The sequence below is a fragment of the Salvelinus fontinalis genome, chromosome 38 (assembly GCF_029448725.1).
Source record: "Salvelinus fontinalis isolate EN_2023a chromosome 38, ASM2944872v1, whole genome shotgun sequence".
Lineage (NCBI taxonomy): Eukaryota > Metazoa > Chordata > Actinopteri > Salmoniformes > Salmonidae > Salvelinus > Salvelinus fontinalis.
The window spans coordinates 14,035,022-14,100,821 of record NC_074702.1 but is presented as its reverse complement, the minus strand read 5'-3'; the positions used below and the strand labels follow the sequence as shown (position 1 = coordinate 14,100,821).

General features: G+C 41.3%; 6 protein-coding genes across 11 annotated transcripts; 2 read left to right on the top strand and 4 right to left on the bottom strand.

The window, feature by feature from the left end:
* Positions 1–9,242: 9,242 nt before the first annotated feature.
* On the bottom strand, positions 9,243–17,733 carry LOC129837177 (syntaxin-12-like). 3 transcript variants are annotated; one of them, XM_055903100.1, is made up of 10 exons: positions 17,626–17,733; positions 16,489–16,643; positions 15,977–16,046; positions 14,070–14,163; positions 13,534–13,671; positions 13,326–13,372; positions 13,083–13,194; positions 12,598–12,670; positions 12,359–12,441; positions 9,243–9,906 (listed from the first exon to the last, which is right to left on the bottom strand). In XM_055903100.1, the coding sequence occupies exons 2-10, from the start codon at positions 16,586–16,588 to the stop codon at positions 9,814–9,816; spliced, it is 810 nt and encodes a 269-aa protein (XP_055759075.1). In that variant the 5' UTR covers positions 16,589–16,643; positions 17,626–17,733; the 3' UTR covers positions 9,243–9,813. The 3 variants fall into 3 exon arrangements, with proteins under 3 accessions (XP_055759075.1, XP_055759077.1, XP_055759076.1); XM_055903102.1 differs by having other exon boundaries at positions 13,326–13,369; XM_055903101.1 differs by having other exon boundaries at positions 16,489–16,625; positions 17,626–17,732.
* A 2,129-nt stretch (positions 17,734–19,862) lies between these two features.
* Positions 19,863–23,768, bottom strand: LOC129837178 (tRNA selenocysteine 1-associated protein 1-like). The gene is made up of 7 exons (XM_055903103.1): positions 23,640–23,768; positions 23,133–23,230; positions 22,862–22,961; positions 22,596–22,648; positions 22,215–22,368; positions 22,089–22,122; positions 19,863–21,892 (listed from the first exon to the last, which is right to left on the bottom strand). Exons 1-7 carry the CDS (start codon positions 23,661–23,663, stop codon positions 21,759–21,761), a joined length of 597 nt encoding a protein of 198 aa, XP_055759078.1. The 5' UTR covers positions 23,664–23,768; the 3' UTR covers positions 19,863–21,758.
* Positions 23,769–23,824: 56 nt separating this feature from the next.
* LOC129837176 (mitochondrial folate transporter/carrier-like) lies at positions 23,825–32,748 on the top strand. Its single transcript, XM_055903099.1, has 7 exons — positions 23,825–24,503; positions 24,728–24,878; positions 27,761–27,846; positions 28,527–28,681; positions 30,711–30,824; positions 31,053–31,198; positions 31,486–32,748. The coding sequence occupies exons 1-7, from the start codon at positions 24,284–24,286 to the stop codon at positions 31,607–31,609; spliced, it is 996 nt and encodes a 331-aa protein (XP_055759074.1). The 5' UTR covers positions 23,825–24,283; the 3' UTR covers positions 31,610–32,748.
* A 2,087-nt stretch (positions 32,749–34,835) lies between these two features.
* Positions 34,836–41,372, bottom strand: LOC129837250 (collagen triple helix repeat-containing protein 1-like). 3 transcript variants are annotated; one of them, XM_055903260.1, is made up of 5 exons: positions 41,056–41,358; positions 40,198–40,281; positions 36,754–36,972; positions 36,231–36,447; positions 34,836–35,341 (listed from the first exon to the last, which is right to left on the bottom strand). In XM_055903260.1, the coding sequence occupies exons 1-5, from the start codon at positions 41,164–41,166 to the stop codon at positions 35,199–35,201; spliced, it is 774 nt and encodes a 257-aa protein (XP_055759235.1). In that variant the 5' UTR covers positions 41,167–41,358; the 3' UTR covers positions 34,836–35,198. The 3 variants fall into 3 exon arrangements, with proteins under 3 accessions (XP_055759235.1, XP_055759237.1, XP_055759236.1); XM_055903261.1 differs by lacking the exon at positions 34,836–35,341 and adding an exon at positions 35,467–35,677 and having other exon boundaries at positions 41,056–41,372; XM_055903262.1 differs by lacking the exon at positions 40,198–40,281 and having other exon boundaries at positions 41,056–41,350.
* Positions 41,373–42,791: 1,419 nt separating this feature from the next.
* LOC129837249 (frizzled-6-like) lies at positions 42,792–58,855 on the bottom strand. Of its 2 annotated transcripts, none has more exons than XM_055903258.1 (8): positions 58,235–58,855; positions 56,038–56,441; positions 52,614–52,810; positions 51,907–52,315; positions 48,261–48,863; positions 45,620–45,768; positions 44,967–45,404; positions 42,792–44,855 (listed from the first exon to the last, which is right to left on the bottom strand). In XM_055903258.1, exons 2-8 carry the CDS (start codon positions 56,221–56,223, stop codon positions 44,699–44,701), a joined length of 2,139 nt encoding a protein of 712 aa, XP_055759233.1. In that variant the 5' UTR covers positions 56,224–56,441; positions 58,235–58,855; the 3' UTR covers positions 42,792–44,698. The 2 variants fall into 2 exon arrangements, with proteins under 2 accessions (XP_055759233.1, XP_055759232.1); XM_055903257.1 differs by having other exon boundaries at positions 56,038–56,350.
* Positions 58,856–64,264: 5,409 nt separating this feature from the next.
* Positions 64,265–65,027, top strand: LOC129837344 (telethonin-like). Its single transcript, XM_055903440.1, has 2 exons — positions 64,265–64,413; positions 64,625–65,027. Exons 1-2 carry the CDS (start codon positions 64,265–64,267, stop codon positions 65,025–65,027), a joined length of 552 nt encoding a protein of 183 aa, XP_055759415.1.
* Positions 65,028–65,800: the final 773 nt, after the last annotated feature.

Genomic DNA, 65,800 nt, shown 5'->3' with positions numbered 1-65,800 from the left:
TTAGTATAACAATGATCCAAGGTTTTACCAGCCCTGGTAGCACAATCGATATGCTGATAGAATTTAGGGAGTTTTGTTTTCAGATTAGCCTTGTTAAAATCCCCAGCTACGATGAATGCAGCCTCAGGGTGTGTGGTGTTCCAGTTTACATAGTCAGATAAAGTTCGTTCAGGGCCATCGATGTGTCTGCACGGCTGTGATTATAATCGAAGATAATTTTTTTGGTAGATAATGCGGTCGACATTTTAAGTGAGGAATTCTAAATCAGGTGAACAGAATGACTTGAGTTCCTGTATGTTGTTATAATCACACCACGTCTTGTTAATCATAAGGCATACACCCCCGCCCCTCTTCTTACCAGAAAGATGTTTGTTTCTGTCGGCGCGATGCGTGAAGAAACCAGCTGTCTGCACCGACTCTGTTAGCGTCTCTCGAGTGAGCCATGTTTCCGTGAAGCAAAGAACGTTACAATCTCTGATGTCTCTCTGGAAGGCAACTGTTGCTCGGATTTCATCAACCTTGTTGTCAAGAGACTGGACATTGGCGAGTAGTATGCTAGGGAGTGGAGCGCGATGTGCCCGTCTCCGGAGCCTGACCAGAAGACCGCTTCGTTTGCCCCTTTTACGGCTACGTTGTTTAGGTTCGCCGGCTGGGATCAGATCCATTGTCCTGGGTGGAAGACAAAACACTGGATCCGCTTCGGGAAAGTCATATTCCTGGTCGTTATGATGGTGAGTTGACGTTGCTCTTATACTCAGTAGTTCCTCCCGACTGTGTGTAATGAAACCTAAGATTACCTGGGGTACCAATGTAAGAAAAAACACATAAAAAAACAAAATACTGCATAGTTTCCTAGGAACGCGAAGCGAGGCGGCCATCTCTGTCGGCGCCGGAAGTCTCTCTCTCTCTCTCATTCGCTCTCTCTCTCAGCCCTCCACCTCTCTCTCAGAGGAATTCTTGCCCTCTTTTCAAACTGAAGGTTACCACAGCTGTCTATGGGAGATGGGGAAACAGTAAGGGACAGTCTGAAGGTATGTAGTGGTGGAATCGGACCCTGGCTTCAGCTGTTGTGACTAACTTGATGCTAGGAGTGGTTATCCCCATTCCCACACTCCAGTCTAAGGTTAACATTGTTGTTGCACCACGGGCTACTCAGAACACTAAACATACACGCTCACCAACACACTACCCTGGTTATCAAACTCAATCTCATTATAAAAGAGGTGCAACTCATTTTAGGCGTTGGTACATTTTAGGCGACAGAGCCAATGTTTATATTGTAGAGCAAATATTGGAGAAGTGTTGATCCCCGGGACACACTCCAGTCTAAGATGAACATAACCCGTACTTAAGCAGTACAACATTAGAGGTGCTGGTGTGCACCGGACCAATTCAAGCACTGTGTACGTGAGTGTGAAACTACATTTAAACACAGGGAGCATGTGATGTAGATTGTGCCAGCTACCAGTAGCCTGCCAGCTATACAAAGACTATCATAAACCCAACCTGTCTATAAATAGGACTATACCCTCCACACGCTAGTGTGTGTGTGTGTGTGTGTGTGTGTGTGTGTGTGTGTGTGTGTGTGTGTGTGTGTGTGTGTGTGTGTGTGTGTGTGTGTGTGTGTTTTCCAGGTGCGTGTTTGACAAATGGTGGACCTTCTCCCTCATTAATTTAGAGAAGGATGGTCTTAATTGGGCCATGGCATTAAACAACCTTGGCAGAGAGAGGGGAGAGAAGTATCTATCCCTTCGGTCTTCATCTGAGAAAGAGAGAGACAGGTAGTCAGAGACAGATAGAGAGAAAGAGAGAGGGGGAGAGAAGAGAGAGAGAGCAGGTGGGTATGAAAAATGCCAATTAGTATGAGCATGTAGGGATATCTGGATGTCTGGTACTAGCTTTGCTTAGGAGAAAATATGTCAGACAAATACACCCACCCCTACACACACTCCACACACACAACACTGGTGAACTCAAACCGAGGCGTAATGAATCTCTTTCAGAGAATTCTCAGCACTGTCAGCACTGTCATTAGTGTTATTTTTAAAGACTCCCCAGATAGAGGCCCTGGACCTTGGATTGACTGAGGAAACCACACACACTGTACGCCGACTCTAATGACTCTACTCATGCAAAGATACACTGGTGTATTTTGTCATGCACACACACACACACACACCATGATTGACAAGATAAGTCCGACAAGTGACAGGCTTGTGATAGTGTCCCATTACTCTCCATTAGATGCAGCCATTAACTACAAGCCCATAACTATTAACCTCACACTCACATACATACATACCACACATACTCTCCTGTGTCTCTTTCTTCATCTGGGAGTCTGGACGATGAACTCAATTATTTCCTCATTAACTGACAGGCGAGACGGAGATTTGCTATGATTGACCCCTGTTTCCATGGAACTGATAGTTTTCCATTCCTGCATACAAATGAGTCAGACTGTCCTGGGAGGCACAAACACACATACACACACGCACACACACACACACACACATACACACGCTCGCACGCACACACACACACTGTCCCAGGAGGCAGTCCAGCTCTACAAATGCAGGGTGACAGGCCTGCTGCATCATGTTAGGGGAACACAGAGCTACAGGAAGGGGACAGAACTGGGGGCATGTAAGGAGGGGTGTGGGACAGGTAGATTTGTGGGGTGAGTAGAGGGGACAGACAGATACATGGACTGAGCTGGAGTGGGGGTGAAAGGCAGATTAGACGAAGAAAGTGGTGTGGGTTTGTTTGTCTCTGAAAGCCTTATATTGCAACGAGGCTATGACAGTATTGATTTACAATTATATTATGGCACATATTCTATGAAGGAAGAGAATATTGTGTTTAATTTAAATCATGAACACACGCTATTACACACGTACATTGTAATATTGTTTTATGGTGGTATTATACATTTTGTATTGTAGATATGTAGTGGTGTAATAATGTTATATGTTTAATGTGTAATGTAAGTGCCTTAATGTGTTTGGACCCCAGGAAGAGTAGCTGCTGCTTTGGCAGGAACTAATGGGGATCCCTAATAAATACAAATGAAGTAATGTAACTACAGGTACCAGCAAAATATTGATAGGCTACCAGAGCTCAGATTATACAGGAGGACTGAGATTGTCCTGGGAGTGGAACTAGAGACATTTTAATTTGTCATTACCTCAAAAAGAGCTATTTATTAGCCTACTTTGATTTCCTGTTGCAGAGAGAATCTGTTGCATCTCGTAGTGGAGAAGAGAAAACAGGCCATCCTCCTCCTCCTCGTTGTCTTCATCCTGTACGTGTCCATCAGAGCAGCAGATCAGCCTCGCCAAAATGTTTCTGGGTCTATACAACGCACAGACATGCGCGCACGCACACACACGCACACACACACAACAGGGAAAGGGAAAAGGAGAAAAGGGGACTGGCCTCTGATAAAAGAGAATATGGAAAACGAAGTGCCTCCTTTCATTCCTCTCGTATAATGAGAGAGACTCAGACGGGGGATACTTATCTGGCCTTTTCTCTCTCTGTGCTCCAGAGACATTCATTTGTTCATTCTTTCTGACGAACAAGAGACTCTTCTGTTTTTTTGGACTTGAAGAAAAAGAGAAAAGGTGAGCGGTGTCTTCGAGTATGGCACCTGTCAAAACTCTGAGTATGGCTCCTACACTCTTAGAAAAAAAGTAGTTACCTAGAAACTAAAAGGGTTCTTCCGCTGTCCCCATAGTAGAACCCTTTGAAGAACCATTTTTGGTTTCAGGTAGAACCCTTTTAGGTTCCATTAGGATCCTTTCCACGGAGGGTTCTACGTGGAACAAAAAAGGGTTCTCCCCGGATCATAAAAGAGATCTCTTATGGGGACAGCCAAAGAACCCTTTTGGAACTTTTTTTTTTTAAAGAGTGTATAAACACAAACAAACACACACACACACACACACACACACACACACAGAGACACTCTTTCCAGAGTTCAAAGCTCCAGTCACACACATCACTCTGAATATGTCCCCAACATAAAATACTGGCATTAAAAACATCCCAACTAGCTTCACAGAGTTGGTAGCTAGCTAGAGCCATTGGTTCTGCTTTGCAAGTCATACTCAGTAAATTCTCCATCTCTCCCACACACACTCATGTGAACACATGTCCAGGAGCAGAGGAGAGGGTCTTCATTTCCTTGTCTTCTTCATTAGTCAGTGTAACTGTAGGTCCCACTCCAGTAATCAGGAAGCTGCTTGCATAGTCACAGCTAGGAGGACCAGGAAGGTGTGTGTCTAACACAAGAGGACTGACTCACTGGCTCTCTCTACATTCTCTAAAAGTCTGTTCTCTCCTCGCCTCCTCCATTGCACTGATTTGAAAGACCTGACCACGTTAAAGCCAGCTTAATGATGAGCTTCCACCATATTGTTTCCACTTAGCAAATCTATCTTAATCAGTGTATATGAAGGGGAGGAGAAGAGGGGAGGGCAGTTTGATAAACCATTGAGCCAAAGTGGCAGGTGACGGAGACAGAGAGCGGGGGAGGAATGACAGATAGATAATCTCTTGGTGATGAGTACCACTTATAGCACCACAGCTACAGTTGAAGTTGGAAGTTTACATACACCCTAGCCAAATACATTTAAACTCAGTTTTTCACAATTCCGGACATTTAATCCTAGTAAAAATCCCCTGTCTTAGGTCAGTTAGGATCACCACTTTATATTAAGAATGTGAAATGTCAGAATAATAGTAGAGAGAATGATTTATTTCAGCTGTTATTTCTTTCATCACATTCCCAGTGGGTCAGAAGTTTACATACACTCAATTAGTATTTGGTAGCATTGCCTTTAAATTGTTTAACTTGGGTCAAAGCTTCCCACAATAAGTTTGGTGAATTTTGGCCCATTCCTCCTGACAAAGCTGGTGTAACAGAGTCAGGTTAGTATGCCTCCTTGCTCGCACAGGCTTTTTCAGTTCTGCCCACAAGTTTTCTATAGGATTGAGGTCAGGGCTTTGTGATGGCCACTCCAATACCTTGACTTTGTTGTCCTTAAGCCATTTTGCCACAACTTTGGAGGTATGCTTGGGGTCATTGTCCATTTGGAAGACCCATTTGCGACCAAGCTTTAACTTCCTGACTAATGTTTTGAGATGTGGCTTCAATATATCCACAGACTTTTCCTCCCTCATGATGCCATCTATTTTGTGAAGTGCACCAGTCCATCCTGCAGCAAAGCACCCCCACAACATGATGCTGCCACCCCCGTGCTTCACAGTTGGGATGGTATTCTTCGGCTTGTAAGCGTCCCCCTTTTTCCTCCAAACATAATGATGGTCATTATGGCCAAACAGTTCTGTTTTTGCTTCATCAGACCAGAGGACATTTCTCCAAAAAGTACGATCTTTGTCCACACGTGCAGTTGCAAACCGTAGTCTGGCTTTTTTATGGCGGTTTTGGAGCAGTGGCTTCTTCCTTGCTGAGCGGCCTTTCAGGTTATGTCCATATAGGACTTGTTTTACTGTGGATATAGATACTTTTGTACCTGTTTCCTCCAGCATCTTCACAAGGTCCTTTGCTGTTGTTCTGGGATTGATTTGCACTTTTTGCACCAAAGTGCCTTCATCTCTAGAAGACAGAACGCGTCTCCTTCCTGAGCGGTATGATGGCTGTGTGGTCCCATGGTGTTTATACTTGCGTACTATTGTTTGTACAGATGAACGTGGCACCTTCAGGCATTTGGAAATTGCTCCCAAGGATGAACCAGACTTGTGGAGGTCTACAATTTTTTTCTGAGTTTTTGGCTGGTTTCTTTTGATTTTCCCGTGATGTCAAGCAAAGAGGCACTGAGTTTGAAGGTAGGCCTTGAAATACATCCACAGGTACACCTCCAATTGACTCAAATGATGTCAATTAGCCTATCAGAAGCTTCTAAAGCCATAACATAATTTTATGGAATTTTCCAAGCTGTTTAAAGGCACAGTCAACTTAGTGTATGTAAACTTCTGACCCACTGGAATTGTGATACAGTGAATTATAAGTGAAATAATCTGTCTGTAAAGAATTGTTGGAAAAATGACTTGTGTCATGCACAAAGTAGATGTCCTGACTGACTTGCCAAAACTATAGTTTGTTAACAAATTTGTGGAGTGGTTGAAAAACGAGTTTTAATGACTCCAACCTAAGTGTATGTAAACTTCCAACTTCAACTGTATCTTCCAATGGTACAACTGCTGTTGGCATCTAAAGATGGTCCAATTTGAATAAACGCTTGGATTTCACTTATTATTGATATCTACATAGCACATTGATGTGAATCACACTGCTGCTCTCTCATTTAGCTATTTGCGCCTTACGGATTGTGGTTGTTGTGGATGGCTGTTCACAAATCAAAATGTGTATTTGAACCAATGGTTGAATTCAAGAAGTTTAAGCTGCCTATCAATCACTGTTTTTGAAACCAGGGGACTGCGTTCTTGCAACAGTTGCATAGTGTGGATCCAAGCCTATGGAATGAAAGTGGGGCTTTTATTACTCAATCTAATTCATGCTGATAAAGAAAATTAGTCCATAGGCCTAATGTACACATGCTCAAACTTGCACACTTTTGATAGACTTAAAGTGGCAATCTGTTGCTACATACATTTTTTGATTTATCAATAATTTTTATATCATGGATGGGCAGTCTTTGCATCCATAGCTCTGTCTATTAATCCCAGAGCGGTTACATTTCTGCAGGCCCATCCCTCAGCTTTTTACCAAAACAGAGGCTGGACAACCGTTTTGTTATTGTTTCATCTGTGGATTTGCCCTTTAAACAGCTGCATCTTATCAAGATATCAAAGTGTCACCAACAAAAAGGTAAACAATAGTCCTATAGCAAATGCAGCATATGGCATTCATTTTTCACAGGTAAATAGCACTTTTCAGTAGTGCTCAAAGCATGCTGTTCCATGAGCGCAGCATTTATTTTTCAACTCAAATCAATGAGTCCTCCATGACAGCAAAATCATAAACAACACAGTAGGGCTGGCTATTAAGTCCTTAGTTTTGGGATCATGCTCAGGTAAAACAATTAGGCTAATCTATACTTCTATATTTCAATGTCCTATTCTTGAAGAGTAAGGGGTATAACATTTATTGGAATGACTAGAATTCTGATATACTTTGGTTTTTAAATGTAAAGCTATAATTTCATCATATTATTATATGTAGTAGAAAGCGATGGGTTAGAAGAAGCCTACATAACCAACCCATAAATAGGGCTAGGCGTCCTGCCAGTGGGACACCTGTCGACAACTTCTGGTGAAATTGGAGGCCGCACAATTCAAATAAATAATCATGAAAATTATGGATATTAAACATCTAGGTACATACAACTGTCTTATATTGGTTAAAAGCTTGAATTATTGTTAATCTAACTGCATTGTCCGATTTACAATAGGCTTTACAGCGAAAGCATGCCATGGGATTGTTTGAGGACGGTGCCCCACATCAAAATATTTTTCAACCGGCGCAGGCTTCATAAAATCACAAATAGCGATTAAATATTCACTTACTTTTTAAAAATCTTCCTCTGATTTGCAATCCAAAGTGTCCCAGCTACAACATGCATGATTGTTTTGTTAGATAAATCCTTCTTTATATCCCAAAAAGTCAATTTAGTTGGTGCCATCGATTTGAGTAATCCACTCGTTCAACAGGGGAGAAAGGAATCCAAAAAGCTACCGCTGACTTGTTAAAACAAGTCAAAATATGTTTCTATTTAAACCTCAGGTACCCTAAAATGTAATTAAACTATAATATTTCATACGGAAAGAAGTATGTTCAATAGGAAAGTAAAATTAGCAGGTGCGTGTCCTCTTCGTCGCACGAGCACAGACTGATTTCCAACTCTGACTCCCAGTACCAAAACTCAAAATTCTTCCTCATTTGGGAAGAAACAAGCCTGAAACCTTGAACAAAGACTGTTGACATCTCGTGGAAGCCATAGGAATTACAATATGTGAGCTGGAATTGCATATGCCCCATAGCTTTCCATTGTTAGAGCATGGTCTCTCAAAATAAAAAAAATTCTGGTTGGTTTATCTTTGGATTTTCTCCTACCATATCAATTGTGTTATAGTGTAATACATTATCTTTAACATTTCTACAAACGTCAAAGTGTTTTCTATCCAATGGTACCAATTATATGCATATCCTAGTAACAGGCAGTTTACTTTGGGCACGTCAGTCAGACAGGAAGTGGAGAAAAATAGACCCTAGTCTGAAGAAGTTTGAAATTAAATTTAACATCCATTTATGCCCAGCTATGTAAACTTTAACATTGATTTATGCTGAAATAGATGTAATTTTTGTCTTCTTCTAATGCGTCTTAAGGGGAAAGTAATCTAAAGTAACGGAATGTTATCAGATTACATTACTGAGTTTGGGTAATCCAAAAGTTGTGTTACTGATTACAATTTTGGACAGATAACTAGTAACGGATTACATTTAGAAAGTCACCTACCCAACCCTGACGGTAACTATACCTCTCATCTTTCCATTACAGGGAGTAAATCCAGGTCCACAGGTGAAGGGTTTGTGGCGTGCACCTGTAGGTGTAAAAATTATTTTAATAATGACAGTTGCCGAGTGGAGAATGTATCTTATAGACCTAGGAGAGTCTGGAGAACTATTGGTCGCCCTATCCCCTGAGTTAGCTGTCTTGCTGAGTGGTTTTTAATACATGTTTCCCCCACCCTGGCGACCATTGACTGTAAGTCTGGTGCCGCAGCTGGAATCAGCAGGGCACTAGGATTGGGACAAGACCTGGAAAGGCAACACCCGTAGGTAATAGACCTGGAGCAGGGGTAAACTAGCCTAGCTCACTAATCACAAGGGAGAGGTATGAGTCGAGCATGACAGTCTCCACAATAACCGCCATCACCGCTTCAAATCACCATGACAGTACCATGGGAAATGATCTCTAACCTTGTGCATATTTAGCAGGACAGTGTCTTATAAACATATGGTAAACATGTTTTATTAAGGTACCAATATGTTAACCAACCTACCACACATCATCAATACTACTGCAAAATTGCAAGACTACTACGCTCTTTAGTATATCTTAACTTGTTTAAATAGCAAATTAAAGCATGGTAGACTACATGGTTCTTGTGTCACGTTATACGTTTACCTCATAATACCGGCATAACAGCGCCATCTTGTGGAACGTACATAGCCATGCGTGACACAGTCGGGACTCTTTGCACAGTTGATTTTATTAATGAAAGTGAGCATAATAATAATAATCATCATAATAATCATAGTAATAATCCAAACATTTTGTTTGTTGTTTGTGTGCTATCAAAGGAATCATTATCGCAACTACACCATGTCCTTGTCGTAATACTATAGACTATAAGACATCTGGAAGAGAATCAGACATTCACAACATGAAGAGAGAGGCAGAAAATAAACCATATCAAACCATACCCATGGCATTTATATACATACAAACTTGTGCAACATTGCATTAGATCAGACATATTCTGACACAGTAATGTATGTAATGATGACAGAGATGATTTGCATTTCTGACATGGAAGTAAGTGCAGGGCTGTGTTAGAACAGTTAGTATATAATATTTACAGATAGGGAAGAGAATTTATACAATCTATTCCTTACGCCTCTGTCTATATCTTGCTTGAAAGCACGCACACCCGTGCCCCCACACACACACATTCACTCACTCAGACTTTCCATTGGAAGCCATTCTAGGCTGTCAGTGCGATGTGCCATTAAAATCCTTCCCCGGTACTCTTCCTGTCCTCTCATTTGATGGCCTGCCAGATGATGATAGCCAGGACGGTGACCACCAAAGACACCACCATGGCCAGCATACACATCCTCTTACGGGACTTCCTCTACAGGGGGAGGGAGCACAAACAGGCCATGATTTGTGACTGGAAATAATAATTTGTTCATAACTGACTCGCCTGATTAATTGAAGGACGCTGATCATCGACAGAGTGTTCGGACTTATCTACAAATCAAACACGGCCCATGTTGTGATGGTGTTGATACCTGGTAGTAGGGCTGACACAATCGTCGTATAATTGTGTAACTGGCAAGTATGGACAATAACCAAAACTAATGTTAGAATGGTCTTAATATGTTCATTTTAGGAGGGGGGATTCAACTTTATTTTCATGTAGAAATAGTTTACCCAATAGCAGTTTTTCATTACATGAAGAGGGTAAAGTTATTTTACAAGCAGAACGGCACGTTTGGGAGGAAAACCTTCCTTTCCAAAAGTTCCAAATGGTCAAAACCCTTAGTTTTTGAGACAAGGGTGTCATGTTGGCTTGATGGGGGAGGTTTATGACCCCCATAAATACCTTCCCCCCCCCCCACGTTTCTCTCTCTCTACTCTATAGAGTTGACTCTTGAAAAAGCCCTTTGTTAACATAGAGATTCTGGGGACATCAAAAGGTGGGAAACGGAAAAATATTTCGGTAATCCAACCAGTTAAAAATATGCGTTGGGACTTAATGAATATGATGTCAGTTCAGTTGGCGTCTGAGGCATGATTACTGATGACAGGATGACATAAACTGTATCTTGGAAAGTCGACACATTCTAGTTATCAGATTCACATGGAATTGTTGTGCAATGTAAATGTTTAAATATTAAACTATTTGTAATTTTAGCTTCTTAAATGAGAGAACGGTTTATCATAGAGAAACTATGCTCAACTCAGTGGCCCGCCCATGTGAACAGACACTGGTTGTAAACTATGAAACACGGCCCTCTCTCCCAATCCTATATAAGCCCCTTTACAAAAATGTAACTTCCTGTTCCAAGGACGTGCGGACTGGCAGTCCCCACGTTGAAAGGACAAAGACCACCTACAGAACTAAGCCAACATCAGCAAGAACCTAACGCAATTGGCATCGAATTTCAATGTGAAGTTGACGACCTACATGCCGGAAGGATGAATTTCGACTATACCAGCCAGAACATAGCATGAGCTTAAAGTATGACCACTTGGTGTGAACTTTGAACTCTTATTCATTAAAGAAGTGCTACCCCCTCCGCCCGTTAAACGTGGGCTAGGAGAGGACGGACAGAGTATCCATTCTACCACGCTCCAGTTCACCACTAGACAGTCTTCAGAGGACCAGAGATCCATACTGGACAACCCGGCCTACGATCTACGACCAATCTACCGAAGCGCAGCTCAGAGTAAATATTTATTGTATTTTCCTTTTTCAAATGGGCGGTAATTTAGAATGCATAAGATACTGTATTTACGATAGCATAGCTTCTCCCTTTGTTACTCAGTCTTCCAGCTCTTTCACTCAAACCCAAATCCCCTCTCTGTGTGTAACCAGCTGTCATATCTGTTCCATCCGCTAGGGACGTTTTCATTTATGACATAATTTATAATCAATGTATGATACATTCTGTGCATATGTAATTCTGTGTGATTATTTAGGTATTTAGTAAATAAATGATTAAACCAAATGTTGTATTGCTGATTCAACTTGTAAGCCAGGGTTCGTGAAGATTTACATTTACATTTTACATTTTAGTCATTTAGCAGACGCTCTTATCCAGAGCGACTTACAGTAGATTGCATACATTTTATTACATTTCATTACATTTTACATACTGAGACAAGGATATCCCTACCGGCCAAACCCTCCCTAACCCGGACGACGCTATGCCAATTGTGCGTCGCCCCACGGACCTCCCGGTTGCGGCCGGCTGCGACAGAGCCTGGGCGCGAACCCAGAGACTCTGGTGGCGCAGCTAGCACTGCGATGCAGTGCCCTAGACCACTGCGCCACCCGGGAGGCCAAGATAACCAAGAATTTACAACTTTCAGATTAGACTGAAATAAGGTGACGATTAAATATTGACTGCTACTGATGTAAACGATTACTAGGTCTTTAAGAGTTTATTCGGAAGATAATAGCTCTATAAACATTATTTCGTGGTGCCCCAACTTTCTAGTTAATTATCTTCCTGATTAGCTTAATCAGGTAATATTAATTACAGAGAAATTATTTTATAGAATAGCATGTCATATCACTTAATCCGGCATAGCCAAAGACACGACAGGGGTATCACCAAAGCCGTGTTGTATTCATTAGGTATAAAAACAACATTAGGTATATTCTCCGTTAGTCAGCACCTCTACACTAAATAATTTTCTCTGGGTGTGCGCCAGCTCATGCTTTTTATTAGATTAGTATTCATTAGGTATGATATAGCTAATTTTCAAAGATGCATTATAAGCTCATACATTATTAAACAAAAATGACATTTATGACAATAATGGTGGTCATTCCATGATTGTCACAGCCCTACCTGGTAGTAGGCGGCCCTTTGGAGCTGTCCGGTCCCTCTGTCTACATGGACCTCTGCACTCTCCACGTTAGCCTCAATGCTGTCTGTGAAACAGAGAGGAGACTCAGTGAAGGGCAGGGTCACAGGAGCCAGGACTGATACAGTATCAGATGGAATTCTAAACCATCACAGACAGCAACCTTCAGAACCAGCATGATATCAAACCAGAGAGGGAGAAAATCCATTTCATGTCTACTAACCGATCATCTCTCCCTGGTCGTGGATCATCACAGCCAGGTCCTTAAAGATCTGGTTTACATCCATGATGTCAGACTGGAGGGAGAGGAGGAGAAAATCACCACCAGGGTTAGTTAGGCTGATGTCCAAATCGAACCCTACCCCCGACCTGTCAGATTTACAGGAGTGGCTATACTCGGGAATAGGGGCTAAGGGCCAGGCTATAGGACAGGCTCTGTGTAATGGCTGGAATGGAATAAATGGAACGGTATCAAACATGTGGTTTCCATATGTTTGACGTGTTTGATACCGTTCCATTTATTCCATTCCAGCCATTACACAGAGCCCGTCCTCCTATAGCTCCTCCCACCAGCCTCCAATGACTAGAGAGTTTGTGCAAAGGGTTGATTTGGAGTTGAACAATATGCCAAATGACTAAAATGTAAATGTAATGTGGCTCTGTGATTCCTGTATGGAATGTGAGTGGAGCTGGTAGCTGGGTGAGTACCTCTAGCTGCCTGATGTTGGTCTCCCTCTCCTTGATGACCTCCAGGTCCTCCTCTGTGACCTCTGGCTCCTCCAGCTGCTGGGTCTGACTCTGACTCCAGTCATTATCATCTCTACACACACACACACACCAAACACACACACGAACGGACACAGACACACACAAACACACACCTTTGTTACAAATTAACATTTTTATTCTAACAGAATATTTGATAGGATTCTACCTCCACTGTGTACCTACTTTTCAAATGTCACAAGTTGTTCATCGACATTCCCCTCATCTTCCTGCTGAAATAAAAACAAACCCATCATTGAAACACTCTCATTCACATTGCATTACACTAATCAGTCATCATACTGTAATATGACAATGCATTTCTAATAACACTATTGGTGAGTGACTATGACAGACGGTTAATTCTAGGCCAATGAGAAAGCAGGGTGTTTACTGTGAGGCGGGACCCGGCACGGGCCCTGGCCACTGATTCCCTCTCCTTCTCAGCCGCCCGTCGCTGGACTGCCTGGAAGTTGTTGAGCGCTGCAGAGAAGTCACTCATCAGTCGGTCCTTCTGGATCTTCTGCTGTCTCTGGAAGGATCAATCACACAATACAGTGAAGTAGATTAGAGTAGAGTAGAGTACAGCAAAGTAGAGTATAGCAAAGTAGAGCAGAGTACAGTAGAATAGAGTAGAGAAGAGCAGAGCAGAATAGATTCAGTAGAATATACTGTATGGTGAGATTCCCTCGCCAGAGTTAGATATGATTTACACATTTGGGTTGTTAGATAAGATGATATACTGTATCAGGAAACAGAACACAAGAATATCGACATACAGTTAGTTGAAATGTTAGCATTAGTAGGACTTTGATGTAGCCTGGTCCCAGATATGCTTACACAAACAGATCTCGGACCAGTCCATAGATGTGGAATTCTTCCTTAGAACTATAGAAATATACAGTATCTATGCATATAACTCCCACTCACCTGTTCAGAGGGAGGGAGAGGCATGGAGCCCAGATCTTTCAGGTGTCTGTTGGTCTCTTTGGCCAGCTGGTTGGTGTAGTGCTGTACCTGTTGGCTGTGAGTAGCAAACACACAAACATGCAGTTGAAGTCGGAAGTTTACATACACCTTAGCCAAATACATTTGAACTCAGTTTTTTTTTTTTTTTTTTTTACAATTCCTGACATTTAATCAGAGTAAAAAGTTCCGGTCCTTGGTCAGTTAGGATCCCCACTTTATTTTAAGAATGTGAAATGTCAGAATAATAGTAGAGAGAATTATTTATTTCAGCTTTAATTTCTTTCATCACATTCCCAGTGGGTCAGAAGTTTACATACACTCAATTAGTATTTGGTAGCACTGCCTTTAAATTGTTTAACTTGGGTCAAACGTTCGGGTAGCCTCCACAAGCCTCCCACAATAAGTTGGGTGAATTTTGGCCCATTCCTCCTGACAGAGCTGGTGTACCAGAGTCGGGTTTGTAGGCCTCCTTGCTCGCACACGCTTTTCAGTTCTGCCCACAAAGTTTCTATAGGATTGAGGTCAGGGCTTTGTGATGGCCACTTCAATAGCTTGACTTTGTTGTCCTTAAGCCATTTTGCCACAACTCTGGAAGTATACTTGGGGTCATTGTCCATTTGGAAGACCGATCTGCGATCAAGCTTTAACTTCCTGACTGATGTCTTGAGATGGTGCTTCAATATATCCACATAATTTTCCTCCCTCATGATGCCATCTATTTTGTGAAGTGCACCAGTCCATCCTGCAGCAAAGCACCCCCACAACATGATGCTGCCACCCCCGTGCTTCACAGCTGGGATGGTGTTCTTCGGCTTGCAAGCCTCCCCCTTTTTCCTCCAAACATAACGATGGTCATTATGGCCAAACAGTTCTATTTTTGTTTCATCAGACCAGAGGACATTTCTCCAAAAAGTAGGATCTTTGTCCCCACGTGCAGTTGCAAACCGTAGTCTGGCTTTTATATGGCGGTTTGGGGGCAGTGGCTTCTTCCTTGCTGAGCGGCCTTTCAGGTTATGTCGATATAGGACTCGTTTTACTATGGATATAGATACTTCGCTACCTGTTTCCTCCAGCATCGTCACAAGGTCCTTTGCTGTTGTTCTGGGATTGATTTGCACTTTTCACACCAAAGCACATTCATCTCTAGAAGACAGAACGCTTCTCCTTCCTGAGCGGTATGACGGCTGCGTGGTCCCATGGTGACTATACTTGCGTACTATTGTTTGTACAGATGAACGTGGTACCTTCAGGCGTTTGGAAATTGCTCCCAAGGATGAACCAGACTTGTGGAGGTCTACAATTTTTTTCCCTGAGGTCTTGGCTGATTTCTTTTGATTTTCCCATGATGTCAAGCAAAGAGGCACTGAGTTTGAAGGTAGTCCTTGAAATACATCCACAGGTACACCTCCAATTGACTTAAATGATGTCAATTAGCTTATCAGAAGCTTCTAAAGCCATGACATAATTTTCTGGAATTTTCCAAGCTGTTTAAAGGCACAGTCAACTTAGTGTATGTAAACTTCTGACCTACTGGAATTGTGATACAGTGAATTATAAGTGAAATAATCTGTCTGTAAACAATTGTTGGAAAAATTACTTGTGTGATGCACAAAGTAGATGTCCTAACAAAACTATAGTTTGTTAACATGAGATTTGTGGAGTGGTTGAAAAACGAGTTTTAATGACTCCAACCTAAGTGTATGTAAACTTCCGACTTCAACTGTATATATTTCATTAATGATGCTCTTGCTGTCCCCATCAGTGGTGGAAAAGACTAACTGTTGATGCAGTCAGTTAGTGTTAGTAGTTACTTAGTTACTGAGTAGTAGTCAGTAGTAGTAGTCAGCATTAGTGTCAGTAGTACTCACAGTCTGTCCTGCAGCTCTGGGGTCTCTTGTCTCGTCCCCATCTGGTACAGCATGTTTTTGATTTGCCCAGCTGTATAGCAAAACAAAAACTGTGAAGTGAGCTGAACTAAGAGAAGGGGGAACTGAGAAAGCAGGATAGAACAACTTTTCTCTCTCTTTATCCCCCTCTCTCTCTCTAAATAGAGCACTATATACTGTAGGCAGACTCAGGCTATTCTTGTCTCAGAAGGTCCTCTTTTTGACTTCAGTCATCTTCTCTGCCTAATATTAGTTAATTCCAGAGGAGATCAGAAGTAGGTGGAAGACACAAATAGACCCAAAACATCAAGCCTCCTAGAATTATTTGTGATAGTAAATTGTCCAAAGTGTGGGTGTCTGGTGTTAGGATAGGTTATAGAATAGAATGTGCCTACTTTAATATACCATATAGGGAAATGTGCATTGCAACAAGGTGTCACTCGCAGCAGTAGAACACTGCGTTCTGTCACTGTCTTGTTCATTTCACCACTCACTGTTTTGTGTGATTTTCTGGATGTTGACACTGCATGTCTGGGTGAGGTTGCTGAAGTCTCGCGGCTGCGGGTGATAGCTGTCTGTTCTCCCGTATGACATCCTTGCTCTTGGCGTCTGTCACACTCCGTAGTGGGAACTGAATTGTTGGACACACCTGTCATACAGTCACATATAGCAGCCTTCAAATATTCAAACAAGCACCATTATCAGATTGCATTTAATATCATCACTTGAAGCTACATAAGACTAAGTAAGGCTTGAAAGACAGAAATAGTTGTGGTTTATCCTCCATCCGACCACATGGGTGGGCTATAATATATCGACAACTTACAGTGCACATTGCCGCATAGGCTAGGCCACATTCCGTCATGAACGCAGGTTGTTTACAATCGGAGCGAAGGTTCGGCTGGCATCGGAGCCGACTGGAGGCTGGCTATCCATGTGCACACAACAAAAATACCCGTCTACTTGGCGCGCTACTTCATTAGAATGGCCCAGATAACAGTAGTTTACTGTTGCTAAAAAATATCCCAGAAATTGTATTTAGCGGGTCAACCACGACCAAGATATGAGGTCACGTTATCATGTTAACTGATTATTAATTAGACAATTCTGTGGGCTGCTCATTCCATGATTGTAGGCTATAGTATAGCCCAATTGAACATGAATGAATATTTAAGAATATGATGTCTAACACTATTATTCAACCATAACATCTGAAATCTCGGCAAAAAATATAAAGTGATAGCGACAAGCCTGCATAACATTCAACAATTTTTATAGAGCCCTAAGTCAGCCTGACATGCTCATATAGGCTATTGGGTTCAATGGGTTGTTAAGCCTTTAGGCCACTAGCATAATTAAAATCGAAAGGCAGAAGACAAGCAATTCAACTTAATTAAGAAAACAGCTACACTTTGCATCGGGTTAGAAACAATTGTAACCAGTTCCATTATGTGTTGAACGCGGTAGATACAACGTAGCCTATCCAGCTGAATCACTGACAGCTAGGGGCACTGGCAGTCGCAACGTAACCTACTTTCTGGGTGATTTTACCAGTGTAGACAATCAATATAAATATGTTTTCTACTTACATCTGTAAAATGGTTGATACAATATTATGATAAAACCCTTACTTTTCAATGGGATTGCAGTATAATGCGTCGTTTCCAGTTTATGTCTCTGTGTTATGAGATTTCTTTAAGACCGAGCCCATAATGCGACGTCACAGTATTTCACCGTGCGCATGTCATTGTGTCAAACTCGCTACTCTGCTCATTTTCTGAGGCAGCAGACAAAAACTCATAAACTGAAACATACTAGATCTGTACTACATAAGTAAAATAGCCACTTCGAGTTAAGTGTATCCCTATAGAAAAGTAACTCATTTTATGAATTCTGATTTGTTTATGTTAGGTTATAGGCTACTTTCTCTGTTGATGAGAGATTCGTATCTCTGATATGAGAGTTGGGATATGATTGGAGTGCAGCTCAATCTGCAGGTTCATTATTATCAAGCCACTATGAGCAACATCCGTCACTCAGTCCTAAAATCTAGGTCAACATAACTAGCGATAGAATAACTAAGCCTTTTGGTTTAATAGAGGCAAGCAATAGTAGGCTGCCCTGTGCCTGTCCCTTGACTTTCACACTGCTTCTTATAATGGATCCCAAAGGCTGCTGCACTGGGCAGCACTCACATGACCAGCCGGTGTCAGGTCCATTAGTAGGGCATGAACAGATTGAATGGGTAGGATGTTGCAACATGGTCTCAGAGCATTTCGTATTATTCTGTACGTAAATCCGTGACATTCCATTTAATCAAAATGCAAGCCGAGATCTACCGCTGACTTTTTAAATCATGACTTAAAAAACGTAAGCCTATGCAACATTAACCAATTAAAAACAGTACTGTAGCAATGAGGTTTGTGCAGTAGGCTATAGGCCCAATACATTATCACTGCGTATTGGCTAGAGAAAGAGGACAGTCTTCCAGCTGATGGCGAAACTCAAATCACATGCACCAATTCATGTTGTTACTCCTATGTCCAGAGAAAGTTAAATATTTCTTGATATTAAAATAGACAAGTTGATCGGAACACTTCGCTATACTCATTCATTGCAGCTGCAGTACTGTTTGTAGGGAGAACGCACATTTAATGGCTTCAAGCGGTTTTGAACAAAGTGTTGACAGTGCTGAATAACAACTTAAACATGAACTTACACATAAAAACAGCACCTCTTTGCTGTATTCGTTGTCTCTCTCTAGTCATGGTTTTAAAAGTTTTTCAATCTCAGTATCAATTTTGCTGTGCGTTTGATGCTTCTTTATTCCAGTCTATGGCTCGAGGAACTGTGCAGACACAGTAATCTGAGCCATCTCATTGGCCAGCTGTAGGCCTATAGATGCACTTGAGTTGTTCTCTGGGCCTGCCGGGTAGGCGGAGTTCTACCTTCAGACACATGGGAACACTTTGCCTTCCCGGTGCTAGGGCAACAGAGCAAAACAAAAACTAGGAACGCAATGCTTTATCGTTGGGTTTTTTACAGAAATGTTTGGTGATCGACTAGGAATGCCTTGGAGATCGACTGTTTGGTGACCACTAGTATATGTTACGTTTCATATGGTATGTATTAATTTGTTGATGTCCATCATTAGGTTCGTAAATGACCAATTGAAAAACGTATGATATGTTACAAATTCCAATTTGTTGTGGCTAACGTTAGCTAGATGGCTAACGCTAATGTTAACTAGCTCTGGGGGTTAAGGTTTGGAGAAGGGTTAGCTAAAAGGATTAAGGTTATGGGAAGGGTTAAGTAAAGGGGTTAGGGTTGGGGGAAGTGTTAGCTAACATGCTAAGTAGTTGCTAAAATGCAAAAAATGTCCATTTTGATATTCGACCTCGCAACCTTCGGGCTGCTAGACGTTCACATGATCCACCCATCCCGACCGACTGACCAAACTACTTTTGTTTTTGCCATAAGAAACCTATGTAAACATACCAAACGAAACATAACATACTCATTTTAGCGTTCTGGATATACGTATACTATATTACATTGAGTCTATGAGAACAGTCTGCAACGATACTCTCTCTCTCTGGTGCTGGGTGTGTGGAATGATTGAGGTAGCCAGATGCAAACTGAATGGCTGTTTTACTATTGTTTCAGGATTCTGATTCCAGCCTATAATTGAGGATTCTAGGAAGGACTACTTTCCCCTCAATTAATTACTGGGCATCTGGTGAATTTAAACTAGTAAAATATGGATTTTCAAGTGCATGGAGCAAAAACATATATCATAGTTTTTGTGCTTCTCTACTCTTATTACAGGAGCAGGTTTGTAGTTAATCTTTTCAAATAGAGTAACAGATTATTTTAGGGCCACATTTTAATACATGTCGGTCTTAGAGCATCAATGTCACAAGTATTTATCGTCAAAAGCAAGAAATATGAACACTGGTGATTTGAGCTTGTAGATACTGATATTATTTGCTGCAGTCAGCATGTGGTCTCGGAGCTAATTAACACTGAACAAGCTGATCTGATACTGTATTTCTACTACAGTAACATGAGGTGATCTATAGACTAGCCATAAAGAATACCATCATATCCTGCTATACAGGACATCACATTTGACATTGATGAAACAGTTACACTTTATAATAACTCTGAATAATAAGGATTCATAACCTATTTAAAGTATTTCATTATATATATATATATATTTTGAAAGCATTTATATTAATTTATTACGCATTTATAATGTATTATTCATGTAAGTTATTATAAAGTGAATACACGCGCCTCCACATTGTCTTCTGTTGATGAATATTTACATAAAGCAGAATCAACAATTCTGTCTGTACCACAGCTTTCAAATTATAACATGGAGGAGAAAGGTTTAAAACACCTACTCTGGTGCTGGGTGTGTGGAATGATTGAGGTAGCCAGATGCAAACTGAATGGCTGTTTTACTATTGTTTCAGGATTCTGATTCCAGCCTATAATTGAGGATTCTAGGAAGGACTACTTTCCCCTCAATTAATTACTGGGCATCTGGTGAATTTAAACTAGTAAAATATGGATTTTCAAGTGCATGGAGCAAAAACATATATCATAGTTTTTGTGCTTCTCTACTCTTATTACAGGAGCAGGTTTGTAGTTAATCTTTTCAAATAGAGTAACAGATTATTTTAGGGCCACATTTTAATACATGTCGGTCTTAGAGCATCAATGTCACAAGTATTTATCGTCAAAAGCAAGAAATATGAACACTGGTGATTTGAGCTTGTAGATACTGATATTATTTGCTGCAGTCAGCATGTGGTCTCGGAGCTAATTAACACTGAACAAGCTGATCTGATACTGTATTTCTACTACAGTAACATGAGGTGATCTATAGACTAGCCATAAAGAATACCATCATATCCTGCTATACAGGACATCACATTTGACATTGATGAAACAGTTACACTTTATAATAACTCTGAATAATAAGGATTCATAACCTATTTAAAGTATTTCATTATATATATATATATATTTTGAAAGCATTTATATTAATTTATTACGCATTTATAATGTATTATTCATGTAAGTTATTATAAAGTGAATACACGCGCCTCCACATTGTCTTCTGTTGATGAATATTTACATAAAGCAGAATCAACAATTCTGTCTGTACCACAGCTTTCAAATTATAACATGGAGGAGAAAGGTTTAAAACACCTACTACACAGTCTTCCACTCCACAATAAGAAGCAAGTGACCCTAGATAGATAATCAATAGGGTGTCGAATAGGGATTATATTTCAATCTTATTCTATTTTCCAGTGTGGACAATAAATATGAAAAGGGTAGCTATGTGAGGGAGGGAAAAGACAGGCTCAAACTAGCACCGCAGTCCTTGAAGATATGATTACAAAGACATCAAGCACCGAAACAAACCTGTTCATTGGGCAAATGGAACCAAACCAGTGCCCAATAACCCCAAAGAAATTAGTGGGGGTGAGCAATAAAAATTCAAACATGGGGGGGGCATCCTTTCAGTCACTGGAGCTGGGTTCACACGAATCATACACTGTGGTCTGTTCGCTTAGCTTAGCCCATTGCAGCAAGTGTACGAGACACTGAAGCCCAGCTACTCTTGGCAGGCAGGACGAGATGCCTTTGAACCTTCACACTGGGCTGTTCCAAACAATCCACATCAAGAGGTTGAGAGAGTCCGACTGTTGCTGTCTGTCGACCAGGGGGTCTGCTAGCTCTACTATGCCTTGGATGGTGCAGCAGCAGGAGGCTCCAGGGCAGGCCAGTGGCAGTCTATGAGGGCATCATACAGCTCCTCACTCTCCTCCATGTACTGCCTGTTGGCTGCCACCACATCCAGTACCACCATTGGGTCTGCAGGAGGCACACACACAAGGCACACAGTAAGATCACACAGACAAAGGGGCACAGCACGAGAGCCATGAAGATCAGACAGACTGGACAGTTTGTAGGCTATACTCCAGGCCTGGGTTCAATACATTATGTCAAATTCTTAAGCTGCTTTTTTGTACAATGAAGATTGAGAAATGAAAGAAAACAGAGCACTCACACTCCAGCCCATCATCTTCAGTCTCCCCATAACCCTAAAACAAAGAGACAGGTCTTTACTCACAACATGGTGCCGCTTATGTATATGTAAAGAGCGATAGAGTAGAGGGTGGGTGGGAGAACACACCTGGTTGCTATAGTCATAGTGGTTGTAGTTGTAACCTCCGTAGCTGCCTGTGTTCTGCTCATAGCCCCAGTTGGAGTAGTAGTCAGGGTACTGTTGGTAGTACTGGTTGTTGTATGAGTATGGCTGATTGTACCTGTTGTCTGAGTAACCACCTCTGTTTTACAGGAAAGAAAACCTTTATGAATAAACATAATATTTATTAAAAATCAATATGCTATTAATAATGAGTAATGAATGAAAAGAGTGGATTATTTGGGAACATACCAAACGAATGGAGTAAAAGTGTCTTCCTTCATCTACACACAACTACCTTCTCTGCTATATGAAAGGAGGCTCTGTTAGTCCCTGGACAAAGTAAGTTCAGTGGCATGCAGTACATACCTGCTCTCTCCTTGTCTTCCATACGTGGCACGGTTTAGTTTGAACCTCTTCGGCTGTAGAAAAGAGAGTGTTTTGTTCAGAATGGATTATTCCAGACGTTATTTATCTCTAATAAAGTTAATGGGTATATCAAGAGTTCACCATATGCCCTATACATATCCAATCCTCTCAGAGTGCCTGAGATAGGTGAAGGAGGTATGGGTCGATTCGAGATTGGAAATCAATGTGGAATCATTAAGTGGTGTGTGTGTGTGGTGGCCCTGTACCGGTGTGGCTCCAGGGAGAGGCTTCCCGTTGACTTTCCTGAGACACCTCTCAGCAGTGGCCTCGTCCGCCAGCTCAACAAAGCAATAGCCTGCCGCACCCCTACACAAAGTGGAGAAGGACCAAAACATGTACGTGTCGTGTTTGTGCGATTTCTTCTGTTGTTGAATAGTGATAGTAATATACAGTGGCTACTAGACATTCCCAAAGACAAAAAAAAGTATATCAGTCATAACCCTTCTATGGCAGTAGCCTAATGTTCTCCCGTCTTACCAGTTCATTTTGTTCCGGATGATTCTCACCCCCACCACAAGCTCTCCCATGGTGGCGAATGCACGAGAGATGAACTTCTCATCCATGTAAGGCTCTAGCTACATGGGATGAGAGAAAAACACTAAGTTGAACAGAAAACCTCTACTCTAGCTAGCTACCTACACTCTGTAAATTAATGTAGCTAGCTAGCTACATTCAACTTAACATATTCTCAAACATTCAGGGTCACTGACTTGGTGTGGTCTTTATCACCTGGAAATGACAGGCTTCATGAGTCTAGAGACTCTTTAGGGCTTGTCAGTGAGCAAGAACTAGTTTAACGTTGGCCAAATAATGAAAATGCCTGAGGGTGCATCTATTAGCTAACGAGCTAGTTTCTCGCATGGTGGTAGCACTGAGGGTTGGTAACACTAGCTATCCTAAAGTGGGAGTCACACAAGAGCTAGGATATGATAATGCTAGTTTTCTATGCATGCAACGTTATTATAATAACATATCAGGACTTACATTACCCATCCATAAGCAACTCATTTTGTTTACAATTTCAGATCACCAACGTAAGTGCAGCTTCATAACACACTGTTGCAAATCTACAGACTGCCATCTAGAGGATTTGTGGCTGGTGGTTGGGGGTGTGCTGTTCATTGTTGCATTATGGGATAGTAAAGTCCTCCACATTGCGTCACATTTCCAAAAACATATTGGTGCATTCAAGACAACTGGGAACTCGGAAAGAGCGGCAGTCATCTTCAAATTGGAAATCGGAGTTCAAGCAAGGGGCCCGAGGTCCCGGCTTGGAATTCTGAGTTGGATGACCGTTCAAAACGATTTTTCTCAAGCGGAGCTCGTTCCCAGTTGTCTTGAACTTACTGAAGTCGGAAACCTCCAGTTGGTTTGAACGCGGCATAACTGCAGCGAACAAGTCATTGGAAAGGTCGTGCCAGACAGAAATGTAGCTTGTCCACATGACAAAAACGTGGGTCACTAAAACGTTTTAAAATATGATGTGATTACTTCAAGTATGTGCCTTTTGGATTCCGGGATTAGATTTTACTGTAGCATGATACCGTACGCGTTCTGTTGAATAACATCTGAATAATCAAGTAGCTGACGTTAACTTCTAGCTAAATTCACAGAATAACTAGATAAACATGAGTCCTGTTGCTTCAAATCAAGAGACAGCTGCAACAGGACTTCCTGCTCCTGGTTCTTCGGGATCCCCTGGAAGTAGCACACCTTTCTCCATAACTGAATATATCCAGCAAGTCTACAGCCATGTCAAAATAGAGAATTTGGTTGCAGGACTCAGTGGAGGAGTCGTGTCAACACTGGTGCTTCACCCTCTTGACCTAGTCAAAATCAGGTTTGCAGGTAACGTATGTCAATGTGTGGTTCTAAAACTCTAAAAAGGATTTGCAGCAGCTAGCTAACTTCTACATTTGACAGGTGTAAGATTGGGAACATGCAAATGATGCAATCAGCACATGGTAATAACATAGGAGTAGCTAGCTACCTGGCTATATTTTGCATGGACAGTTGATGTTCTGTTGACTCTGACAGTGTATATTTTCCCCTGCCTTGTATTTTCTCTGCAGTGAGTGATGGACTGGACTTGAGACCAAAATATAATGGCATTATCCATTGTTTGAAAAATGTGTGGCAGCAGGAGGGGGTCCGAGGACTCTACCAAGGAGTCACCCCAAACATCTGGGGTGCTGGGGCATCATGGGGCCTCTACTTCTTCTTGTATGTATAACCAGAAGAAGTAAAACTGGTCTACTTTCTCTGGGATAATAACTTTACAATATTACGCTAGATGACATGACAGCATGCATGCATCAGCTGACATTGATTTTTTATTTTAGTAGTCAATCCCAGGTTGTTGTTTTTTTACTTCAAGGCGACAATATTGTAGAATAATAGTGAAGACATCAAAACTATGAAATAACACCCATGAAATCATGCATTAACCAAAAAAGTGTTAAACAAATCAAAATATATTTTATATTTGAGATGCTTCAAAGTAGCCACCCTTTGCCTTGATGACAGCTTTGCACACTCTTGTCATTCTCTCAACCACCTTCATGAGGTAGTCACCTGGAATGCATTTCAGTTAACAAGTGTGCCGTGGTAAAAGTTAAGTTGTGAAATGTATTTCCTTAATGTGTTTGAGCCAATCAGTTGTGTTGTGACAAGGTAGGGGTGGTATACAGAAGATAGCCCTATTTGATAAAAGACCAAGTCCATATTATGCATATTATGGCAAGAACAGCTCAAATAAACAAAGAGAAATGACAGTCCATCATTACTTTAAGACATGAAGGTCAGTGAATCCTGATAATGTCAAGAACTTTGAAAGTTTTTTCAAGTGCAGTCGCAAAAACCATCAAGTGCTATGATGAAACCCAGAATTACCTCTGCTGCAGCGGATAAGTTAATTAGCGTTAACTGCACCTCAGATTGCAACCCAAATAAGTGCTTCACAGAGTTCAAGTAACAGACACATCTCAACATCAACTGTTCAGAGGAGACTGTGAATCAGACCTTCATGGTCAAATTGCTGCAAAGAAACCACTACTAAACCACTACTAAAGTGGAACCACTACTTCAAGGTCTCAAAGCGAGTGACGTCACCGATTGAAACGCTATTAGCGCGCACCACCGCTAACTAGCTAGCCATTTCACATCGGTTACACTGGTTGAGAGAATGCCAAAAGTGTGCAAAGCACATGGCAAAGGTGGCTAATTTGAAGAATCACAAAGATAAAATATATTTTGATTTGTTCAACACTTTTTTTTGGTTACTACAGTACATGATTCCATATGTGTTATTTCAACATATGTGTTATTTCATTCCATATGTGTTATTTCACTAAAGGACACCAATAAGAAGAAGAGACTTGCTTGGGCCAAGAAACACAAGCAATGGACATTAGACCTGTGGAAATCTGTCCTTTGGTCTGATGAGTCCAAATTTTAGATTTTTGGTTCCAACCGCCGTGTCTTTGTGAGACGCAGAGTAGGTGAACGGATGATCTCCGCATGTGGTTCCCACCGTGATTCATGGAGGAGAGGTGTTATGGTGTGGGGGTGCTTTGCTGGTGACACTGTGATTTATTTAGAATTCAAGGCACAATTAACCAGCATGGCTACCACAGCATTCTGCAGCGATATGCCATCCCATCTGGTTTGCGCTTAGTGGGACAATTATTTGTTTTTCAACAGGACAATGACCCCAAACACACCTCCAGGCTGTTTAAGGGCTATTTGACCGAGAAGGAGAGTGATGGAGTGCTGCATCAGATGACCTGGCCTTCACAATCACCCGACCTCAACCAAATTGAGATTGTTTGGGATGAGTTGGATCGCAGAGTTAACAGCTAACAAGTGCTCAGCATATGTTTGAACTCCTTCAAGACTGTTGGAAAAGCATTCCTCATGAAGCTGGTGTAACAGTATAACTTTACATCCGTCCCCTCGCGAACCAGGGACCCTCTGCACACATCAACAACAGTCACCCACGAAGCATCGTTACCCATCGCTCCACAAAAGCCGCGGCCCTTGCAGAGCAAGGGGAACCACTACTTCAAGGTCTCAAAGCGAGTGACGTCACCGATTGAAACGCTATTAGCGCGCACCACCGCTAACTAGCTAGCCATTTCACATCGGTTACACTGGTTGAGAGAATGCCAAAAGTGTGCAAAGCACACGGCAAAGGTGGCTAATTTGAAGAATCTCACAGATAAAATATATTTTGATTTGTTCAACACTTTTTTTTGGTTACTACAGTACATGATTCCATATGTGTTATTTCATAGTTTTGATGTATTCACTATTATTCTACAATTTATAAAATAGTAAAAATAAAGAAAAACCCTAAAATTAGTAGGTGTGTCCAAACCTTTGACTGGTACTGTATATATTTTTAATAATACCATATTTGAGTACTAACAGTGAAATAATAGCTAGACAGTCAGGGAGAATCTATTATTATTATTTTTTTATATCGCATTCAGGGCACATGTCTATTGATTTTGTTATAAGTGAGTAGGTGTGTCCAAAATGTTGACTTGTATTGTGTATATATAGCATGCTTTCTATCTGGTTTTGGTGCTTTAAGTTGACACTGAAACAGTTTTTCTGTCCTGAAAATGACCACGGCCTGCCTAAGAATTTCCTTTACAGAAAAAAACCTGTAATTAGCTCCAATGACTGTAATTTCCTCCATATTAAAGTGGTAGTTTGAGACTTCCCCAGAGTCGGTTGAACAGGAACAGCTAGCATGCTAACGGTTTGTGTTGACTTCAAGTCATTACGCTAATTCTAGTTGGCATTGGCTTGTGAAACTACCTCTAACTTCCTTCATACTGGACACAGAGACATAAAAATTGTATACACAATGGTATTCTGTTGCAGTTAGCGATATTCATAATATAATTATTTTTCACATGATGGCGGATATCCTGTAGCCCAGTTTGAAACCCTCTGATCTATCCAATCAAATATGAACTCATAACTTAACATGACTGTTGACAATAGCACTTTTAAATAGCAATGGTAGCTTCGGGATTTGTCTATTGAAGTGTCCAATTAATGTTCTGTTCTGTCTGTTTTAACTTACCCCACAGTTACAATGCCATCAAGGCGTACACTAAGGAAGGCCGTCATTCTGAACTGAGTGCCACAGAACACCTGCTGTCAGCCACCCAAGCAGGTTAGTACTGCCTCTTTCTAGACCGCAGGGACACACACACTGACGGTGGCGTGAGGTCAATACAATGTCTATAACCACAACCTCGAAGGTCAACACTGTTTGATCTATCCCCATAGGACCAGTGTGGGTGGGTCCATGCTTTCATTCCAATCAAACAGTTACCGTTACACACCTAAATAAACATATCATAGTCTTCTCCACTAGTCCAGACTTTGATTAGTTGAATCAGGCGTGTGACTGACTGGTTGGAACAAAATATTTGACTCTGACTAAGGAAAAAGTACATATGTATACAGTTACTGGTCAATTTGCTGACATTTTATCATTTTTTCTGGCTATATACAGTCATGTGATTTACCCTAATCATGTTAGAGAGTTTAGTGGAATAAACTAATCCAACTGCACTCACTGACAGACAATGGTAAAGGGAAGAAAGACACTGACTGCCCTGTATCATGTTCTACCAACCTCAAGTGATTTTAATTCAACATAATGAGATAGGGATGTCTTCACCAGCTCCATGCTTCACAGGCTCCATGTAGTGTAGCGTAGAGCTTGTAGTTTGGTTTAATTCATGTTGTGTGTGTGTGTGTGTGTGTGTGTGTGTGTGTGTGTGTGTGTGTGTGTGTGTGTGTGTGTGTGTTAGCTCAGAAACTCACCTCTGTTTCCTCCGTCTCCAGGTGTATTGACTCTCACCCTAACCAACCCTATCTGGGTGACTAAGACTCGCCTGGTGCTGCAGTATAACGCTGATCCCACCAGGAAACAGTATAAAGGGATGATAGATGCACTGGTGAAGATCTACCGGCATGAGGGGATACCTGGACTGTACAGGGTGAGGCTCAGTATAACCCAGGTTTTGTCATCTGTATGTATGATGGCTGTATCCTGAATAGAGGCTATTAGGACTCTTGTCTGCTTAGAAGTCAAGTCCAGGTCCAGTGAATGTGCAGGACATGTGAATGGTGTCATATGTAAACATGTTTTCTCCTTAGGATCCCTCACAGCCTAAAATTAGGCATTGTACCATAAAACTTCAATTAAACGCTGAGTCTCAAATAGCTGTCCTTTTTAATAGCCGGGCATCGGCAAACATTTCAGCAAGTAAACGCCTGTTTCAAATAAACACTGTTCCAAATAAACACACAAATGAATTGTTTACGAGGTTACCATGGACAAAGCTCTGATATTCCCACAATCAACACTTGTTATTTAATTCTGTCATTGTTGCTAGCCATGGCGCCACCAAAAAGAAAACACGAGATGAAATGGAGCTCTCCATGGAGCTGATGGGTGAAATTGGGGTATGATTTGGCAGCCTTGTCTTTGCAAGTCTGATCTACAATGGATTTGTTATTATAATGTTTATACAGGTCACAATAAACAGTGTTTTAGTCTTTTCAACTTTTCATTGTGCAAAAGTTGTGTGCATTAACGAAATAGCCGCCTGGCTCAAATAGAAGCCTGTCTCTAATAGAAGCCTGTCTCTAATAGAAGCCTGTCTCTAATAGAAGCCTGTCTCTAATAGAAGCCTGTCTCAAATAGAAGCCTGTCTCTAATAGAAGCCTGTCTCTAATAAGCACAGATTGTGTTCAGTGATTGAAGAAAATAAACGCCCCTGCTATTAAAGATGCACTATGCAGAAATTGCTCCACCATTTCCTGGTTGCTCAAATTCGAATAGTTAGCCTCATTTCATTTTACAAGCAAGTATAGTGTAGTGTAGAGAATCATTCTACCATCTAACCCGCTGTGAAATAGCTTTTCCATACCCAAACATTGTTTTTTCAGATGTTTGAGCTGGTGTTCAAAACCGAAAGTAAAAGAGGCAAAAACAAAACTTAAGAACCAGAATCATAGAAATAGCCACATAGAACAGATCTACCACTTCTTAGACTTTCTTTCAATGAGTGACATATCTATAATTCACATTTCTAAGTTTTACGCATGTACTGTAGTTGCATAAGATTTGAATGCATGTTTTATAGACTACCACTAGGGGGCAGTACCTCCATTTTTCATTTGAGCAATTTAGCACACTCTTATCCAGAGGGATATACATTTAGTGCATTCATCTTAATTAAGATAGCTAGGTGAGACAACCACATTTCACAGTCATTGGTGGAAAAAGTACCAAATTGTCATACTTCAGTAAAAGTAAAGATACATTAATAGGAAACGACTCAAGTAAAAGTGAAAGTCACCCATTAAAATACTACTTGAGTAAAATTCTAAGTATCTGGTTTTAAATATACTTAAGTATCAAAGTAAATGTAATTGCTAAAATATACTTAAGTATCAAAAGTAAAAGTATAAATTATTTAAAATTCCTTATATTAAGCAAACCAGGCGGCACCAAACCAGTACAGATACCTAAAAAAACTACTTAAGTTGTACTTTAAAGTATTTTTACTTAACTACTTTACACAGCTGTTCACAGTCATAGTAATAAGTACATTTTTTCCTCAATAAAGTAGTTCTCAGCAAAGTCAGTGTTAGTAGGAGTAGATCATGCACATGGCAGGGCTGATCAATGACAGTCCTCTAGGGCTAAAACACTTCTGGTTGTCATCTTCTCCTAATAAGTGACTAATTCAGACCTGGGAGACCAGTTGAGTGCAATTAACTACCAGGTAGAAACAAAAACAAGTGTTTCGGACCTCCAGGACCGGAATTGAACAGCCTGGGTAGTCGATAGGATAAATTGTCTTTCAAGATATTAGTGTTTTTATATCAACTATAAGTATTTTTCAATATTATAAATACCATGATCATATCAATTGGATTTGGAAGTTAGTATATAACATTTCATTTAAAAGTTTATTTGTCAGGTACAGATAATGACCCCAGTGTTTAATCCTCCAGGGGTATGTTCCTGGTTTGTTTGGCACATCACACGGGGCATTGCAGTTCATGGCCTATGAGGAGCTGAAGAGAGACTACAACAAATACAAGAAAATGCATTCAGAAGCTAAACTGGTGAGTGCAGACTGCAGAGTGAGGAAACATTAAGACTTCTATAACCACACCTCCTTTTAATGACTCAACTAGATGGGGAATAAACCTTTAAAGTACTTATAAAGAAAACCCACATCTAAGTGTTGCAGGATTTCTGGAAGAATTACCGTAATGCTTATTAAAGAAGTGACTCTCAGGCATCATTCCTCCAACCTCTCTCTCTCTCCCACTCTCTCTTCGTCTAACCAGAATGCATTGGAATACATCACAATGGCAGCTCTATCCAAAATATTTGCTGTGGCTACCACATACCCTTACCAGGTGGTGCGGGCTCGCCTGCAGGACCAGCATAATAAGTACAATGGAGTCCTGGATGTGGTCAGGAGGACATGGAGGTAGGCCAAGACCACACTGTTGGTTTACTGTACATACAGGGAAAACAGCTAGTTTTAGGTTAACTAGCCAAAACTTGGTAGAATTGACTATTAAGTGGGCATATAACCATGTTCATGGGATTTGGTAACATAACAGTGTGAAGCAACTAAGATCTGCAGCTTCAAACTCTTAACTCGACAGAGAGCCACAAGAAAGCTTGCTAACGCCCATACCAATGCTGCCATTTCAGCCAGTTTTTTTCTCCCACATAGTGACTACTGTGTTTCTTTTGGCCCCTCCTCCACAGGAATGAGGGAGCTGTAGGGTTCTATAAAGGCATGGTGCCCAACCTGATCCGTGTCACCCCAGCATGCTGTATCACCTTCGTGGTCTATGAGAACATGTCTCGCTTCCTGATGGGCCAGAAGTGAGGAGGACTAAGGAGACAGCCATGGAAGGACCACAAATAGGAAGGGACTCAGACAGTGTATGTGGTGCTAGATAAGATAAGCCAGGGGTGTCAAACTCATTCCACGGGGGGCCTAGTGTCTGCAGGTTTTTGGTTTTTCCTTTCAATAAAGCCCTAGACAACCAGGTGTGGGGAGTTTCTAACTAATTAGTGATGTTAATTCATCAATCAAGTACAAGGGAGGAGCGAAAACCCGCAGACACTCGGCCCTCCGTGGAATGAGTTTGACACCTGTGAGATAAGCCATGAACTGAAGTCTCCAGAACTGTCACAGAAGGTAACTGGACAACTGGAGCGGACATATCACCTGGATACACTTCTGGCAGCCGAGTCAAAACAACCATAAAGTAACTCCTAAAGCATGTGGTGGAATTAGATCTTATTACCACTATGAAAAACCAGGACTCGCGTCTATTGTATGCAATTGAGGTTTGGCATTCTCAGAGACATGATGTTGACAATGCTGGTAATTAAAGACTGGTCTCTCTGTCTCTTGGATGCATCACAGAAGAACAGACCTCACTGGAGGTACTGTACAGGATGTGGGTGTGAAACATCAAAGAAAAAATCAACCATTCTTTCAATGCTGCTGGCTGTGGTGTGTGTTAAAGAGCATACCTGCTATTTTCAGGGTACTAATGTACCCCCAATTTGTTTTAATTTAACTTATTGGCATCATACTGTAGTGCATGTAAACCTTCATGTTGATTATGTCAGGAAATGATCACAGAAGACTGATTGCACTGTTCAACATCTTTGAAATATTGTTAATTTCAGAAGTCTTCATCTGAAATATCAGTGTTGAATTGGCATTAGTCCATTTCTTTCAGGTAAAATATTCTATTCAAGTTTCAACCTTTGTTGCTTTTGTATTTGTTAGCTTTTTTTTGTTTCAGATTACATTTTACAGCTGTTCTGTGTTCACGTGTCATTTGGAAAAAGGGATCAGCACATGCATTTCTTTATGATTTCACCTGGTGTTATGATTTTTATGAATAATGACTAAATGATGTATACATTTAACGTAGAACTATAACTAACAGAATTCTACCCTGTCATTGTATGATTGTATGAAATGTATTAAAATCATAAATCTATAAATCTGATGTGTGTAGTTTTAGTCAGAATTAGAACAAGGACTTTTTGTTCCTTTTTAGTATGTAAGCAGGGTGCAAGTGTGAAACAAATGATAAGAGGAGCTATCGACAGACAAGCTGTACTACTGTGTTCCTTACAGGACATTCTGTCCCCACCCAGGGAGGGGAGAGACTTTGGGCTTGAAGTAGATTGTATAACAGGTGGCAGACAATGAAGGAGAAGACTTGTGAACTATATTGTCATTGTCTTAGAGGAGGAGGGACAGTTATGACGAAATGAGAGGTATATAAACCAATGTACATGTAAGGATGGGCAGAGCTCTCGTAAATAAACATGCTGGCTATGGTAGACTGGCCTCTGTCTGTTTCATTTTAATAAGAACCTTACAAATTCTTAGTAACAGACAGAGTATGTTAATTGAAGTTCAGTTTATGAACATTGAGAACAAAATTCTCGTAACACTTGCCCATGATGTATTTATCAGAGTTATTGACGTCACAATAAGCCAGATTTGAGTAATTTACATTGTGGTGCTGAAACTTGAAGCAGAAGCCACGGCACAATTGGAAATGGATAGCTCATGGTGCTGAAAGTAGGCAAATTCGAGTAGGTACAGTCTTCATTTTAGACTTTACTGACAACAAGAGGGCTTTGTGTTGGAGCATATTTATTCCTATTTAAGAAATAAGAGATAGGTCTACCTGTTTGACAGACGAAATTAGGCTGTAGGTTGCTATATCCATAGATTTGTCTTGTAAATAAACATGCTGACTATGGTAGACTGGCCTCTGTCTGTTTCATTTTAATAAGAACCTTACAAATTCTTAGTAACAGAGTATTTTAATTGAAGTTCAGTTTATGAGCATTGAGAACAAAATTCTCATAACACTTGGTCATACAAATGTCACGTCCTGACCTTCGAGAGCCTTTTTATTTCTCTATTTGGTTAGGTCAGGGTGTGATTTGGGTGGGCATTCTAGTTTTTCTATTTCTTTGTTGGCCGGGTATGGTTCCCAATCAGGCAGCTGTCTATCGTTGTCTCTGATTGGGGATCATACTTAGGCAGCCTTTTTTCCATCTTTAGTTTGTGGGATCTTGATTTTGTATAGTTGCTGTGTAGCCTGTAGAACTTTACATTCGTTTTGTATTTTGTTGTTTTTCAGTGTTCATTTTAATAAAAGTAAGAAGTTCGCCACCTTTGATCGATCCCAGTCCTTGTGGTAAAAAGTATGTGGGTAAAACAAAGCGCAAATTAAAAGTACATATCTCAGAGCATCGTAGCACCATTAGGTGCAAAAACTTGACTTACCCAGTTGCGGCCCACTTTTTGGAGGCAGGCCACTTGATTTCGTCTCTGCGTTATATTGGCATCGAACATGTCACCCTCCCTAGGAGAGGGGGTGACCTTGATAATTTATTGTTAAAACGAGAGGCTGTCTGGATCTTTAACTTAAAGACCCTTGCTCACTTCGGTCTCAACGTAGACTTTGATCTGAAGCCATTCTTGTGACTATTGTGACTTTGCCATTGTAATTGTTTGTGGGCTTGTGTAGTCTAAAATGAATTTATGATCGTATGCTATCCATTTGTTTTTTGTATGCTGTTCTTTGTATGTCATTTTAATATTTGAGAATTAACCAATGATATTAGGCCACACTTGGCCATGATTACAGACACCTGTGTGTCTTTTGACACTATATAAACGAGTCATCCCGCAGTGTTTGTGATCATACCCTGATGAAGACAGCTTGGCTGTCGAAACGTTAGGTAATTACATTTTTGCATCTGAGCTCCTAGAGTGTGCGGCTCTCCTTTATTTTCAAGTCGCCTACCACGCTGCACCTTGGTCTCCTCATTCAAACGACGAGCGTAACAAAGTAATTTTCAAAGAATGTTCTTCTCTGATAGGAAAACATTTGGTAGATTTTCTTTAGCTTCAGATTAAATTTAACAGCTATGCTGTGTTCACTTGTCACTTGAAAAAACTATGTCTAAATGCATTTCTTTATGAATTCACAAATGTTAAAAAATATATATATATTCTCTGATAGGAAAACATGTTATAGTGTAATGAGTAACACAATGCTTGATTCATACAAAATATTACTTTATTGACAGTAATTCATTTAAAATGTACGACTTCAACAGATTACAAGCGCAGCCAAAATCTTGCCTTATTAAACAGGAATGGGACTAATGAGGAATACATCTAATTTCAGGTGGCCAATAAACTAGACCCTACCTATGTGCTGTAGTACAAAACTTTCAAGTGAACATCAGTGATCCTGTAGTAGGCTTTAGCCACAACTGAAGTTGTCTGATTGGCCAGAGGACATTGTCAAAGACTAGGAACCCATCCAGAAACTAAACTGATATGCAGTCAAAGGCTTCAGAAGGATTGTTAGGGGTTCTTTCTCTATGGGGCCTGGTCCCATCACTTAATAAAGATGGCCTCATTTGGGCAGCTCCTCTATGAAGACCCTGGATACGGAGTTCCACCCTGTAGATGCGTCTCCTCTGGGGTAGTCAGCACAGGTCCCCACCCAGATAGCCACGTCCACCAGGCCTGCCCGGATCCCCTCACACAACCCTTCAACTGGGACAAGACAAGAGGAATACACAGGTCATAGATCCTCTCACACAACCCTTCAACTGGGACAAGACAAGAGGAATACACAGATCATAGATCCACTCACACAACCCTTCAACTGGGACAAGACAAGAGGAATACACAGGTCATAGATCCCCTCACACAACCCTTCAACTGGGACAAGACAAGAGGAATACACAGGTCATAGATCCCCTCACACAACCCTTCAACTGGGACAAGACAAGAGGAATACACAGGTCATAGATCCCCTCACACAACCCTTCAACTGGGACAAGACAAGAGGAATACACAGGTCATAGATCCCCTCACACAACCCTTCAACTGGGACAAGACAAGAGGAATACACAGGTCATAGATCCACTCACACAACCCTTCAACTGGGACAAGACAAGAGAAGTTACTCTAAATTCAGGTAAAGTGTCACTGAGAGAAAAACTAAAGTAATTGAGGTTTATTTTCAAGACAACTTCCTGAGTTACATTGAACACCCACACTGCCGTATGTGTGCCAAGACGAGGGCTGTTAATTGCTTTGTTTTGGTCTTGCTACACTGGTGAACTTGGCAGCTAAAGAAGAAAAACTATGGAGTAGGCATCCGTATGCCAAATGTCTTGCTTCACCGTGGAATTTAAACAGTAATAGTAGAGATATTATTAATATTTTAAGGCTACAATAAATTTCACATTTGAGATATATAAGCAAAATACCACCACAAACAAATAGCTACACTATCTCAGTTTAGCTCTGTTCCACTTACCGGATGAGCTATACATGTTGGTGGTATAATCTGTAACCAGATGAGGTTCTGTATATAGTGAGTGTAAGGTTGATTACCAGGTGAGGTTCTGTGTATAGTGAGTATAAGGTTGATTACCAGATGAGGTTCTGTGTATGTTGATGGTGGAGTTGAGCTCAGGGCTGCCTTGGTCGAGGTAGATGATGAACTCGATGGGCAGAGGTCCTGTACACTCAGCTCCATTGAAGGTGAAGTACCAACGCTGGCAGCAGGCTGTCTTACACTTCAGCCTCAGGGAGCCGCTGAAGAGCACACGCAGGGCACTGTCTGACCGCAGCTTGGTGAATGTACAGTCCTACAGGGAGACACGAGAGGTGGGGAGGAAATCCTAACACTAGCATCCAATGATAGCATCTTCAATGTTTTATGTTTTGTATTCATGTCTCGTTTCAATTCAGTGTGAATAATAGAATGTTGTTACTAGTAATTACACTGTTAGTACACAGGCTTAAGAGCAAATGAAAATAACATGTTAACAAATGTTTTTCTCTAAACAAACACAATCAACATTATTATGGATGATCAATATAGTAATAATGCTGATGTAACTATATTACTCCGTGCCCCAGATCCTGTCTAATGAGCATTGCCTGCTACTTACAGCTATCTTGCCCAGGTCGATCCCATAGTTGAGTGAGTTCCAGGCACACTGCTTGTAGTTGGGTTTCCAGGGCTCCTCAAACACCTCACTCACACACTCTCCTTTCTCCCCCTTGATGCCATCGCGCCCCGGGATGCCAGGGGTCCCAGGGATGCCATTGGTGCCAGGGTTACCCTCCCTTCCAGGGGTGCCAGCCGGACCCTGGGGGCAGCTGTTGTACTGGAGAATGACAGAGGGAGTGAGAGAGGAAGAGGTGGAGGGAGAGAGAGAAAGAGACACTGTTATAATGGGGAACAAGAAGGAGAGACAGACTGTTCTAATAACCACACTAATAACATACCACCTAGAGTTAAGAAATACCAGGTTGCCATCTAAGCATCATATGAACTACATCAAATGTATGTGCCCACATTCATGACAATGAACATCTAGACTTGTAATGGATAATGGTGGACACAGACGTCAGTTCAATGTCTAGTTTTCATGTACAGTTGATTGAGTTGTCAACTAACGTGAATTCAACCTGAAACCAACAGAAATGTGAACCTTGTCATGGATTTAGGTTAAAAGTTGGGTGAAAAAATTCCTTTACGTTGATGACTTTTTGCAAATCCAATCAGTTTTCCACGTTGATTCAACTTCATCACATTGATTTTTGTTTGTTTAAATGATGTGGAAGCAACATTGATTCAACCAGTTTGTGTCCAGGGGGACTTGACTCCCAATCACAAAAGTGCAAAAGAAGATGTCAAATGTCTGAGCCATTTGTGACCAAAATAAGTGAGTGATAGAGTGAATGAATCAGGAATTCAGAGTGTAAATCTGTGTTCCTGTGTTTGTGGTCAGTCGGTGACTTGAGACAGACAGACCAGCATGATTCAATGTCCAGTTCTGTTTTGTTTAAACAGATGCTCCCTCTTACTCACAGTGACTCAAAGACATACAGACAGGCTGGCTGGCCAAAGTAACCATACCACACACACACACAGAGAAACCATGCTTCTCTAACACGACTGTTTATCGCAAGACTCTCATACTTAGATATACTTGGCGAATCTGCAACTGAGTAGATGTAAATGGGGGGAAATCAGGAATAATTTTCTGTGCTGTTGTCTGATGTACTAGGCCTAGAGTCCAGTATTTATCATTCAAACTTGTGATACTCTTAGTTAAGCACATTGAATAAATAATGTAGCATTGTTCTCAGATCAAGAACATTCACTTAAAGGATATAAAAGGACATAGGAAAAAGTTAGCCAGTGCTCAATGGAGTCATTAGTAACCGTTGAGAATCGTCTAGGAATTAGTCATGCAGCTGTGCTGTGCTAGGTTGTGCTGTGCTGTACAAAGACTGAGTCTTCTATAACAAAAAAGAAACCAAAGACAACGTCAGCTTATATTACAGTGAACTGGTTATTTCAAGAACTTGTTCTAACTTGAGCTGATATTGTTCATATTACTTTTAGACAATGAGCATTTCAGGAATGCAAAAATCAAATATAAAATGGGGTAGGCTATGGAATTACATGCCGTATTTAAATTCCAGCTGTCAAGACACAAATGGTATACTGAGCAATATACCAGGCCTGAAGAGACCTGGGCCAGGTTTCCCAAAAACATCTTAAGACTAAGTTCATTGTTAGAACCTTCGCAGGAGTATCGTTATATCTCCGAGCTGTTTCCCAAAACCATCGTTATTAACGTTGCACTTGAAAACACTCAAAATCTTGCCCTCCCACGTCACTTTATACACAGAAGATCTCTGCTAAACATAGAATCACATCTGTCTCTGTGACCATGAAAAATTCAGAACAAAGTTGACTAGAAATTCAAAGCTGCCAATGTCCTTGCAATTGATACAAACTAGCGATATAAAAATATGTTTATAAAAATATGTTTCAAATGAGAGATGGCCGAATTAAAATATAAACAGTAAGCTATAGGCCTATTTCAATCATATTGAAATACATTTCATGTTCAATAAATGTAGTTATATTTTGCTGTCTTTAATTTGTCTTAACATATTTTATGATGTGTAGCCTAACATGTGCACAATGATCTGCCAAATCAGTGATTTAGTGCAATTCTATCATTAGAATAATACCACTCAATATTTCCAGCCATCTGTGATAATATCGTTCTGCCACTGAACAAGGAAGTTAACCCACTGTTCCTAGGCCGTCATTGTAAATAAGAATGTGTTCTTAACTGACTTGCCCAGTTAAATAAAGGTAAAATAAAAAATAAATAAATACAAATATCTCTCTAGGTCTAGGAGCTGATCCGTCGTCAGTATTGTGAAATAAGTATAATGTTAAAGAAAGATTTTGATGGAGAAAGCTGATCCAAGAGCCGCACTCGCTTTCTTTCGATCCTAACAGTATCAACACATGCTCCAACGATACACAGCGACAATTCTCTCTGCATGGTGTTAATGAAAACGCCTGATATATCTTCGGCTTTTGTAGGAAAGATGCATCGTTAAAACACTCGCAAGCCTACATTCCATCGCTATTGGAAAACTGGACACGGGTCTGTTTTTGCCATTAAGTGACTATGGTGGAGCCACCTAGGGGGTCTGCTCTGACTGGGGGAGTGATGTGTCTGGGTCCCGCAGTTTACCAAACAAAGTACCAGGGTCATGCTGTTGAAATTACAGATTGTGACTTTAAGATAAACCAAGTATTCTCCTATAAAAGCACTTGAGCACATGTATGGGATTTGGGATGCATAATACAGTAGCCTGTAAGTGACAATATGTAAATGCCTCTGTGACTATAAATATATTTGAATGTGGTTATTATCCTTTATTAATATATGCCATTTAGCAGACACTTTTATCCATACATTACTTGTGGGTGGTCCCGGGACTCTAACCCACAATCCTGGCATTGCAAGCGCCATTCTCTATCAACTGAGCCAAACAGGACTGGATCCAATATCATTATAAGACCACCGTTGAGGGAATGTCTCAGACGTTTATTAGGGTTTGATTTGTTTCTGGAGAGAATTCAAAAGCCATGAAAGGCGTCTCTGTTCCGCTCAGCTACACAGCTGACTTTCCTATTAACTAATCCGAAACGTGCTGAACAAACTGCAGTAGCCCACTGTATAATATAAAGTGTTTATACTTTACACACACAAACATACTTCTGCTGTGATAATAGAGAAAGTGACTGTTATTGTAACTGTGGACTAACATTGAGAAATCCCCAACACACCATACATTAAGTTTGGACTCAATTAGGTTTTACACAGATCCAAACTTTTCAAACGAGCTGGACAAAAAGAAGACCCAACATAGAGAAAAAAGTGACGTCTCAGCAAACCGTGTGCAGACTTCAAGCCAGGGTGAGAGCATGCTGCTACAGACATACAGAATACACAGTAACGTTACATTGGCAAGAAAAAAACGATATGCTCTGGAAAGGATGAGATTATTACCATGTTGTTCAAATAAGAGGTTCTTGAATCGGATTCAGCAGAGATTCTGGTGCAGTTTGGTTTGTCTGCATCGTTTCCAGTACACTAGACAGATAATAACAAGATGCTGTTCATCAAATCACATTACTCAGTTATTACCATGCAGTCCTTTACTGCTGGTCAGATGTATGCACTAGGACTACACCAAAGCAAACACCCACTAGTTTACAGTAGGCTAAACCTATTGGGGGGGGAAATGGTTGAAACAACGTCGTTTCCACGTAATTCCAATGTGACGAGTTGAATCAACGTGAAAAACTAATTGAATTTGCAAAAAGTCATCAACATAATGACATTTCGTCTTTTTTTCACCCAATGTTTAACCTAAATCCAATGACATGGTGACATGTTTTGTTGAATTCACGTTAGTTGACAACTCAACCAAATGTAAATCAAAACTAGAAGTTGAGCTGACGTCTGTGCCCAGTGAACAAACAATGAACCAGCCAGACCCCTCATGACTTCTGTCTGGGTCTTTGTTATTCTTCTGCACGCTGGACCTTTGCCAACTTCTTGTTTGCATCAGTTATGCCCAATATGCCATATAATATTGAAAGAACATTAGCGAGTGGCCACTGGTCAACGTGGCACCAATCATCCATAGCACATTCAACATGATGGTAGTAGGTATAGAACTGAAAATCACTAAAAAATAAAATATGTTTAAAAAAACGTTTGATATTTTAAAGGATGAAATAATTGCAACAATTAAAGGCTTAAACATCGGTTAAATGAAGCGGGATGAGATTCTGTAGTTTTCGGCACTTTGAGGGCTGTGCAGCTTTAACCCAAAATAGTTTATTTGAGATGTTTTTTTACCTTTTCGTATTCAACATCCTTCCTGTCAAGTGCCTTTCTCAATTTCTCTGCTCCGTGGAAAGGTAGAATCACGCAGGTGAGGAGCAGCAGACGAGTTAGAGCTGATACCATCTTTTATTTTCCCAAAAGATCGAGAGAGACCACAGCACTTCCCTGCTGCTCTGCTGCGCCGTATTTCAAGTGAGTGGGGGTGAGGGAAGTTTAGAGCGCGCCTATGCTCTGCCTATAAATGTGTTCTCACATAGCGTATGATTTATGAGTTTTTGCCACTAAAGTTTGTCAAATGTCTGGACCTACTCAGAAGTTGTCATGGGCGGGAAATAAAATGTTATTTGAAAATATAAATTATCTTAATGTGAGCCTACTGCGTGTCAATTGGTCTGGAAGTGGAACATGTGTTAACCACATGGTCACTTGTTCAAGACCCGTTTAGGCTATTTGTTCCCCGTCAATTGCTTCACAACAAACGGCTCCAGCGAATTTTGAACTTTTACTGTTGAAAAGCGATATCTCAAGTATAAATAACGTAAAGTGCACAGACTAAAGGGAGATTATTTTGTTGTTGCTGAGCAAAAGAGTGCTTTTTACTCACAACTGCAAAATTCAAGGAGTTGGTGTGATGGGAATCGGTGATGTCATCGGCCTCCCACCTTGCTTGAGGAATAATAGAGGAGCAATAAAGAACAAAAGAGGAAATGTCTTCAGCGTTAGAGATTGAATAGAGCCCAACATCTTGATTATGCTTCAACTTGTTTACAGTTGTTGTGGGCTGCCCTGTGCCCCAATTGTGGGCTGCTCGGTGCCCCACCACTAATAACAGATTGGGAATGGAACTATGTAATTTCTCATATATTGTAGACCCACATCAAGGTATAGAATCAGTTATATGTGGGTATTCTAGTCTGTTATTTCATGAAATTGGGAAGAACTCAATGGCATACTCCTTGTGTCCGCTCGCCTCACCTCATTGGGGACACTGCCCTGTGTAGGGTGCCGTCTTTCGGATGGGACGTTAAAACGGGTGCCCTGACTCTCTGTGGTCAATAAAGATCCCATGGCACCTATCGTAAGTGTAGAGGTGTTAACCCCGGTGGTTAAATACCCAATCTGTCCCTCATACCATCACGGTCACCTAATCAGCCCCAGTTTACAATTGGCTCATTCATCCCCCTCCTCTCCCCTGTAACTTTTCCCAGGTCGTTGCTGTAAATGAGATTGTGTTCTCAGTCAATTTACCAGGTAAAATAAAAATAAACATTCTCAAACCCATTGGATGAGAAAGTCAGAGCTCCCTCCCCTCTGATCTTCTCCTCCAATGGGTTTTGAGAAGGAGGCGTATTTAATTGAGATCTTTAAGTATTTTTCCTGTAGACTAGCTGATGATGATTATGTTGATGACTACAAACAATTATAGGTTATGTCTATTGGTGCTTTCAAGACAACTGGAACCCAGAAAAGAACGAGGTCAAATCATGATGTCAGTTATTTTCAGGTCGCAAAGTCTGAGCTCTAGAAAGACACCAGAGTTTCTGACTTGGAATTCCGAGTTGGATGAACGTTGAAAAAGATTTTTCCCAGTCGGAGCTAGTTTTTTCCCGTCTTGAACGCACTGAAGTCAGAAGTCTGCAAGTTACGAGTTCCCAGTTGTTTTGATCGCGGAATTTAACACAAACATGACAACATGGTTCACTATGTGTATGGGCGATACAAAACTAGGCATCCATTCATGAGACAAATTTAATTTTATTCAATAATCTTTTATTAAAAGGAAATATAACTGATACAAAATATATATCAAATAGTACATACAACATAAGACTACAAAAGTTCACAAAAATGTACAGGGAATTTAAAATATATTTAAAACATCTATAGCCTAAACAAGTCTATATGCAATCAAGGATGAGTAGTGGTTATATTATTCATGTGTGAATGAATGGAAGCAAGAGAACAAATTCCCTTTAGCTGTAACCTTTGTCTTCTGATAGCCACATAATAATATACAATACATATGGATGAAGATCAAGGACAGGGTCAGATTAAAGACAATAAAACAATTCAGCATGGAGGGATTCAAATACTTCTCAAATTATTTATGTATGTATGTATGTATGGATGGATAAATGTTTTTTATTAATAAAGGGTGCAAGACTTATTCCCAACAGGCCTTTCGGGAAAATTCCTGCAAGAAAAATGTGTCGTCAAACACAGTTCATGGATTACCAGTAAGAATCATGACAATTTAAATACTGAACAAAAGCCACACATTGGTCAAAATAGATAAACTCAACTAGGTACATGCTTTGGATTGGATTTCGTCTCTGATTTTTCTACTGTTTTCATATTGGATCATCAGTTAGTATGTTAGGTATACATACTATATATTTGGTTTAAAGATAGTTGCGTAACAGAAATATAAACTCCAAAAAAAGACATTCGATCTCTGTACAAATTGTACAGTATCCCTCAGTCTTTGCACTGGGTTCATCTCTAAGTGGTAACTCCTCTAGTGTAGTGAGATGTCAAACCACAACAACTTTACATAAGGTCAAGAGCCAGAAATAAGCCTGGTTACTTTGTCCACATATTTCACTAGAGATGAATATGCACATGGAATGACTGTCACACATGTAAAGCATCTGTAGGTAGACAGACAAAAAGTAGGTTATCTGAAGACCATGATTTAGTTCATGGGGCACACTCTTCTAGGAACTGTAGTATAAAAAATACATCCTCCACTCAGATTTACTGGAAATGAAGTTCATGACGAGAGTCAGCAAAATTGAAAAATGCTTATGTAACTCTTTATAGATATACTGAAGAACACTGTAATGGAAAAGGAATGAAAAGTAGAGTAGCAGACTGAGTGTATTGGTAGTCAGAACCTGTCTACTGCAATTACTTTAACTACAGAACTGCTATGCTTGCTACTCATTGTTTCATGATGGAATTATCTACATACACATGACATTAACCATTTGAATACAAAAATAAAATAAGAGTTAACCACCAAAGCTAGATATCGTTGAAGTTCTGATTGTTTGGTGAAACATTCACGATTTTCAAGCGCTTAAACTCAGTGTAAAGACTAGTCCAGTGATAAAAAATAAAATAGTTTACATAAATATTGCCAGTGTATATTCTACACACTTTACATATCAATCTACCCTCAGAAAAGTACAGCTTTCATAAGTAAATAAACAATATGTCAACCTAAGTGACTGCAGGGAAATGCTGAAGAGCTGCATGATTCTCTAACCTCATTCACCTTGATGTGGCCAGTGATCCAGTCAAGCTGACTGATGTACAGTAGCTACACCTGTTGGGTCAGTCACTGAAGGGAGCTCTCTAGGACCCTGGTGGCCCACCTAGTCTCCTCCTTCCGGTCTCTGTGGTGTGAAGGAAAACTCCTGTCCTTTGGATTTTCTCAACTTTCTATTCTCCCTCAGGTACTTAATCGATCCACTAATATCACTGATTGTTCCGAGAGTGTACACATCTGGTATGGTATGACAGGCCAAACCAGTTGCTCATTTGAAAGGAAGAACAGAACAAAAACCAGCAGACATTCAGTCCAGCCCCTGAGGACCAGAGTCACCCATCTTTGTTGGTGTTAAGTATCACAGGAGCCTGCTGGTTGGGCTCAGAAGCTGCTGTCCTTGTCCTTTTTCTCCTCTGGTAACTGGCGAACCAGGTGAGGGACAGAGCCTTTCGCACTGCCGCTGTGGGAGTGGCTTAAAGCCAGGTGCTGTCCACTGGGCACCTGTCTTGTCTCTGATAGTTCACTCCGGGGAGTCATCCTACAAGACAAGTTTGTAAAAAAACAACCTGTAAACATTGGAGCAGACAAAACCTTTTGAAGTACGTATGTATAGGTCAGAAAGTACTTGGGCAAAAGGATCTGTCTTTACCTTCCCTCTGGGACTCTGTGGAAGCTCTCTGAGCGGCTGCTAACCTTGCTGGAGCTGCCCTTTTTACTACGTCTCTCTGCCCCCTCTCTCCCCCCAGACAGTGCCTGTCCACTGGGCTGCTTCTCCCTGTCCCTCTCCCCCAGCCTGGAGCCACGGGTGGAGCTGCCTCTCTCCAGCTGCTCCCTGGCAGAGGCCTCAGATGAGCCCCTGGCCTCAGAGAAAGAAGCCTGACCCCGGATGACCTCATGGTTGCCCACTGCTGAGGTGCCGTGGTTGCCTGTGGCTGAGGCACCGGTGCTGGTGCCCATGGACTTGGAGATGACCTTGAGTTTGTGGGAGCCGGGGTTGTAGTGGTTCTTCTTGTGCTGGACACGGCTGTTGTGTTTGAGGAAGAACTCACAGGACTCCTGGAGAACTCTACGGCTCTCACTAATGGGGCTGGATAGAGAAATAGAATTAGAACACAGTAGAATTATATCTATCTGCAATCTGTAAATGTTGCATTCTGTAAAACCCAAGTTGCTTCCCAAATGGAACCCTATTACTTATATAATGCACTACTTTTGCACTAGGGTGCCATTTGGGATACAATCCATGGAAGAATATGATTTGTTTCAGCAGTTGAGAGACAGGCATTAGTGAAATGTCCTTACTCTTTCTTCCTGGTCCTGTTGAAGAAGAAGGCCCATTCTGAGCAGGTCTTCTTGCTGCTGACCCAGAACACACCTGAGATCCCAACCACCAGGGTCATCAGGTATTTAATCAGGAATAGGGACAGGTCCGGGCGACCAGACTCTGTAGTCTGAAACACAACATTACAGTGTTATAAACTGTATTATAAACCGGGTGGTTTGAGCCCTGAATGCTGATTGGCTGAAAGCTGTGGTACATCACGTGTATGACATAAAAATACTTTTTACTGTTCTAATTACGTTGGTAACTAGTTTATAATAGCAATAAGGCACCTCGGGGGTTTGTGGTATATGGCCAAGCCATTAGCCGTGGAATATTAGCCATATACACTACCGGTCAAAGGGTTTTAGAACACCTACTCATTCAAGGGTTTGTCTTTATTTTGACTATTTTCTACATTGTAGAATAATAGTGAAGACATCAAAACTATGAAATAACACATATGGAATCATGTAGTAACCAAACAACTGTTAAACAAATCAAAATATATTTCATATTTGAGATTCTTCAAATAGCCACCCTTTGCCTGGATGACAGCTTTGCATACTCTTGGCATTTTATCAACCAGCTTCATGAGGTAATCACCTGGAATGCATTTCAATTAACAGATGTGCCTTGTTTAAAGTTAATTTGTGGAATGTCTTTCCTTCTTAATGTGTTTGAGCCAATCAGTTGTGTTGTGACAAGGTAGGGTAGGGATACAGAAGATAGCCCTATGTGGTAAAAGACCAAGTCCATATTATGGCAATAACAGCTCAAATAAGCAAAGAGAAACCTTTATCATACCTTTAAGACATGAAGGTCAGTCAATACAGAAAATGTCAAGAACTTTAAAAGTTTCTTCAAGTGCAGTCGCAAAAACCATCAAGCGCTATGATGAAACTGGCTCTCATGAGGACCGCCACAGGAATGGAAGACCCAGAGTTACCTCTGCTGCAGAGGATAAGTTCATTAGTTCCAGCCTCAGAAATTGCAGCCCAAATAAATGCTTTACAGAGTTCAAGTAACAGACATCTCAACATCAACTGTTCAGAGGAGACCTGTGAATCAGGCCTTCATGGTCGAATTGCTGCACATAAACCACTACTAAAGGACACCAATAAGAAGAAGAGACTTGTTTGGGCCAAGAAACACAAGCAATGGACATTAGACCGGTGTAAATATGTCCTTTGGTCTGGAGTCCAAATTAGAGATTTTTGGTTCCAACCGCCGTGTCTTTGTGAGACGCAGAGTAGGTGAACGGATGATCTCCGCATGTGGTTCCCACCGTGGTTCATGGAGGAGAGGTGTTATGGTGTGGGGGTGCTTTGCTGGTGACACTGTGATTTATTTAGAATTCAAGGCACACTTAACCAGCATGGCTTCCACAGCATTCTGCAATTATACGCCATCCCATCTGGTTTTGGCTTAGCGGGACTACAATTTGTTTTTCAACAGGACAATGACCCAACACAACTCCAGGCTGTGTAAGGGCTATTTTACCAAGAAGGAGAGTGATGGAGTGCTGTATCAGATGACCTGGCCTCCACAATCTCCCGACCTCAACCAAATTGAGATGGTTTGGGATGAGTCGGACCGCAGAGTTAAGGAAAAGCAGCTAACAAGTGCTCAGCATATGTGGGAACTCCTTCAAGACTGTTGGAAAAGCATTCCAGGCGAAGCTGGTTGAGAGAATTTACATTTGAGTAATTTAGCAGATGCTCTTATCCAGAGAGACCTACATTCCTCTTAAGATAGCTAGGTGGGACAACCACATATCACAGTAAGTACACTTTTTCTCAATAAAGTAGCTATCAGCAAAGCTAGATAGAGGGTGGGGGGGGTCAAGTGCAATTTTGTTGTTTCAGGAATATTTTATTATTATGCCTTTTGGGAGTATTTTTTTAAGATACTCTATGAAGAGGTAGGGTTTCAGGTGCTTTCCGAAGATGGAAAGGGACTCTGCTGTCAGGGGGAAGCTGGTTCCACCCTTGGGGAGCCAGGACAAAGAAGAGCTTGGACTGGGCTGAGCAGGAGCTGCCCTTCAATAGGGGTGAGATGGCCAAGAGACCAGAGGTGGCAGAACAGAGTGCTCGGGTTGGGGTGTAGGGCTTGAGCATAGGTAGGGAGAGGCAGTGCTCCGTAGCCAAGCACCATGGTCTTGTAGTGAATGCAAGCTTCGACTGGAAGCCGGTGGAGTGTGCTGAGGAGCAGGGTGACATGGGAGAACTTGGGAAAGTTTTAAAACCAGGTGGGCTGCAGCATTCTGAATAAGTTGCAGGGATTTGATGGCACAAGTGGGAAACCCAGCCAGCAGCGAGTTGCAGTAGTCCAGACGGGAGAGGACAAGTGCTGGGATTAGGACCTGCGCCACTTCCTGTGTGAGGTAGGGTCATACTCTACGGATGTTGTACCACACCCCCTCGTGCCTTATTGCTTAATGAGACCATTTTCATTTAAACGTCTGCCAAATATATTCATACATTTTACTGTGGCTGAAAGAAGGCATAAGAACAGCAATGATTTTTAGCATCTATTAATGTTAGATTAATTTTGCAGTGGTATATCTTCATAGAGATATCAAATTATTATGAAAATGTTCTAGTGCTAAGCGTGTGTTACCTTGTGTGAGCAAGGAATGCTGTACTCCTGGCAACGGTCATTGATCCAGGTGTTTTCCCAGGTGGAGCGCTGGCTCTGTTCATAGATATAACACCCCTGCAGAGTGACCAGGGGCACCAGGTACAGACCACTGAACACCCCAATACGGATCATAAACTTCTTCAGCTTCTCCTGGTTCCTCTCATCGTGCTGGATCACCTGACGCACGTTGTTGAGCGACACGATCCCAGCCAGGAGCAGAGACAGCCCCACCACCACCCCGATACACAGCGGCGCCAGCACAAAGTACCGCAGCGCGTCCAGATCATAGAGCCCCACGAAGCACACCCCGCTGATGTTATCTCCCTCCACCTTGTTGAGAGCCAGTAGCATGACAGTTAGTGCGCCGGGGATCCCCCAAGCGACAGAGTGGAACCACACCGCCTTCTTCTCGATGGCCTCGCAGCTCCACTTGGGCCCGGCGGCCAGGAACCAGGTGATGGTGAGGATGACCCACCAGACGATGCCAGCCAGGGAGAAGAAGTAGAGTAGCATGAAGAGTAACGTACAGCCTTTACTCTGGGAGCCCAGCACTACCGTGTCCATGGCAGCCGGGTGCACCGCCTGGAATGAATGAATGAATAAATAGATTTAACGAATGAATGACTACTTTTATGTCCCATAGAGAAGTTTGCTAGGAAAAGAAGTATACCTGGCATACATATAAAACATCACAATATATAGTTAAATGACTTCAGATATCGTCATAAAACATACATCACAAGACATGGGCTGTATCCCAATGGCACCCTATTCCTTACATACAGTGGATTTGGAAAGTACTCATACCCCTTCACTCTTTCTACATTTTGTTACGTTACAGCCTTATTCTAAAATTGAATAAATTCATTTTGTCCCTCAATCTACACACAATATCCCATAATGACGAAGTGAAAACAGGTTGATATTTTTGCACATTTATTAAAAATTAAAAACAGAAATACATTATTTACATAATTATTCAGACCCTTTGCTATGAGACTAGAAATTGAGCTCAGGTGCATCCTGTTTCCATTGATCCTCCTTGAGATGTTTCTACAACTTGATTGGAGTCCACCTGTGGTAAATTCAAATTGATTGGACATCATTTGGAAAGGCATAGAACTGTCTATATAAGGTCCCACAGTTGACAGTGCATGTCAGAGCAAAAACCAAGCCATGAGGTCGAAGGAATTGTCCGTAGAGCTCCCGAGACAGGATTGTGTCGAGGCACAGATCTGGAGAAGGGTACCAAAACATTTCTGCAGCATTGAAGGTCCCCAAGAATACAGTGGCCTCCATCATTCTTAAATTGAAGAAGTTTGGAACCACCAAGACTCTTCCTAGGGATGACGGCCCAGCCAAACTGAGCAATCGGGGTAGAAGGGCCTTGGTAAGAGAGTTGACCAAGAACCTGATGGTCACTCTGACAGAGCTCCAGCGTTCCTCTGTGGAGATGGGAGAACCTTCCAGAAGGACAACCATCTCTGCTGCACTCCACCAATCAGGCCTTTATGGTAGAGTGGCCAGACGGACGCCACTCCTCAGTAAAAGGCACATGACAGTCCGATTGGAATTTGCCAGGGGGCACCTAAAGGACTCTCATACCATGACTAACAAGATTCTCTGGTCTGATGAAACCAAAATTGACCTCTTTGACTTGAATGCCAAGCGTCATGTCTGGTGGTCCCGTGTGGCTCAGTTGGTAGAGCATGGCGCTTGCAACGCCAGGGTTGTGGGTTCAATTCCCACGGGGGGACCAGGGTTCAATTCCCATGGGGGGACCAGGATGAATATGTATGAACTTTCCAATTTGTAAGTCGCTCTGGATAAGAGCGTCTGCTAAATGACTTAAATGTAAATGTAAATGTAAATGGAGGAAACCTGGCACCATCCCTACAGTGAAGCATGATGGTGGCAGGATCCTTCTGTGGAGATGTTTTTCAGCGACAGGGACTGGGAAACTAGTCAAGATCGAGGAAAAGATTAACAGAACAAAGTACAGAGTGATCCTTGATGAAAACCTGCTCCCGAGCGCTCAAGACCTCAGACTGGGGCAAAGGTTCACCTTCCAACAGGACAATGACCCTAAGCACACAGCCAAGACAATGCAGGAGTGGCTTTGGGACAAGTCTCTGAATGTCCGTGAGTGGCCTAGCCAGAGTCCGGACTTGAACCCGATCGAACATCTCTGGAGACCTGAAAATAGCAGTGCAACGACACACCTCATCCAACTTGACAGAGCTTGAGAGGATCTGCAGAGAACAATGGAAGAAACTCCACAAACACAGATGTGCCAAGCTGCTTGTAGCATCATACCCTAAAAGAATCAGGGCTGTAAGCGCTGCCAAAGGTGCTTCAACAAAGTACTGAGTAAAGGGTCTGAATACTTATGTAAATGTGATATTTGTATTATTATTTTTAATACATTTGCCTCCCATAAAATGTAAAACTGTTTTTGCCTCATCAGTATGGGGTATACAAAGCATCCTTCACTCATGCTGCCAAACATACCCTTGTAAAACTGACCATCCTACCAATCCTCGACTTCGGTGATGTCATTTACAAAATAGCCTCCAAAACCCTACTCAATAAATTGGATGCAGTCTATCACAGTGCCATCCGTTTTGTCACCAAAGCCCCATATACTACCCACCACTGCGACCTGTACGCTCTCGTTGGCTGGCTCTCGCTTCACACTCGTCGCCAAACCCACTGGCTCCAGGTCATCTACAAGACCCTGCTAGGTAAAGTCCCCCCTTATCTCAGCTCGCTGGTCACCATAGCAACGCCCACCCGTAGCACGCGCTCCAGCAGGTATATCTCTCTGGTCACCCCCAAAACCAATTCTTCCTTTGGCCGCCTCTCCTTCCAGTTCTCTGCTGCCAATGACTGGAACGAACTACAAAAATCTCTGAAACTGGAAACACTTATCTCCCTCACTAGCTTTAAGCACCAGCTGTCAGAGCAGCTCATAGATTACTGCACCTGTACATAGCCCATCTATAATTTAGCCCAACAACTACCTCTTTACCTACTGTATTTATTTATTTTGCTCCTTTGCACCCCATTATTTCTATCTCTACTTTGCACCTTCTTCCACTGCAAACCAACCATTCCAGTGTTTTTTTTACTTGCTATATTGTATTTACTTCGCCACCATGGCCTTTTTTATATATTTTTATTTATTAATATATTTTATTTGCCTTCACCTCCCCTATCTCACCTCACTTGCTCACATTGTATATAGACTTATTTTTCACTGTATTATTGACTATATGTTTGTTTTTACTCCATGTGTAACTATGTGTTGTTGTATGTGTCGAACTGCTTTGCTTTATCTTGGCCAGGTCGCAATTGTAAATGAGAACGTGTTCTCAATTTGCCTACCTGGTTAAATAAAGGTGAAATAAAATAAATTGTGTGTAGATTGATGAGGATAAAAACAATTAAATACATTTTTGAATAAGACTAATGTAACAAAATGTAGAAAAAGTGGTCTGAATACTTTCCGAATGCACTGTAGTACAATACTTTAGACCAGGGTCCATAGGGCTCTGGGGGCTGGTCTAAAGGAGTGCACAATACAGGGGATTGGTTGCCATTTCAGAGACAGACATACACAGACCTTGTTGCAGGATGTATTGTTCCCCAGCAGGAAGCCGATGAAGTAGATGAGCGACACGAAGCTGTAGCACACGGCGTAGAAGATGATTGGCCGTTCGGGGTAGCGGAAGCGTTTGACGTCGATGAGGAAGGTGAGAAAGGTGAAGAGCGTGGCGCAGAGGCAGACAATGGAGCACACCCCGATGAAGGTCTTGGCGAACTCGATCTCATGGGGCTTGAAGTACATGTTGGCACAAGGGGGAGCGCAGTCCCCGGCACCCAGGAACGTGGATCCCTGGCCGGGCCGAGTCTTCAGCTGAAGGGGGCACCAGAAGCCCATGTCCCTCTTGGCAGACAGAGAGGTCTTGGGTGTGGTCAGTCTGGTTGGTGGCAGGACTGAGCCATCTGGAGAGTATAGGCAATCTTCCAATCTAGAGGAGAAAACGTAGGGTGAAGAGTCAAAACCATAACTAAATGAATACCATTTCAAAACGTAGTGCTGATAAATGTAATAACTGGTCAACTGGCTGTTAGCAAGCAGTTTATAAACGCTTACTATTTGGTCATCTGAAAAAAGTCAGGCATGTGCCTTTTCATCTATACAACTTGGCACAGTACAACACGCCTATGTATGTAACAGATGTTGTGGCTCAGTGAACCTCGCACACGTGATGTGTAACCTGGCCTGAGACCTGGAGAATTGAGTTCGACTCAGTCAGTCACATTTACCTGTCGCACTGCAGCTCCAGAGGCCAGGTGATGCCGAAGGTGCCGATGTCCTTCCTGCAGTCTGACCTCACTTTCTCACACAGGTCACGACATGGCCGGATCACTTTGGTGTCCTCAGTGCATGCTGGGATAAAGGCCTGACACAGGAAGTGATGTACATCCGGAGAGCAGCGCAGGTTGACCAGCGGCATGAAGGGCTATGGAGACAGAGGGAGGGAAGGGGGGGGGGGGGGGGGGGGGGGAGTGAAGTAGAAAGAGAGAAAGGGAGAAAGAGGGAGAAAGATAGACATAGATCCATTCAGATTTTTATGGTTCAAGAAATACTAGGGTTGCAAAATTCCAGTATCTTTCCCTCAATTCAAAGGTTTTCCAGAAGTCCTGGTTGTAGTTTCTGAATTTCTGTCCTAATTTTGGGAAAACCTGGGAAAGTTACTGGAATTTTGCTAACCGAGTAAATACTAGTACCATGTTCCTGTAGCTGTACCTGTAAGGGTGGAGCTGAACAAATGGTCAGGCATGTTTTTAATCCAATATTGATTTCAACTAGATTCATCTAGACATCACAACAGTTTGTAATTAAAAAGTCAGTCAACGTGAGGTTAATACCGTCACTCACGGCCACAATACAGTCCATGCAGTTCCCTTGCCATGGGCAGATGCATAAATAAAATTGTTTTATTTTCCTGTACACGTGACTTGGTTGGAAAAGCTCAAAAGGCTACAGTACATAAGGCTGTACTGCACTGTATTATGGTGCCACACAAAGGGTTCCTTTCACAGGCTGTCTCAGTTTCAACAGGTTTGAGTAGAGGGGGGTGGGGGTTGGCATCAGGAAATGACTCTGGGACTATTTGGAAACCAGGAGTCAAGAGGGATGTTGACTGGATTGGACAGAACTGTTGGGTTTCTGCTCAGTATCCATTCCATCACACTAAAGCTGCTGCTCTGATCTAACAACCGGTAAACAGTTTACAGTGATTTCTACCAAAGTATGAAAGCATATCTTTCCAAAGCATGAATGGTGATTTTTGGCATTGTTGAGTCACGCTTAAGAGTTTTTCCAAATAAACAGATCTTGTCGAAGTAACGACCATATCACAAAAGCTTAAGATACCATCTGTAACGACTGCCACAAATCATTCCCAAAACAATTATAACTGGATCCTTCAAAGGTTACAGACTGTATCATGTGGCCATCTTAATCTAAGTGCCACTTGGTTTGGATCAGATACGCCATGTTATCAAACATTCCTGTTCAGTTTACAAATGCAGTTATGCAGAAAGAACTATGACTGCTGGAGGCAGTAAATCCAGCCGATGTTTACACTGTATAAGCAACATTTCCCCATCAATCCAACCATCAACACAGGGCCAATCTAACAACTGCACTATTCAACATTCTCTCCCTGATGGTTTCTCCAGCCTCAGGCTGGCTGCAGCCCAGATCTAGATGGGGCCTGGGGAACTGGCTCTCCGACTGTATGAGTCCTTGTTTCACATCTTTAGAGGTTCCAAACTACATCTCAAAGAGCTCTTCTTAGTCTGACGTTTCTTGTATTTTTCTGTGGAGCCACTGTAAATAGGAATACATTTAGAGTGTATTGGAATTGGGGCCTCTGTATATCCTCATTCAAAAAGCTTGATCCCTCTACTGTGGATTTCCACACAAGGTCCCTTGACTATGGATAACAATGACTCAATTAACCTTTTACTGCAGTTGTAATGGTCTGGGTGTAGCTGGTGCAGAGGAGTCAGGCGCAGGACAGCAGAGATGAGTAACACAAGTAACTTTACTCAAATATTCCAATAACATGTCATTATACCGAACCCACAATAACGTACCGAACATACATAAAACAATCACGCACAAAAACCATGGGGAAAACAGAGGGTTAAATAATGAACATGTAATTGGGGAATTGAAACCAGGTGTGTAAAACAAAGACAAAACAAATAGAAAATGAAAAGTGGATCGGCGATGGCTAGAAGGCCGGTGACGTCGACCGCCGAACGACGCCTGAACAAGGAGATGGACCGACTTCGGCGGAAGTCGTGAAAGCAGTGGGCTAAATCAGGGTCCCACAGAGTGTTTCTTGGTCATCTTAAACAAATATACACCTCACACACATGGTTATGGGCTTTAAAAAAAAGAAAACACCTGTACCATGTCAGAAATATAGTTGAAATGTATTAAATAAAAATGTTGCATCCCAATATTACACTTTATATACATCACAGAAGACTGAAATATAACAAAACCGTTTGACATAGACACACCAGATTACTGGCAGTTATTTTTTTTAAATGTTTATTAAATTATGAAAATATGAATAACATTTCACCCATAAACTTCTCTTTTCGTCCTCATGCTAGCTACCAGGAGCCACAGCAGCCATTATGGAATGAACAACAAGGGAGCTGATTGGCTGACACTACCATTCCAAAATAGGCTGCGGTGGCTACTGCTAGCTAGCATGAGGACGAAAAGGGAAGTTTTTGGGGAAAACTAGCAGTATTTCAATCTTCTTGATGTATCAGTGTGGTGGGGAAACTAGCAGTATTTCAATCTTCTCAATACATCAGTGTGGATAAAGGTAACATTTGGAGTACAATTTCAAAGCAAAAAGAGAACATTCACACGGTAGTGCCGGTAGGCTATAAGGTAAATAGGTGAATGACGTTCCACACATGGCTAATAGGAAAGAGAAGAAACAGGACGCTATGCTGACGATGATACGTTTGTATTCACTCCCAGGATGCTAGTAGAATAGGAAACAAAAGTGAATTATGTTATGCTGACTGGATGAAGTTAAACGAGCATGCAGTCTTCTGATTGAACTTTCGTAAACTACATTACATGTAACTGAACACTGCATCTACAGCGAGAGCGGATGGAAGACCTTTGAGAATGCTAAGACACAAGCTTCAATACTCAGATATCAAATTAAACTGTCACATGCGGCGAATACAACAAGTGTAGACCTTACATTGAAATGCTTACTTACAAGCCCTTAACCAACAGTGCTGTTCAAGAAGTTAAGGAAATATTTTTCCATTAAAAAGACTGCATTTCCTCTACATCTTAGCAAGTTCATAGAGAATGGTTTGAAAAATAGTTATTTTAATACACAATTATCCTTTTGCACCTGTTGGATTCAAGGCAAACATATGAAAAAAAGCTATTACATATGTACGATCTTAATTTGATCATCCTGCAGCAGGATAAATTCCCTGTGATGTGGGTAATTTAAAACATGTTGGGTATTTGAGGTTTAAAAAGGCTTCTGTAGTTGGTAATTTCCTCTGACATTTTAGACTTGATTTCCCCTTACGAAAAATGTATCAAAACCCTACAAAAATGTCCCCTCTATGCTCCAAGTCTGATGGGAAATCTAAGGGTTTTATCACAGTGAGAAACACTCACCTCCATCCTGCTGGCTGCTATGTCCTGGTCATAGTGCTCCATCATGTTGGGGAAGAATGTCATGTTGTAGAGCATCCCCAGGCAGCGATGCACCTTGATGGGTTCACAGGTGAACAGACTGTGGGCGTGGCAGCTCCTCGCCCCTATCAGTGCCAGGCACACCCAGACCAGCCTGGATATCATCATGGTGGCAGCCGGTTGCTAGGCTAAACTCTTTGTGTATAAACAGCTCTATTTGGTTCAGTGGAGGGATAACTTTATTTTGGGGCCCAAAATCACTCTTCATCCACATTCCTCTAGGCTTGCTGGGGTCCTATCCATGGAGACAAAAGGAGTAATGACAGGTAAAACATTCCCATCAGCCACCACATCATCGGCACGGTGGCATGTTCGGAAATCCCAAGCTTTAAAAAAGAACAGAGTATAATTTATCTGGTATGTTTTGAAGGGCTAGTATGGAGTTTAGTTCCAAAGCATTAAAAGGTTGTGTGCAGCAGTTTTTTTCTCAATATCAAATAATTTCTAGTTACAACTAAGTACCTTACTGTGATTGTTTTCAATTAAAGTGCCCCCCCCCCCAAAAAAAATGAAATGGCTAGCTAGTTAGCGGTGGTGCGCGCTAATAGCCTTTCAATCGGTGACGTCACTTGCTCTGAGACCTTGAAGTAGTGGTTCCCCTTGCTCTGCAAGGGCCGCGGCTTTTGTGGAGCGATGGGTAACGATGCTTCATGGGTGACTGTTGTTGATGTGTGCAGAGGGTCCCTGGTTCGCGAGGGGACGGACTAAAGTTAAACTGTTACATTAGCAAAGATATTTGGTTGGACTGTCTGGGAGTGGTCTCACTCCTGAAATAACTAAAAACTAGCTGTTATTGGCAGAGAGGTTTTGAACTCTCTTTCTTATTGGTCTATTAACTAATTGATATCACCAGGCAGGCCAAAACACCATCCCAGAAAAACAGGCTGAAATTTCAGGTGGCGTTTTCAAACAGCTCTTACACTAAAAGGGCATTATCCCAATACTATTCCAATCTTATTGTGTGGAAATATGTATAAAACACAGGAAATCACGTTTTTTCACTGCATTGGGCCTTGAACGTCAATATTTCTAACACCTTAGTGATAAAATTTACAAAGTCATTGTAAATAATAATTTGTTCTTAACTGACTTGCCTAGTTAAATAAAGGTTACACACAGATAATTCATATTGATCTGAGTGGATTATTGCTAGTGAGAAATACATCTGTCCAGTCTCTTCTGCAGTGGATTATGTGGTGGAATTGCACACTGAATTGCAAACTAATTCAATAACAGCATCAGCTTGTTGATACAGGCTTAAAGCTTTAAGTGTCTTGTGAAGTCTGGTACGTAACAATGTCTGATTGGAGCATGCCACGCCATCTAATCTCACACAGGTAATCATTCACAGAAAGCACTGTCTGGAATGCATGCAGTTTGCATTCAATAAGTGTATAATTTGCTGTACTGCAGAAGATAAATCACATATTTCCCTTTTTAATCTGCTGCAATAGTCCTATGCACTTTTGTATGTTTTTTTATTTGTTGTTTTGTTTATGTTTACATGTATGTGTGTGTTTGAGCTGTGGAGAGAATTGCTTTAAAAATAAACAAACAAAATCAAAACTGATTTAATTATTATTATTATGATTTTACCAAACAATCTAATGTTTTGCTGCTGTATCGATTTGCATATAGCGAACCACGTGACTTTTTCTATCATGTTCAGTAGCTTGGAATAGTTGAGCCAACAAAAAACATATTCGATCCCCAAATTAGGCTACTAACAAAAATAGCACTGAGAAAAGGCTATTGAATAGTAAAATGGTTTGACTTGGTTACAATTCACATACACTCCAGTCAAATTATTTTAAAAAACATCGATTTTTCATTTTTAAAGTAAAAAACAACTACTTCAGAATAAACCCTATTATCAAAGGTTTAAGAAAATTACACTGCAGTTACATGGAATACTTAGAATTGGAATATACAGTTCCTTTCTTCATGTTTTTCCCAAATTGGCATTCGGAAACACCATTTGTTCCCCATGTCTGGCAGCCAACTTCGGGAAGTGCGACTAGTAAATATCCCTGTCTCAGTGCCTTGGAAAGGGCCTCGATAAGTTTCGAATGTAACATCTATTTAGACAAGAACAGAAAAGTCACACAATTACACTTACCCTTTCGTTATTAGTTTTTCCTAAATAAAGGGCATCGTTCCATTGCAATCCTTTCGGATTGTGCGACAATGTTTCCAGCGACTTTGAACTATCCCCCGCCTTCTTCCTTTCAGCTCCACATCCTGTCTGACTCCGTGTTCGATACAACACCCATATACAGTAACAATCCGGGGAAATACTGGCCGTTGTTATATGCAAGTGCTATTATCAAGTGCAGCCACAAACATTATGTATTTTATAGTGGTACTATTCAAAGTAGATGGATAGTCCTCCATCTCAGATAACACATGCATCATAACGCTGTTTCAACTTTGTACAATTTAGTGATGATTTTTGTTAAATTATTATATTTTTCACTGTAAGGGGAGAATTCAAGTTATATACCTTCTAATTTTGGTCAAAGGTGCTGCCCATTCCTTTTTTCTCAACTGGGGGGGATGGGTCTGGCAGCATAGCACTTGACTTGCCTTCAGAAAAGAAAGATTTACTAGAAAACCTTTAACTTGAAAAACACTTATATTCACGCTGTCCCATCAGCAGCTGTTTCTTTCACACAAGTAGCCTCCATCATGTACCCATAAGTGGACGACCACTGCATCCTGATGGTACAGAATTAAAGATGCCTGTCTACTCAAACTCCTTGCTCTGGCGAAACGATACGCCACGCCCAATGACGTTGGTTTGTAGGAACAATGGAGCTGAATAATTCCATTAAAGTGATGCTCCAGAACTTTTGGATAATTTCAGACAGTAGTTTTGAATGTAGTGCTCACAAAGCAAAACGGGTACACATTTTTTTGTTTACTATGTAATCCAATGGTGTACTTTGTCATTAACAGTTACATTTTTGCAATTTCTATGAAATGTTTTGAATCCACTTCGTACAATATGTTATGTATTGTAACGACCCTGTGTTTATAAGCGCGGAAATCGACTCTGCCGCTCGAGCATGCTTTTGCGGCACAGTCGATAGCGCGCCGGACCTCGGGCTAGGAGGTCGAGGGTTCGAGACCTGCTCCCTGCTGTTTCATTACATTGGTGTCAGAAGTGGGATCGGACCTCGCATCCACGACAGTGCGTGTGCTTGGCCGGTGAGCGCGTTCCTGTAAGACGTAAAGTCGCAAGCTAGCGCGAGGACGCGCTCTTTGAAAGGAGGGAGTAGTGTAACGACCCTGTGTTTATAAGCGCGGAAATCGACTCTGCCGCTCGAGCATGCTTTTGCGGCACAGTCGATAGCGCGCCGGACCTCGGGCTAGGAGGTCGAGGGTTCGAGACCTGCTCCCTGCTGTTTCATTACAGTATTGTGCTTAAGATCCCGGACTGCATATTTAACTTAATCACACATTTATTTCACTCTTCTGATTATCCCACTGGATCGTGTCTTGGACTTTATGTCCTGTTTTCCCCGTCTATGTCCATCAACCCTATCATGTTTCCTCACCATTCAGACCTAATTGAAATGTCTTAATCAGCGATATCAGACACTTAAAGATATAGAAAGTCATGTCAGAAGCTAGCAGATTCATTACTTACCAGCAACAGCTGCAAATTCCAATAAAGCATAAAGTCTTGAAGTTTACTTTCCTTGCTTTGTCGAACAACACTATCATGAATCTAGCAAATAATTGTTGTGGGGCAGAGTGACGTATTTATTTTGTTTCATAGCACAAATGTTTATTAGCACGTTTCTCACATTGGCTTTAGCAACACCCTGGCAAGTGCAGGGGTTTGCCTAGCAACATCTGCCTCCGATGGAGTCAGTCTGCATAGCACGATACACTCCCATGATTTGTGAATCAGTTTGAATCAGTTCAGACCGAACAGCTAACGCCACAGCCGACAGCTAAAATTACTTTGAAAAAATACGATTTCTGCTAATAGGGTGAAGTATCTAGCAAAATAACGACATTATGGCTTTCACTAATCATAAACTATTTACATATAATAGAAATTTCAGTACATTTGTGGACACAATTCTTACTTAGCCTACTCAACCTTGAATTAGTCTTGATACCATACCTGGAGGATGATCAATCATGTTTTATATGTTATAAAGTTATAAAAAGCATTATCCAAGGAAAGGAAACAGATACATATTTTAGATTCAATCAGAAGTAACATTATGCTCTGTTGTTGTTTGAAATCAACCTTTGCTCATTTACTTTCAGTGCCATGATAACTCTGCATCATAAATATTTTCTTTGGGAACTGATGGATTCAACAGAGCAGCTTGTTCTCATTTGTTATAAATCCAAGATAACTGTCATTGCCCAATACCAGCTTACTGAGTTTCAGCCTCACGGCTAGAGGGTGATGCCAAGAACCCACGCCATAGCCTGTGACAGCTTGTTCATTTAATTTTCCATGTGAAGTTGGGCTGAAGAATTGCTGATGTATTTGAAGTACTAAGCTTTGTGACACCAATGTAGCTTCCTGGAGCAATGCATGATAACAGCGGCAGCACCTCTTGCTGACAATGGCATGTGGCACTGAATTATGACATAATCAACTTTGACTGTTCTGTTCCTGAATCATCGACAGTACATTTTCAATGCTGGAAAGAGAGAAAGTTTGTCTGAGGTACAGTGGCTTGCGAAAGTATTCACCCCCTTGGCATTTTTCCTATTTTGTTGCCTTACAACCTGGAATTAAAATAGATTTTTGGGGGGTTGTATCATTTGATTTACACAACATGCCTAGCACTTTGAAGATGCAAAATACTTTTTATTGTGAAACAAACAAGAAACAACAAAAAAAAAGCAGAAAACTTGAGCATGCATAACTATTCACCCCCCACTAGTCAATACTTTGTAAAGCCATCTTTTGCAGCAATTACAGTTGCAAGTCTCTTGGGGTATGTCTCTATACGCTTGGCACATCTAGCCACTGGAATCTTTGTCCATTCTTCAAGGCAAAACTGCTCAAGCTCCTTCAAGTTGGATGGGTTCCGCTGGTGTACAGCAAGACATACCACAAATTCTAAATTGGATTGAGGTCTGGACTTTGACTAGGCCATTCCAAGACATTTAAATGTTCTCGGGTTGATGAGAGGTATTGGGTTTGCACCAAACATAGCATTTTCCTTGATGGCCAAAAAGCTAAATTTTAGCCTAATCTGACCAGAGTACCTTCTTTTATATGTTTGTGGAGTCTCCCACATGCCTTTTGGCGAACGCCAAATGTGTTTGCTTATTTATTTATTTAAGCAATGTCTTTTTTTATGGCCACTCTGTCGTAAAGCCCAGCTCTGTGGAGTGCATGGCTTAAAGTGGTCCTATGGACAGATATTCCAATCTCCGCTGTGGAGCTTTGCAGCTCCTTCAGAGTTATCTTTGGTCTCTTTGTTGCCTCTCTGATTAATGCCCTCCTTGCCTGGTCTGTGGGTTTTGGTGAGTGGCCCTCTCTTGGCAGGTCTGTTGTGGTGCCGTATTCTTTAAATTTTTTAATAATGGATTTAATGGTGCTCCGTGGGATGTTCAAAGTTTTAGATATTTTTTTATAACCCAACCCTGCTCTGTACTTCTCCACAACTTTGTCCCTGACGTGTTTGGAGAGCTCCTTGGTCTTCATGGTGCCGCTTGTTTAGTGGTGTTGCAGACTCTGGGACCTTTCAGAACAGGTGTATATATACTGAGATCATGTGACACTTAGATTGCACACAGGTGGACTTTATTTAACTAATTATGTGACTTCTGAAGGTAATTGGTTGCACCAGATCTTATTTGGGGGTTTCATAGCAAAGGGGTGAATACATATTCAGTTTTTAATTTTTTATAAACAAGTTATTTTTTTCATTTCACTTCACCAATTTGGACTATTTTGTGTATGTCCATTACATGAAATCCAAATAAAAGTCCATTTAAATTACAGGTTGTAATGCAACAAAATAGGAAAAACGCCAAGGGGGATGAATACTTTTGCAAGGCACTGTATGCAGAGAATGTGAGTTCAGGGAGACATCTTCAATCTTCCCTCACTGCATCAATCATTGCTCACATGCCTACCCGCTGAACTCATGGCATTAAGCTGTTTCGTCATAGTGTCCTTTTCAGTGAGACAGAAAGGGAATAGCGCAGGGACTGGCTGGGACATAGCTTCAGAAAGTGGCTGGGGCTGGGGAATAGCTGCCGAGGTTGACAGCCAGGGTGTCTGTTTCTGAGGCTGTGTTGATCTTGCAATGACTCTGAAATCTGACCATGCACCTTACAGAATGACCCCAAATAATTTCCCCAGCGGGCACTTGATGTTCCTCAATCTTAAAGAGGCCATTATACTGTCTCATAGACCCATCAGCCATGATTTATCAATGTATACTGAACAAAAATATATACGCAACATGTAAAGTGTGTTTCATGAGCTGAAATAAAAAATATGCACAAAAGTTTATTTTTCTCAGTCTATGCAAAAATTTGTTTACATCCTTGCATTTCTCCTTTGCCAAGATAATACATCCACCTGATAGGTGTGGCATGTCAAGAAGCTGATTAAACAGCATGATCATTACACAGGTGCACCTTATGCTGGGGACAATAAAAGGCCACAAACAAATGTGCAGTTTTGTCACACAACACAATGCCACAGATGTCAAGTTTTGAGGGAGCGTGCAATTGGCATGCTGACTGCAGGAATTTCTACCAAAGCTGTTTCCAGAAAATGTTATGTTAATTTCTCTACCATAAGCCACCTCCAACATCGATTTAGAGAATTTGGCAGTATGTCCAACCGGCCTCACAACCACAGACCATGTGTAACCACACCAACCCAGGACCTCCACATCTGGTTTGCACCCCTGCCCAGTCATGTGAAATCCATAGATTAGGGCCTAATTTATTTATTTAAATTGACTGATTTCCCTATATGAGCTGTAACTGTATATTTTTGTTCAGTGTAGTTTGATTGGTGTTTGTATTCCTCCCTAAAACTATGATCAGAAGAAAATGATCACATCTAAATAGTCAGTTCTTAGTTTCGATGATTAATCTACCGTGTTATTAAAATGGTGTTAAGCAAAGATCACATTTAACAGAAAGGAACTATATACACAACAACTTGCTTGTGAGACCCACAGTTGGTCTATGAGAAATGTGGCATAACATATTGTTATGTTGATTGGTGATGATTGGTGATCAGCGAAGACACATAAACTTGTACAATTCTCTGGTTTCTTCAGAAAATTATCTAGATAACATGTATGGCATCGCTAAAAAGGCCTTGATGTTGAAAATATCTTAAATATATTCATTACTACTCAAATCTGGTCAGTGACAAAATCAGTATTGTTAAAGGACAATGTAAAGAGGTCCATCTATTGCAAAACTTCCAGATGGCGTGCTAGCATTTCCAGGATCCATACCTCTACATCATCACATGGAATTATTGTACAGATATAACTACAGGGCAACCCTTACTGAGGAATACCTGGGTAATCTGTCCACTAATACATGCACTGATGATGAAAACTTTGACGCATGATACAAGAACAATGGACTCCGAACATTACTCTATACATTCAGATGAAGATCAAAATGTTCCCTGTACTTTGGCTCTGACATTTGGGTGAAAGATTAAATACAATGTAAACTATGTGCTCAACTCTGGTACCAGAGGTCATATTACCTTGAGAAATATCCTGAAGCATTTAGCCTATGAGGTATCTGAGAAGTCTGAGGCGCATGACTGACCTTTAACCTCTTTGTGTGGTTAATACAATGCTAATACAACTCAATGAAATTAAATTGGTGTTTGTCACTCTTTCAACTGGTCGCCTTCCTCACAGGACTGCTGTGAACCAACCTAAAACGCCAACCAACCTGAGCCAACCACGGTGACAGCATTGGCAATGTTATGATGTAGTAGGGTAAAAATAGAACCTTAACATTATAAGAGGCTCTGGAGAACCACAGTACAACACACAACCTCACACACACAGACCAACTATCCTTGATCTCCAGCCAAAAGCAAGTCCCAGAGAAGCCTATAGATTAGCACATCTAATACGGTAGTCAGTCAACTCTCATCTCTGTCTCCACTATGATCTACACACACAAGATTAACAATCTAAACAGTGGGGATGTGAATCTGGTATATGTCCACTGCGATGTAAAGGAGAAGGACCAGGAGAAGGAGTCCTACCAGGCCACTTGGCTGGACTTGGTGATGGAAACGAGACCAGAACAACAGTATGTATATTAGCATGATAGATAGTTTAATCAAATGTAGCTTTTAATCACTGTTCCAGCCGAGTGCTGTTGTTCATGTTCAATGTGTGCCACAAATTCATTATCATTCACTAAATTAACACATTTTCACAAAGATTATATTGGTCACATGTCTAAGAACAGCAGGAGACTTTCAAACTGCTCTTTAAAAAATGCTATTGCTTGATTCCAGGACCACATTGTTTGAGAACGACTCCCCGAGAAAGGAGACCTACAAGCAGAAACAGGTGGCTCGTTTCTTGGTCCAGAGAAACCCCAGTCAGAGGATCAAGATGGGCACAAGGGGTGGAATGCTGAAGGTGTACCAGCTGCCATACATGAACGCCCTCCGTGTGCCCATCTTCACTCCTAACAAAGCCGCCTCGCCCAAAGACCTGTACAGATCTCCCTCTCCATCAGAGTACAAGTCTATCATGGAGTTTGAGACGATCGCCAAAGGCATATGTTCAGATAAACAGGAGATTTTTGAAATCACTAAGGACTTGCCTAAAGTCTCCCAACTTATCCGTGTTAACTTCAGGGCATCTAGTCTTATATCCCCAACACGTGACTTTTCACACTCCTTCAGGGGTTGAAAGGGAAGAATGAATGTAGGACCTTGGGAGTAAAATCAGAGGAAATGATATCAGCAATGTGTAAATGGGCAAAGGGAAAGGTGAAGGGAATTATTAATTTCTTTATAAAAGAGACTTTTAATTTTAACATCATTCTGGCTGTGAAAGTTATGTTGAGGGAGCTGTTAACATGTGGAAAGGATAAAGTGAATTGACAATATTTTCTGGATCAGTATCATAGACATCATGGTCAGTATATTCAACCTAGGAAAGTTTTTTATTGGCAAACCTCATGTAGGACCTCTAAGGTATTGTCATGGACATTAGCTGGTGCTGCGATACAAGGAAACAGAAGCTCATGTCTCCATCTAGTGGTAAAAACATCAAGATGGAAATGAATATGCCTTTCCTATACCTACATGTAACATTTTGACTGGTGTACTGTGATGTGATCTGTAATGTAATAAATACATCAAATAATACAAAAATGAATCCAAACAAAGGATTATGGGATCTCATCCCCCACCCATTCAGTATGTATTTTCACAGGTGTGTTTATTTAATTTCATTCACAGACAGACTTAACTATAGTTGACATCAATAACAAAATTCTAAAGGTTCTGTGTAATAGAGCCCCACGGTGGAGGTGTTATAATACCCATAAAACATAGCGGTCAAACAGGGAAATGGTTCCAATCGTTTTCACACCATTTTTCCCATAGGGAAATATGGGCTGTGTTTCATGTAGGCTTACCCTGGCAAGACGTTTTGAAAACCATGTAAATATCTCTTGG

Bases quoted from the DNA above. Each gene is read 5' to 3' on its own strand.
- LOC129837177 (XM_055903100.1), bottom strand. From the start codon at position 16,588: ATGTCATACGGGAGAACAGACAGCTATCACCCGCAGCCGCGAGACTTC. The intron at 14,164-15,976 runs GTGAGTACTACT...TGCTACTCACAG, and splicing joins CCAGAGCTGCAGGACAGACT to CCAACAGGTACAGCACTACA. The intron at 9,907-12,358 runs GTAGGGCTGTGA...CTCCCCCTGTAG, and splicing joins AAAGGGCCGCCTACTACCAG to AGGAAGTCCCGTAAGAGGAT.
- LOC129837178 (XM_055903103.1), bottom strand. From the start codon at position 23,663: ATGAGTTGCTTATGGATGGGTAAT. The intron at 23,231-23,639 runs GTAAGTCCTGAT...CATCCCATGTAG, and splicing joins GTTGCTTATGGATGGGTAAT to CTAGAGCCTTACATGGATGA. The intron at 22,649-22,861 runs GTACAGGGCCAC...TCTTTTCTACAG, and splicing joins CTCTCCCTGGAGCCACACCG to CCGAAGAGGTTCAAACTAAA.
- LOC129837176 (XM_055903099.1), top strand. From the start codon at position 24,284: ATGAGTCCTGTTGCTTCAAATCAAGAGACAGCTGCAACAGGACTTCCT. The intron at 24,504-24,727 runs GTAACGTATGTC...TTTTCTCTGCAG, and splicing joins AGTCAAAATCAGGTTTGCAG to TGAGTGATGGACTGGACTTG. The intron at 24,879-27,760 runs GTATGTATAACC...CTTACCCCACAG, and splicing joins TGGGGCCTCTACTTCTTCTT to TTACAATGCCATCAAGGCGT.
- LOC129837250 (XM_055903260.1), bottom strand. From the start codon at position 41,166: ATGGTATCAGCTCTAACTCGTCTGCTGCTCCTCACCTGCGTGATTCTA. The intron at 40,282-41,055 runs GTAAAAAAACAT...TTATCTGTCTAG, and splicing joins AGGATGTTGAATACGAAAAG to TGTACTGGAAACGATGCAGA. The intron at 36,448-36,753 runs GTAAGTAGCAGG...GTCTCCCTGTAG, and splicing joins TCGACCTGGGCAAGATAGCT to GACTGTACATTCACCAAGCT.
- LOC129837249 (XM_055903258.1), bottom strand. From the start codon at position 56,223: ATGATGATATCCAGGCTGGTCTGGGTGTGCCTGGCACTGATAGGGGCG. The intron at 48,864-51,906 runs GTCTGTGTATGT...CATTCATTCCAG, and splicing joins ACAATACATCCTGCAACAAG to GCGGTGCACCCGGCTGCCAT. The intron at 45,769-48,260 runs GTAACACACGCT...GTTGTGTTTCAG, and splicing joins GCATTCCTTGCTCACACAAG to ACTACAGAGTCTGGTCGCCC.
- LOC129837344 (XM_055903440.1), top strand. From the start codon at position 64,265: ATGATCTACACACACAAGATTAACAATCTAAACAGTGGGGATGTGAAT. The intron at 64,414-64,624 runs GTATGTATATTA...GCTTGATTCCAG, and splicing joins GAAACGAGACCAGAACAACA to GACCACATTGTTTGAGAACG.